General features: G+C 40.4%; 5 protein-coding genes across 6 annotated transcripts in view; 3 read left to right on the top strand and 2 right to left on the bottom strand.

The window, feature by feature from the left end:
• LOC131254018 (protein PIGMENT DEFECTIVE 338, chloroplastic) overlaps nt 1–3,704 on the top strand; it is a 10,610-nt gene extending 6,906 nt beyond the window's left edge. The window contains exons 6-8 of the mRNA XM_058255073.1: nt 1,495–1,620; nt 2,969–3,017; nt 3,130–3,704. Of these exons, the coding sequence (XP_058111056.1) occupies nt 1,495–1,620; nt 2,969–3,017; nt 3,130–3,288 (334 nt within the window). The 3' untranslated portion in view covers nt 3,289–3,704. The remainder of the gene's footprint in view (nt 1–1,494; nt 1,621–2,968; nt 3,018–3,129) is intronic.
• An 18,599-nt stretch (nt 3,705–22,303) lies between these two features.
• LOC131254005 (LRR receptor-like serine/threonine-protein kinase RGI5) lies at nt 22,304–27,416 on the top strand. Its single transcript, XM_058255069.1, has 2 exons — nt 22,304–25,465; nt 26,805–27,416. The coding sequence occupies exons 1-2, from the start codon at nt 22,528–22,530 to the stop codon at nt 27,182–27,184; spliced, it is 3,318 nt and encodes a 1,105-aa protein (XP_058111052.1). The 5' UTR covers nt 22,304–22,527; the 3' UTR covers nt 27,185–27,416.
• A 3,383-nt stretch (nt 27,417–30,799) lies between these two features.
• Nucleotides 30,800–53,293, bottom strand: LOC131253991 (embryogenesis-like protein). 2 transcript variants are annotated; one of them, XM_058255062.1, is made up of 2 exons: nt 52,646–53,291; nt 30,800–31,102 (listed from the first exon to the last, which is right to left on the bottom strand). In XM_058255062.1, the coding sequence occupies exon 1, from the start codon at nt 53,186–53,188 to the stop codon at nt 52,652–52,654; it is 537 nt and encodes a 178-aa protein (XP_058111045.1). In that variant the 5' UTR covers nt 53,189–53,291; the 3' UTR covers nt 30,800–31,102; nt 52,646–52,651. The 2 variants fall into 2 exon arrangements, with proteins under 2 accessions (XP_058111045.1, XP_058111047.1); XM_058255064.1 differs by lacking the exon at nt 30,800–31,102 and adding an exon at nt 34,855–34,872 and having other exon boundaries at nt 52,646–53,293.
• Nucleotides 53,294–59,524: 6,231 nt separating this feature from the next.
• Nucleotides 59,525–59,908, top strand: LOC131248373 (uncharacterized). The gene has a single exon (XM_058248643.1). The coding sequence runs from the start codon at nt 59,525–59,527 to the stop codon at nt 59,906–59,908; it is 384 nt and encodes a 127-aa protein (XP_058104626.1).
• A 2,038-nt stretch (nt 59,909–61,946) lies between these two features.
• On the bottom strand, nt 61,947–71,131 carry LOC131253978 (protein SLOW GREEN 1, chloroplastic). Its single transcript, XM_058255054.1, has 4 exons — nt 70,282–71,131; nt 65,650–65,796; nt 65,019–65,099; nt 61,947–62,336 (listed from the first exon to the last, which is right to left on the bottom strand). Exons 1-4 carry the CDS (start codon nt 70,972–70,974, stop codon nt 62,151–62,153), a joined length of 1,107 nt encoding a protein of 368 aa, XP_058111037.1. The 5' UTR covers nt 70,975–71,131; the 3' UTR covers nt 61,947–62,150.
• Nucleotides 71,132–72,089: the final 958 nt, after the last annotated feature.

Genomic DNA, 72,089 nt, shown 5'->3' with positions numbered 1-72,089 from the left:
ATGGAAGGTGGTGATGGATGTTTCAAAGATTTTATGAGAGGCGTTTCATATGTTGTGATGGTCCTCGAATAAGATTTTGGAAAGGCACTTTGCTTGGGGATAGCTCATTTCAGGATGAATCTGCATGGCTGTATAGCATATCATCTAATCAAGGGGATTTTATATACTCATGTTTTAGCATGGCATTGAGTATTTAATGCAGGGGCATTTTCACACCGGGCTCAAGTGGGGTTGCGTGTGGGATGCAGGGGCACACTCGGGGCGGGTGGCCTGTGTGAGGCAGGCCCCATCCGTGTGAAGCGGGTGGCTCATGTGAAGCGGAATCCATGTGAAGTGGGGCCCACGATGGGGGTTTGGCCGAGGTCCTAACCCATGTGATGCGGGGTCTGGACTATGAGATAAATGGATTAATTCGCCATGTTCTATCAGTTCGAGCTTTTAGAGCAAGTGGTTAATTGTCCTGCATCAGTATCATCAACTGGCTTAGTCAAAAGAAGAAGAAGAAGAAGAAGAAGAAGAAGAAAAACTCCCGATAAGTCTCATCAGCTGGCTCAGCCAAAATGTCTGCTGAGCAGTTAACCTCTCTAAACACGTCTTGCTTTCCAACCCTTAAACTGTTGGACAATGATCCGGCAGTTTATCATCAGTGTCTTGGTCTTCCAGCATAGAGATTCCTGCTCCAACTAAAATTTAGTAGCTTGTTCTAGTAATTTTCTTTAATGGTATAGCTTGTTGTAATGATTATTGTGTGGAAGATGAAAATGCAAATATCAAAGACAATAAAATTCTGACCACCAAGAAAAATGGAAAAGAGAATAAATGGTGTTGAGCCTGGAAATCAAGGTGTGGTATTAAAGAACCAAGGGAGTAGAGTGTGATCTTTGGCATTTAACTGCTTTTCAGATGTATATGTTACTGTCAAGTTGGTACTACATCGCTTGAGAGAAAAAGAGTTACAGTTGGCACAGATCGACTGGGTGACATAGATATGGTCTCGGACTCTTGGTTTAAAACTTAAATTTTATCGGACCCATGGTTTAAAGACTCGGTGACTCAACGGAACTCATTCCGCCTTAGTCAGGGGTGACTCGTGATATTGAACCGGATCAAGTCAGACCGAGTCTGAGTTTATTTGGACAAGTCGTATAGGATTTGTCTGAGTCTTAAAATCATGATCAGACCTGTGCTTGTTTAGCCACTTGGCTGGTTCATGTTTTGTTTATTTATTCTGGCATCAAAATATGTAGTTGTGTAGAAGTGCATCACAAAAGCTTATGGGGTGTGTAATATAGAAAAGAATGAGTTCTAATTAACTATAAATGACCAAGCTATTATTATTATTATTATTTTTTTTTGGTGCATTAGGAATTCCATTCCATGTTAATTTCATGGATCAACAGTAAATAGAATCAATTTGAATTGGTCCTTTCTTCTTGACATCGCTTTCTAAGAATATTCTCTTGAATGCTCTAAAGTCTAATCTATTCATTTCAGTGGGTTGCTGCATATCTCAAACATAACTCATGCTCGAGTTAGCTCTGTCAGTGACTTGCTAAAAGAGGGTGAGAAGGTGAAAGTTCTGGTGGTGAAGTCGCTGTTTCCTGACAAAATATCACTCAGGTGAGCAAGTTCTGAGTCTCTCTCTGTCTCTGTCTCTCTGTCTCTCTAAAATATACGTGTGAGCGAACAAGGATCAGATTCTAAATGTCAAAAATGAGGGTAGGGGTGCAATGCTTTGATCCTTTGATGCATCTTCCAAGCTTGAAAGCAACCATGCATTTCTCTTATTTGCAAAATTCCTTCAGGAATTGTAAAAATGAGTCTTTTCTTGCTTCTGTATCTCAGTCTGGCAACTACTGTACAAACAGGGTTGCCCTAACCGGTAAGAAAATGAGGAGAACAATGCGTTGCCTCTGTATTCTTTCACCAACAGATTCTAAATATTTCCAATTTGAGAGAACAAAATAGTTCAAATGTTTTTTCAGTCATCGTAGAGTTCATTCTTGGTTCTAATTGATGCCGTTTCTTTATCCATTTCTTGTGTCATATGGGTGAGGGGGGGCAATGGGCTGGGTTTGGGTTGGGCCAGGCTAGCCCCTGCCCAGTCCGATACTATAAGGCCCAAGCCCAGACCAAGCCTAGCACAGCAGACCAGAGCCTGAGCCTGAAAAATTAGTTACCCCTGGCGCGGCCCCAATATTATTCAAATCCTTATTTTGAAAATGAATGTTCCCAATCCTTATTTCCAAAGTGAATGGTTCAAATCCTTATTTCCAATGGCCTGGGTTTGGGTTGGGCCAGGCTTGGCCCACTCCAGTCTGACACCATAGGCCCAAGCCCAGACCAATCATAACCTAGCAGGCCAGAGCTCGAGCCTGAAAAATTGGTTGGCCTTGCCCCAGCCTGAATATTATTCAAATCCTCATTTCCAAAGTGAAATTTCCCAATCCATCTGTTGATCAGGTGGGCTGCACATGTACAAAGAAATAGACATTTATAAAAAAGAAAAAAGAAAAATGAAAACTAATGGTCCATATGCAAGATGCACGTGTTTCCTAAACAATTGATTGGAACAGATACTTGTAGGATAGAGCACATGTACACATCAAGTCAGGCCAGGTGGAAATGACCTGAGCCCAAGCCCACCCGAATTGATCGAGCCATAGATGCCTTGCCCAAGAGCCCAAGACCGGACTACAAGCCAAGCTAATGGGTCCAACCCCCGACCAAAGCCTGGCAGAGCGGGCTGACTGGCCCGTTGCTGCCTCTAAAGAAGGTTTCAGTTTGACATGCATAACCATTTCTACTCATGCGGCTGTGCCATTAAATTAGATGAGACTCTGCATTTAGAGTATTCAACTTCTATCATGCTGCCAATTTTATCAATGCAAAAAAGACAATGGACATTCTCTCATAACACAACTTGTGCAAGATCTCTGATGATAGTTTTTAACTTTGTGAGGTACAGCATCGCAGCCCTAGAAAGTGAGCCTGGCCTGTTTCTATCAAACAAAGAGGTAGCGTAATCTTCCTCTCTTGCCCACCAGTTTTGGATTTGGACTATGCATTTCTGAATCTTGCTTCTTGTTCGAAGAATTGAAGTTGGTGTGCCATTCTTTTAATAAACAGAAAGTGTTTTCCGAGGCTGAAGAGATGGCAAAAAAGTACAAGCAAAAGCTACCAGCTGTTTCTGGGGTTCGTAAGCTAGAAGCCCTTCCAACTGATGTACTTCCTTTTGACGATGAAGCTTCATCATATGCAAACTGGAAGTGGTTCAAATTCGAATGAGGTAATGAACCAAATAACCCTTAACGAAGCGTATTGTGATTGTATATTTTCCCCCCTACAAATCTTGTAGCTGGGTATGTGGAAAAGGATTAAAATACGCTTGATTTTTTATTTTTTTTTTAAAGTGCTGATGTGCTTGTAAGGGTATTTTTCTCTTTTTCTTTATTCTGCAGAGCAACCATGTATTGCTGGTTGAGATCATGTCTCATCTGAAAATCAATGCGGGAAATCCAAGCACATGCTTGGTCAAGCTCTGAGCATGGTTTCCCCATTTGGGCTGTTTTCCTCAGATGTGTACCATTTCCATTTTAAATATTATTCTTTTATTCTGTAATCCCTGTTTTACTATACCTTCACTAGTAACTTAGTTTGTTATTCTTCCATTATTTAGGGAAATGATATCTATGCTCTCTTAATTTTTTTTTTAATAGCTGCGTTCCATCCAAATGCACTGTTAATGATTGCCATGAACTTTATAAGAGAAAAAAAGGGGCGTGTTTAAGAGATGGGAGGTGTCAATCTCAGCTCCCGTTGTTTATTTTATCATTCTCTGTAATAGAAATCAATGTCGGCTAGTCACAGGCAGTCATCTTGTCAGAATGGCAAGAGCTGTATTGGGCTATAATACCCACGTTCTTGAAAATGGGCTAAGTATCCATCTTGACCTCCAAAAAAAATAAAAAAAAATAAAAAAAATTCATATACTTAAGAGTGCGTTTGGTTTCCATCAATTGGTGCAGAATATCATGAAATTTCATGATACTTGGTGCAAGCAACCAAACACTCACTTAAAAAATATTCTATCATAATTCTGTGCTTGAGGATTGGAATTTGGGTATTTTGGGTTTGCAAGAAAGCGGATGTGATATTCTTAAGACGGACATGTAATAGGTCCCGGACCCATTTGCTTTAAAATGATTCATGGCCAATGCAACCGTGAATATACCACTAAAACTTTAGGCTTGGGTGTTGGATTTTTTTATGCCAGTTTCATCCCTGGATATACTCAACAAGACCTTTTTGTTTGGTGAACTTATTTTCACAAAATAACTTCGTTAGATTGTTGTTTTTAGCTCACGGACAGGATTGGTTTGTTATGTTTGATATTTGGTTAGTTTTAAATGTTAGCAAGGATTAGGATTTTGATTTTGGTTAGAGAGAGAGAGAGAGAGAGAGAGAGAGAGAGAGAGCCATTTTCAATGAAAACTAATCTGAATTGAAATCCATGATTTGCATCGTTCTATTATTTCTTAGTGCTAGTATATCAATCATCTCACTTTGCCAAAGTATAAAAGTCTCTCCTTGTAAAAAGGTGGAGGGCGTAGTCCAACAGACAGGCGGGCCGCACATTTCTAAATTCTCTAAATACCCTCTCTTCGAAGAGAGCCCTCCTATGCTGCTTTAAATAAGTAATTGTGTAGCCGCAGATGTCCGTAGCCACCTGTGTTGTAGACGCTAGGTCTGTGGCATGTGTTTCAAAGTGGAGAGGAAGAGATAAGACTGGGAGAGAAAATAGATGCTAGAGGCTTTTTTGAAATGATAAAAATGACCTTGATTGATGGCTCACATTTTTAGAGCACCCCAAATTTCCCAATCTTTTATCGAAAATTCCTTCTATGCCCTTACAAATCTTAAGGTTGAGGACTCCTGAAAACTAACTACAGAGGCAAAATCGTCCAAAACTGCTGGCCTTATTTGGAGACATTAGAGATTTGAACTAGAGTTGTGAAACTTTAAGAGTTTATAAATATTATTTTTGGGTATTGCAGAAAAATGTTCAGATTATGGAATCGAGGATGGGTCCTGTGAGTGTTAGTGCTTTACTAATTCAAAATCATATTGATTAAGGGACATTTATTTATTGAATATGGACAATCCACCACTTTTCAATTTTTAACTGTCCACTAGATGTCACCAAACAATGGGCCAATCAGGATATTGGATTAGAGTGATTTGAAGTTGTGTTGGTTTTGATATTGACAAATGTAAGATTTGTTAGAGTACTGTTGCAGGGTTGAGGAAAATTTTCTATACTTTTAAATTGAGAACTGGATAATCCATGCCATAACATAGGTGGTCAATTCCTCAACATTGCTAGGTAGGGCTGAAAGTCAGGCGGGTTGGGTCGGGTTGGTGCTCAACCCTAGCCCAACCCAAGGTTCCTATACGTCAGCCCTAACCCAACCCACCTTCGGGTCAGGAATTCTCAAACCAAGCGGGTTTGCTCTGGTTGGTCGGGTGGATGCATACTAATATTTTCGTTATTACATCAGCCTATCATATTTCAATACATGTCTTATTTTTTGTACATATGATTTTATTAATTATATATGTAGTTATTTATCATAAAGATATTCATTTTTTCTAAACAAACAAGCTAAATATAGTCATGTTGTGTAGCACACAATCTATTTGGGAGAGAAATCCGGTGTATGTTGTTAGCTTTAGTCATCGGAAATGACGTGGATCAATGAAACCTGACGGCACTGGAATTTCCTGTGCTTTCAACATAGATGATCCACACTCAATTATAATTTATTAGTAACTTATATATCGATTAGGTTCGGGTTGCCCGACCCAAGTTTTATCGGGTTGGTGTTTGTATAGAATCCGGTGTATCTTGTTAGCTTTAGTCATCGGAAATGACGTGGATCAATGAGACCTGCGCGGCACTAGAATTTCCTATGCCTTCAACATAGATGATTCACACTCAATTATAATTTATAAGTAACTTATATATCGATCGGGTTCGGTTGGGTCAGGCAACCTGAGACCTTAACTTGAGCCCGACCCAAGTTTTATCGGGTTTGTATTTGTATAGCCCAAGCCCGAGACCAAACTTGATACACCTTGCCCGAGCCCCACCCAATATCGGGTCGGTCGGGTATATATGACCCAAGGTCTAATCCTAGCCCGAGTCCAGCATGGGTCTATTCAGGGCTGTACCAGCCTGAAATGGGCCGGCCAGAAAATTGATCATATCCTTATTTCCCATATGAATGTTTGTGATCCATCCCTAGATCAAGTGGGCTGTGGAATGCACAAAGGAATAACATTTATAAAACAATGAGGCCAGTGGTTTACATGCAAGGTGAATGTGTTGTCTAATGGAAGATTGAATGGCAGTTTATGGGATAGAATGCATGTGGTCCGGACGAGCTGGGTTGGGCTCAGGGAAATCAATCGGGCCATAATGGGCTCTGGGCAGCCCATTGGCTTGTTGCTGCCCAGGAATCTAACAGTATTTTAAAATGGGGTTTTGAAAAATTTCAAGCCATCCATCAGGTGGGTCACGTTATTTTGGTGCCCTGGTGATAAAAATCAAGCTGGTTAGGTTAATGGGAGGGACCGGAATTTATAGAAAGAAATGTAGAGAGGAGGAAAAAAGAAAAAGAAAAACTGTGGAAAGCTTTCTTAACCGTCCAAACACACATATAGAGCTGCTTGATTTCTAGGCCTGGAGATCTACATGGTGGGACCCACGTAGTGAACAGCTTGGATCTGGCACTTAAGGTGGCATGTGCATGAACTGAATGAGTTCCACTGATCTTATGATATCTCTAAGAATAGACCTTACAACCGCATGTGCTCTTTTGACCCCTTTTCTTCACTGACTTGCAAACGAGGTCTTCTACAATATGCACCCACACATTTTTATAGGGATATATCTACACCATAGCTGTTGGATCTGGGTCACGTTTCAATGATCTAAACCATTGATCTGATGAGATACACAATTGTGGCACCTGCATCTTAACCCTTCCAAGATCAGAAGATCCTACTTTCCATCAACGGCCTACATAAACAGTCAAGTAGACGGCTCATGTTCAGGCAGAAAATGTATCTGATCCAAGGGTTGAAATCAAGGTTTTAAAGTATAGCTAGAGACCATCATTTAAACGGTTAGATCATTGAAAAAGGAGTCTTAGATTCAATATCTATAACTTGGAAGGAGTATTGTGGGTGGGGAAAGCAATTTAAAAGAATTTTTAAGGCCTCTTTGGAATGCCATTTCTCACCTTAAATAAATGTAAATCAGCAATTATTACAAATTTATAATGTTTCTTTAGAGACTTGACACAAAATGTACAGGAATGATTAATTATTATAAACTTTACATTTTGTTTTAATAAAAATCTCCTATCCTAATAAAAGAATCAATATATTTTCTTTATAAATCTATCATTTCAATAATATAATAGTATAATCAAATTATTTATTCTATTCATAACCAAATACGCGAAAAGTCGTTAATGGCCCGTTTGGGTACCACCAAATAGGTTAGGTCTATGATCAATTATAGGTAATTTTTTATTATTATTTAAAGTTACTTAATCACTTTAGTTTAATAAGTAGAAGTCAAGATAAGCTATAAGTAACTTACTATCCAGAGAACACCCAGATCCATAGCTCAACTGGTAGACAAGTGGAGATACCTCGTTTCAACACTTGAGGTCTTAGTATCGATCCCCAGTGGGGTGGCTAACATGGAGTGCGTGTACTGTCATGGGTGTGTACTAACCAGCTAACCCAAAAAAAAAAAAAAAAAAACCTTATTATCCAGAAATAAGATTTGATATTTATAATCATTACAAATTTAAGCATACACAATTTAAGTAGAAATGTAGAATTATGTCTTAAAAAAACAGTTGAAATCATATTTATTAGGTTTTAGAGAGGAAAATGTGTGTGTGTGTGTGTGTATATATATATAAAGGAAATTTGGGAAAAGAATGAATTTATTTTATTTTATTTTGTTAACTTGTCTTTGGCAAATGAGAGAAACCTTTTTCACAATTTACAAGTAATGACCATGTAAACCATTGAAACCTATTACATCAGCGATACTTGCAAACGGGAGCCCATTGCCTTGAGATCTTCCTGTCCTGGGGGGCTTTGTGGGGCTCACAGATATGTTCTTGATAAATCCACTCCGTCCATCTGTTTTGAAATACCAGAATAGGACAAGTTTCTAAAATCACAGATCCGAACTCATGTGGGCCATATCACACGAAACAGTGAGGATTTAACGCCTGGGGGTGACAGAAGTTTTGTATCAGGAGGATATTTTTTGCTACGGTTAGAATGGTAATAACGCTATGAACAGTTTGGATGGCATATAAACATCATGGTCAGCTCCAGGAAGGTTTCAACGGTGGACGTTTCTGTTCCCATTGTTTCGTTTGTTGGATCTCTCTGATTTTTAGAATCCAGTCCTTTTGTCGTATTTCAAAACAGATGGACGGAGTGGATTTATCAAGGACATCTCTGTGGACCCCACAAAACCCTGGGTACAGGTATTTGTCAAAGGCAATTCGCTTCCCTTACGAACAACCTAGTTTATTCTTTTTTTTTTTCCACGTGCAATGCACGTGAACGTCATGCCCGAACCGTCCAAACGGAAAAGCAAAGCACTTGTACCTACCAGGGGTTACTTTTCATGCCGGATAAATTACCTAACGTGCATGAAATCCAGGCCCTCTATCACATACAAGACCCCCTTTTTGGGACTACTTCCCAAAAATGAAGATGATTCAATAATCAAGCGGGCCACCCAAAACATTTATACCTAAACCCCCTAAATTCACGTGGTAGGACCCACCTGAGTTTTAGAATACTTCCCTTTTGAGGTAATTCTCTCATCCTGATGAGGCACATCAAATGAATGGATTGGCTGGTGTATAAACACCACGGTGGGTCCTATACAAAACAGACCGTGGAAATTTCATCCCAACTCTTTCCTGTGCTGTGGCCTATCTAAGTTTTGGATGGTCATGATTTTTTATTTCAATGGTTGAAATAAGGCACTATACTTGATGGACGGGCTGGATCTCACGAAAGTTTCACCCACGTTGCTCTCGTTCTACCCATTGGTAGTTACCCTAGCGACGGCTCCTACAGAAAGATGACAACCTAGCCTACGTGGGTTTCGGGGCTCCATGAATCTAAAAAATCAGTAACATTAGAAAATGTAGGCACCCAAAACCATGATGATCGAGTGGTCCACCCAGCTATGTCAACCAGCGCCACCCTATGCGCAGCCTAGCATGGTCTGGGCCCCACATAATCCACTTGGGTCGGTGTCCAGATGATAACGGGGGACTACCAAAAACCGTAGTCCACGTCACCTCCAAAATACGTTGGGCCCACTCTCGTTGATAGAAACCGTTCTTTCTGTGCGCCTACCAAGAGATATATACCATTCTGTCCGTCCATTTGCGGGCTACGGTGAGGCATTCACCCAATCAGAGGGATTTTCTCGCAGTGAGCCATCAAAGTGGGCCTCACTTGGTGGACGGTTCTGATTGTGATAACGTCTTGTGAGCTGCTCTGTATCCGATCTTTAAATAACAACCGTGAATATCGGGAAATCTGGACTGACTGAAGCACCCCATTTGCGGGTGTCCGTCTGTCAGAGTTGGGTCCATGGTTGGACGGTTGAGATCGTAGGATTACGAGATTATTTTCTACTACGGATGATCGATGGCCGCTCATTGCAATGAAGGGTCCTGATTATTCACCCGTGTACCACGTGTCCAATTCTGCTGTGGGAGCGCAAGGTAAGGAGCATCCTTCAATATTGCACGCGTGTCTTTAGCTCTGACAAGTGGACCCATGGTTTCATAATCCGGATCGTTGGTCTGGTGAGTCCTACGGTGATGAAAAATACCCAAAAATATCTCCAATCAGAAGATCCCAGCGACCAATATTGCTTTCATTTTCAATTGCAAGTGGACCATTATCCTGGGAGATTTCCTTTTTTTTTTTTCTTTTTGGGCCGCTTCCGGTCTAATCCGTCAGGTTAGGACTCAGGACCTCCCAATCTTGGAGATTTACGGATCAGATCAAAGCTTTTCAACATCGAATCCACGGATCAACGGTTTAGATCATTGAATCGGGCCCCACGTGTAAGGCATCCTGCACATCCTCGAACCATTCGTTTGCGTTTCTCTACTTCCACTTAGAATAATTACAAATCATATCCTGGCAGAGTATGGGAAATGACGTACTCATCCAGCACCAACTATGGACATGACGTACATGTGATTCAATCTCAACCGTCCAAATTGGCCGCTGTGGATGGTTGGTAACCCAAAACAACATTGACTGCTGATTTAACTATTTGACGCTGTACATGTTTTTATATTCAAGTCCATTTTTTTGAACGGTTAGGATCATTTTCAAATAAAAGAAAACAGTCCATTGCCAATCCGTGGTGGGACCACCCTCCTGAAGTGGGTCTCACTCTGATACACGTGGCCCAGTCGGCAGACGAAGATTTCACTTCGGCAGTCTCGAGGACTACCGGCCTTTTACGCTAAAGACTCATGGTCAACAGTCCAAAGTCAAAAGCGTGACTCTCACTTTCATTGTACGGACAGGATCGTCAGATAAATATAAGCTTTAAGTTATGGCCAATCATCGATGGGCCCACGTTGGATTTTGCATCCAATATCGTCCGTTGGTTGAGTTCTTTTAGCTGTCCAAAATCTTCCTTAAATTCAGTGGATAGGATTGTATGATGGACCGGAGCTTTGGAAGGCTCAGAACAACACGTGTTAGCTGATGACAGTGATACACGTGCCTCTGGCCCACACGTAGGCTAGTCTTATTATCAGGTGGGCCATCCTCGTATTATAGAATTATGCACGATTTGACGGAATTGCCAACGGTCTAGATTTAAGAAATGCATGCGGCCTGCCTGATTAGTGGATCCACCTGATCTTTTTCTGTGGTCCACCTTTATGTACAGGTCAGATGTTCGGCACACTTGCCAGATTGGCACGTGTGCGGCGTGCAAAGATGCGTGCGGGGCTTCGGATTCCTTTCAACAGAACCGTCAAAATATCGTACCCTACGAGGAAGAGGACGAGAAATCGAGGAGTCGCGAGATTTTTGAATCGGGTCTCGGGATTACCCGTCCAGCAGTAAACGTGCGTATGACCGTCGAGTCGTGGCCACAGGCCCACGGCTCGAGGGAACGGATTGGCTACTCCCCCTGACACCAGCCAATGGCTGGTGGTCGGTGCTATGTGGGCCCCACCATGATGTATGTGTTTCATCCATGCCATCCATCTGTTTTTACAGATCATTTTACGGATTGAGTCCAAAAATGAGATATATCCAAATCTCAAGTGGACCACATTACAGGAAACAGTGTTGAACGAGGGTCGACCATTAAAAACATTTTGGAGGCCATAAAAGTTTTGGATCAAGCTGATATTTGTTTTTTCTCTTCATCTGGGCCTGTATGACCTAATCAACAGATTGGATGTCAAATAAACAGTATAGTGGGCCTTAGGAGGATTTTAATGGTTGATATCCAATCACTATTGTTTTCATGTGGTGTGGTCCACCTGAGATTTATATCCCTCTCATTTTTTAGATCAGGAAATAAAATGATCTTTAAAAATGGATGAATGGAATGGATGAAATACATACATCATGGTGGGGCCCACAGAGCACCGACCACCAGCCACGGAGCTGGTGTCAGGGGGAGTAGCCAATCCGTTTCCACAGCTCGAACGCCCACTTAACTGGGTCTCGAAAGTTTGGACTTAGCCTCACTCTACGTACGTGGTAGGCGTAATTGTACGGAATGTATACACAGGTTTTCAACTGTGGAAAGGGGGGCCCAGTTTCCAGAAATCCAGATCGTTGGTCTATCCTCTCTTACACTGTCCGAAAAATCTCCTCAATTGGAGTGTTGCAGGGAAAGCCTAATTCATCCATCGCATAGAAAAATCAATCATCTAATTACAAGTGATATGCTTTCAAGTTGAGAAAGAGCTCAAGCTAGGGTGAACAAGGTCTAAGCAGAAGGGTTATCTATACAAGATCAGCACTTCCTCCAACTCAACGACAAGCTGTCGAGGTGGGTCGTTAGAGGATGGACTTCTATAGAAGAGAATTTGCCCCCACCGGGAGTGTCTATAGCATGGGTAGAGCTGTACACGAACCGAGTTAGCTCCGTTAACTCACTCATCTTGACTTGAAAAAGCTTGATTTGACTTGCTTTGAAATTGAGTTCGAGTTGAGTTGAGCTGAATTTTGGAGCTTGAAAAAATTTCAATTTGAGTTTGAGCTTGTTCGAGCTCGAATCAACTCGGATCGAACCTCAACTCGAATCGAACTAGTTTGGTGACCCAGTTATTTTGATATTAATGTTGCTTACCAAGTGTTTAATGAAATGACTTAACGAAGTGCTGTTTTGGGTGCATACATTCTTCGCGAGTTTGGTTGGCGGTGAGGAAGGTATGCATATGAAACAAATCAATACAAAAAAAATAATAAAAATTACATGATAAAACTATCATTGTATCTTGATTTTGATGCTGCCTACTAAGTGTTTGATGAAATACCTGTAAACTGTTGTTGCTGTTTTGCATACTGTGAGAAATTGAAGGTGCACTCTATGTATTTAAGAAAATGGCACACATGCTCGAACTCGACTGAAATTGGCTTGGGTTGCTGATCGAACCGATCCGAGCTGGCTAGTTAGGCTCGAGGACCAAGCCAAGCTGAGTTCAAGCTGGGGTCAGCTAGTGGCCGAGCCGAGTCGAGCTATGCCAAGCTCGACTTGGTTCAACTCGTGTACTGCTCTAAGCATGGGTAAGGAACTCAAGGGAAGAGAGCTCAAGCCCGAAGCCGATAAGGCTGGCCACTGCCAAAGAGGCGATACGAGAAATCTAAAGGGAATTTTGCAGAGAAGGATCCGGCCTAATCTCAACTAAAAGTCACTCCAACAGATTCGGAATAAGAATCCCGTAAGAATAAGGACTCTCTAGCTTATCACATTAAGAGATGACGCTTCAGAATTGTCAAAGCAGAGACTTTCCAGCACATCACATTAAGAGACGACACTGCAAAACTACCTCCCAGGATCTATATATATACAACTACTTTAAACAAAAAAGAGAGGAATGTGAGATCTAAACCCTAGGCATCGGGGGGTTCACATCCATCCACCTCGCGTATCTTCTCTAGCCCTTGCAGGTCCATCAGAGGGAGCAGTTCTACGTCATCTTTGTTTGTTGGCTAGTATCCGGTTACAAGAAGAGAATCGTAATATTTTCATATCCATCAAAATTTTGGCTCTAAGAGTTAATATCTATTGAATAAAGATTTCATCATTGCAAACTAGAAAAGCCCAGCAAAATGCACGATTGGATTAAACTACGGTAAGCTCGTGCCCTGACAAAGAAAAGCTATGGATGAAGATCAAATAACTCGTCTAATTTTATACGATGTGCAAAGAGAAGATGTGGGAGTTAGATCAATTTACTAACTTGCTTTTTTTTTTTTTGTTTCACACGCACACACACCCACACGCTTATGACATAATGAGATTTCACCGTTTATAAGTACTCCAATGCTTGACCTAATGTTGAAACTCCCGCAAGTCTACCACAGGGCAAGGGTAAGGACCCTAAATTCCTAACACGCTCACTTATGCACAAATACTAAATAAAGTGCACTAAGCTAAAAATGTTGTGGATGTTTTCTTTGGTCACCATCTCCGCCTATCTTAAAACGAGCCAAAGCAAATCACCTTCTTAATCCAAAAACCTAAACTCTATTATAAGAAGGTTGTGAGTAAAGATTTCATCCGTATTTTTAATAAATGCTTTAGGGCGTGTTTGGATGGTGGAGTTCTGCAGTAATGTGGTGTGGTCTATTGTAAATGGGTAATGATTATCACTACTATTGTAGTCCTAAATAAAGTCGTATAAAATACCAATACCACTCATGTAGCTTCAATTTTTTGATATGCATGTAATGTACTCACGTGATTAGATTCATGTTGATATAACTTGCTTGATATGTGTTATATCCACATTGGCCATCCATTTTGTAATATCATTTTAGGGCATGACTCTAAATATCAACTTCATCCAACACTTATGTGGGTTGTAGGGAAGTTTTAAATGGTAGGCATTCAATCCCGACTGCTTCTATAGTGTGGTCAATTTTCATTTTGGATGTGGCTCATTTTTTGTTTCTTTCTATAAAATGAACTCGCAAGATGAATGAATGATGTGGATATAACACATACAGGTCGGTCTCACAAAACTATGCCATGTCAACACACCTCCACCCATCCAAGTCAGTGGCTTTTACGACGGATTACTATGATTTGACATATTAGTTTATCAATCCGCTACAAGGAGTAATGATGTGAGTTTTACACCACATTACTATGGAACTAGATAATCCAAACACTCCCTTAATATTTGTATTCTATTACTTTAATTTTTGAAAAATTACTACAGATTTTATAAAATAATCATTAGCCTTATTTATTATTTTAATTCTTTGAGATAAGATATACGGTGACCTTTGTCTAATAAATATAAAAACTTTACTTGTAAAGCAAATAAATCTTTGTAAATGGCATTTGTTTCCATACTCTTTGTAATCAAATAAGCCTTTCCTAGTCATAGTTGGATGAGAACATTTGATGTTTTTCTCCTCTTCAACCAGCTGTTTCTATTTTGGTCATCTATATATAGAAAGGCTATGATTTTTACATTTAGGAGAATTTTGGTGTGTCAACTATACATCAATAGTTTGGATTACTGAATGATGGGTCCCACTTGTAATTGTGTAAATGTGTTAAATTAGGCTAGCCACGACCCATGACATCAAATCCTGGGACATTTGTGTGTTTTCTCATTCAAGTCATTTGACCAGACCTGACCATAAGCACGAATGGCATGTATTTGAATATGAGTTTGGATTCATGAGTTAGCTAGCTTATAATATATCAAAATCAAATCGACCTGACCTTCTAATGAGTTTGAACAACCTAAAATTGATTTGATGCAAACCCAACTTAGGCCAGGACCCAATCTAGATCTACTCACTTATAAGACAAGTCCTTAAGATTCCAAATATATGTAGAACATGGATTATGAATATGACTCAGCCTAATTACTTTTGTACAACTTTATGTATCTACATGTTGACATACATAGCAACAACGATGAATGAGATCTAGTTTCTGATGGGGTGGAAGCAGGTCATAGAAAATCCTAAAGTAATGAATGGGGTGGACAATTCACTAATATCGTTGAAGGATGGAGATTGCCAGGAGAAGGGTGGATGATGGAATTGGATGAAAGAATACCAGTGAATGCACCTGATCACTCGCTCGAAAGTGGTATCTACTGTTCGTAAGATCACTAGAACACCTAAACCATTTCACTTGTGCAATTTATATCATACGATAAGCACTTGGTTACACTCTCCTTAAACTCGTTACTATAAGAAAAAGGTACCCATTTGATAAATATCCAACAACATGCTGATATACATACCAATATGGCATATGTAGTCAAGATACAACCAAATATTTAGCAAGCCCCACTATAGATATAAAGCTAAAAAATAATTTAGATAAATTCATTGGAAAATCCATTGCCTACTAAGCAAATGGGCTAAACCCAACTTAAGAAACAAATGGGTTCAATTTGGATACTCATATGCCAGACTCAACCTGTTTAATAAATGAGTTGGCCTATTTTTAACATGGTTCACATATTTTGGTTTGAAGCAAACTTAGATCTCACTAACCGAGCTAGGTGAAAATACAAACCTAGTTAGCAAAATAGGTCTGGTCTAAGTCCTCAATTGACCTGCCAATTTACACCCCTATTATGATGTAGAGCGGATCACAGATAGTTTCATGGTCAAGATGGATAAGAAAAGGTCCAATCGAAAGCGGAGGTGATCTGGACTGTCAAAACTTAAAACGGACGTATCCCGCAAATTGGAATGAGCTATCAGACGTACCATTTATGATTTTGGGATAGGCTGAGCTAGTTTAGCCACCCAACCCGGTGGGTTGTGCACGCTATATTTGCAAAATACCATCAAATGTCGAATCCTTATTTTAATTTCGTTTTTAAGTACATTTTAGTTAGAGTATAACTCTTCATCCGTTGGGCTTTTGGAGTTGGGCCCAACATGAAAAGTGCTTGGAATAATCAGGAGAATGTCACGGTGCGGCCAAATAGGACATTTACTATTTTTAACCGAAAACCATGCGCACTAGTAGACATCATGACCATCTATAAATAGTAAGTTTATTATTTATAGTAAGTCGTCATTTCTAAGAGTTTTAGTTGTAGTTTGATTCTGAAACTTCTTCCATGGCTTTGTATCCCTATTTAATGGGGCGTAAACTCATTTATTCATATATCAATCAATTTATAAATTTCATAAAATTTATTTTCTATTTTCCTCGCTTTTTCCTCATTGATTCGAAAAGTCTCTGTGAGGAGTTCAAAGAAGCTCCGTGGATTCGGAGTAGTTATCCTTGAAGAAGATGGTGATCAACCTCATCATGTTCATCCCTACGTCATATTACCATCCATCCAACTGGGGCTGTCAATGTCTAAATGAAGATATGGGCACCCAATATACCCGACCTGATGTTAATGGACGTAGTCTAATTCCTTGGACCTGTTTAGAGATTAGGTCAATTCGGGTTTGACATTTTGGACCCAGTTAAGACACGGGTCTATGACTAGGTTAGCCATGTCCGACAGGATTAAAATCAGGTTAGGTCCAGCTTGAGGCTGGTTCATTTAGATTTAATAGTGATATTATATATATTTAATAAATATTTAGTTGACTTGGGGCATGTGTCAATGTGGTGCACAGGTTTGTTATATAATCATCCATCTAGGGATGGGCCTAACCATATGGATGTGCTTATTCAATGTGGACCAAATCCGGGCACGACTCATAACAATCTAGAATGTGGCTTCAGTGGATCCCTAGGTCTACTAAGGTGGACGGGATCATTGACCATGGGGCCCATTGTGATATGTGTCTTATATCCATACTATTCATCTGTTTTGAAAACTCATTTTAAGTCATGATCCATTTCAGGTGGACCATAAGGAAACAATGGTAATCAACTATTAAAAACATATTGTGGGCCACAAAAGTTTTGGATCAAGCTGATATTTGTGTGGTCTCTTCATCCAGATCTTTGTGACCTTATCAACAGGTTCGATGGCAAATAAACATTTCAATTTGGATCTATGATATGGTCCACCTAAGATTTGAATATACTTCATTTTTGAGATCTTGCCCTAAAATGAACTTTCAAAATGGACGAACAATGTGGATGTAAAGCACATACATTAAAGTGAACCCCACGGTTTGACCTCACGTCCACCCAAAACGCGCCTTAGTCTGAAGACTCTGTGCACACTTGAAGGGACACCAAAACCATAGTTCAAAATTTTGAAAACTTAATTTGACTCGGTGTTCAGCTGGTCAGCTCAACCTGACTCAAATAATAATAATAATAAATAAATAAAACATTACTAAAATCACAGTTCTTAAGCTATAAAATTTACATGGCCCGGACCCGAGAACTCGAGTAGCAGACCCGAAACCAACCCGTTGACGGCCATTGACTGGACTTCCTGGATCCCGATAAATTACCGAGAAAATGACTCGACTGAGTACGGTCAAAAGCTAAAACCCTAATATCAAAACCCTCCAAAAACACCAGTCGTGACTTGCGCCCCCTCATATTTTTCACATTTCCCGAAACACACCCACGATTTCTTCCTCGGTAACCCAATACTATATATATTTAACTCACCGCAGTAATAAATTTCAAATTACCCCTCTTTCCGCTATTTTTATTACTTAAAACCCCCTCAATATTCACGCCCCACCATTTTTGTATACACAGGTCCACATTTCAATGTGAAAAAAAACATTGAAGTGGTTGCTTCCTCCAACCCTCTTACTTTCACATTCTCCCATGCTGCCTCACTACCATATCATCAAATCCTCTATTCCCAAGGTGGGCCCAGCCCCCTACCGTAATCTGGACCGTCCATCTGACACACCTCCCCGGGAAAATCTGACCCACATGAAGATGCTCTTTATTATTGGAGGTTTCCTGAGACCACAAACGAGCAAAGCACTGCCCATCTACACGCAGTCACGCTTGCCGACGTGGCACAAAAATGAATGATCCGAAGCTTTCATTAGGTGGCCCACGATGATTAGATCTTATGGATCAAAATTCAGGTTGGTTCATTCCTCAGGATGGCCACAAATGTGTATAAAAAACGGAGGGCTTAGAATTCTTGCCAGCCATCCTTTTGTTTTGTAGACTGGTTTAGAGGCAAACGGCCTGATTTTTAAAAAGTGAGACGCAATCACTATGGTCCACTTGAAGGGAACGTCAGGTCGCTCACACGTGTTCCATATGGGCATGCATGCTCGCGTGTGAGTGGGCGGGTTTGAAATGCGTGTAGGCTTCGCAAGCCTCGTATTTTCGGGAGCGGATTAGGTGCAGCCCCGGTCCCACAAAACATGGTGCGGCGCTGACCGTGGGGTCCACCTTGATGTATGTATTGCATATCCACTCCGTACATCCGTTTTTCTTGCTCATTTTAGTGCATGATTTAGTACATGAAGCAGATCCATATCTCAGGTGGACTACACCAGAGGGAAATGTGGTGATTGACCACTATAAACTTCTCGTGGGCCATACAAGTTTTGGATCAATTTGATATTTGTTTTTTTATTTTCTTCATCCAGATCGTGTGGCCTTATCAATATGTTGGATGGAAAATAAACAACGGTGAGCGTTCATTCAGCACTGTTTCCAATGGTATGGTCCTCTTAAAACTTGGATCTGCTTCATTTTTGAGATCATACCCTAAAATGAGCTGGAAAAACTGATGGATGGTGTGGATATAGAATACATGCATCTCCCCACAGTCAGGGCCGCACACTGTTGGGTGAGGTTTATTTTCGTGAGACCAGAGTGTCCTTGTGTTGACGACTTAAAGAGGGGAGCGGATTAGGTGTTACCCAGTAACACTTTAGTGGGTGTTACCCCCACCGTATCGGGCCCACCTTGATGAATATGTTGCATATCTACGCCGTCCATCCGTTTTTACAGCTCAGTATAAGCATTATCCAAAAAATCAAACAGATCCAAATCATAAGTGAACCACACCACCAAAAATAATGGTGAATAGCCATTAAATGGTCCAGATCACCCGATTGATGCAGGAACATCCAGTTTTTGTGGGAGCTCAAGATATGCAGCACGGTGGAGCGTGGTGCCTGCAACTAGATAAGATATTGACTCGTACGTGGGGAGATGGACTAGTACTGATAAGGGCACTCGCTTCACACGTGGAGACGATGAACACGTGTGTGCAACGTGGGAGGGAAGCGGATTGGCTGGTGTACCAGACACCAGCTATATAGCTGCTGTAGGTACGTGTCGTGCGAGGACGAGCACTGACGCTCCTCAAGCTCCCAGTTTACGAACGGTTCAAAAGAGATCAAAGTTACATGGGCCCCACAGTGATCTATTTATTATATCTACACGGTTTATCTATTTTTAGAGATCATTTTAGAGCATTATCCAAAAAATGAATCATATCCAAAGATCATTTGGACCACACCACAAATAAAAGCGGAGATAATGTTTTCACCGTTAAACAATTAGTAAGGCCAACCACAACGTTTATTTTCCATCCAATCTGTTCATAAGGTCACAAAGACCTGAATGAAGATGAAAAACAAATTTCATATAGATCCAAAACTACTGTGACCTCAAAAAGGGTTTCAATGGTAGAAGTTCAATCCCCCACTGATTTTTGCAGTGTAGTCCACTTGATATTTAGATCTGTCTTATTTTTCGTCTCAAGCCTTACGACGGGGTCTCCAAGTGGATGAACGGTTTGGATATAACACATACTTCATGATCAGACCCACGGATCTTGCTAATGTAAATACAACAGCTATATAGCTGGCGCGAGGTACACCAGCCAATCCGCTTCCACATGGGAGCCGGTTATCTACTTTATGTAGATGACATTTCTCAAAAAATAGGCCCATCTGATCAGCGGCGGATTGGGACATGGAACTGAGACTTTAATCAACTTCCCCCGACCGTTCATTTGTTTTGTGTGAACCTCCTGATGATCATATAAGCAGAGGCATGGCAACTAACCGGTGATAATAATCGCCTGATGAACGGCTCTGATCTCGCACATCCTCCTTGTTTCCACGTGAGAGGAGTGCACTTTTAGGGCCTGTTTGGCCGGACCGATCCCACGGTATTAGGTGGGATGGGATTCAAAAAACACATTATTACCCATGGCAGAGACTGTTCCCTGATACCATGGGATACGCTTAACTCCCTTTTTAGTTTGTAATACGGTGGTACATTGAAAGGAGATACCCACCATCATTTGAAACTATTTAAAATAACATATGTGTGTTATATCTAAATTGTTTATTTGTTTTGTAACCTCATTTTATGGAATGGGCCTAAAAATGAGACAGATCCAAAACTTATGTGACCCCAAAGAAGTTTTCAATGGTAAGTATTCAATTTCCATTTCTTTCTATGGTGGGGTCCACTTGAGCTTTAGATCTACTTGAGTTTTTGGCCCATGCTTTAAAATGATCTCGAAAAATGGGTGGACAGTGTGGATATATCCCACACATCATAATAGGACCTACACAACTTGCTAATATTGAGTGATATTAGCACGGACCGATACAATTCCAGCTAGCCTACTTACAAGCTTTTCCACTCTTCCCAAACATGGAGTGGAATTGGCACACGACCAGATGCAACGGCTGGATTAGATGGGCTTAGGTGGGATGGTATTGCATCTAGTCGTGTGCCAATTCTACTCCATGTTTGGGAAGATGGGGAAGCTTGGAATTACATTAAATGGAATTAAATGGAATTGCACTGGTTCGTGTCAATTACAGTTAATGTTTAGCAAGTTGTGTATGTCCCACCATGATGTGTGGGATATATCTATACCGTCCACCCATTTATCTAGATTACTTTTAAGCATAGGCCAAAAAATTAGGTAAATCTAAAGCTCAAGTGGACCCTACCATAGAAAGCAACAGTTAATGAATACTCACCGTTGAAAACTTCTTTGAGGCCACATAAGTTTTGGATCTATCTCATTTTTAGGTCCATGCCATAAAATAATGTTATAAAACAAATAAACAGCTTAGATATAACACATGTATGTTATTCTTAGTAATTTCAAATGATGTTGGGTATATTCATTCAATATACCACCGTCTTATCAACAAAGCAGGGCATTAACTTTATCCCACGGTATTCGGGGACAATCCCGCCCTGGTTAATAATTATGTTTTTTGAATCCAATCCCACCTAATCCCTTTTAATCCCACCGCCCAAACTGACCCTTGGGTTCCTTGAAGAAAGGAGACGGTTAAATATTACTATCCCTCTGGATGCCGACGTGGAATCCTTGTCGTTCCTCAGGTGGGTCCCACTGTATATGCGCTTGTGGCACAAAAATTCAAGCCGGTACAGTCACTCCTCATCAGTTGGCAACACGTGTATAGGAAGATGGTTAGTAAAAAAAAAGAACGGTCCAGATGTGTCACGAGCGTCTGACTCCACTTTTGACCGGATCAGCTTTTTTTGGGCCATGGAAAATGTTTGAGGGTTCCCTATCTGACGAACGGTATGGATCTGCAGAATACATGCAAAATTGCACGTGGGAATAGATAGGAATGGGAATCCTACACGCAAGTCGCAAGTATCCATAGCACCAAGGTGCTTCACCGCGGGGCAATTTCGTAATTGTGGAATTAAACTACATGGTTTAAAACCCAAAGCTAGAACAGCACCAGTCACCACATCCACCACTCTCACCCATCCATCCATGACAGAGAAGATGGCCACCTCCATCACCACCATTCATCTGCCATTTCTGGTTGAAAGCTGAAACTCTACCATCTTCTTCTTCTTCTTCTTCTTCTTCTTCTCTCTCTCTCTCTCTCTCTCTCTCTCTCTCACGCGCATGTGTATGCATGGCATCCCTATGCTAACATCACCAAACATGACCCAAATCCTCTTTTGAATGCAAATCATCAGCTTCCAAACACACCCAAATAACCTTCTTACCTCCTTCAAGCTTCACCTCTCTCTCTCTCTCTCTCTCTCTCTCTCTCTCTCTCATATGACTTTTAAGTATCATCACTATCACCCATCTCTCCTTCACATGCATATCATCTCCCACATTCAATTTTAACCATCCATAAATCCCAAACATCTCTCTCTCTCTCTCTCTCTATCTCTCTCTCTCTCATGCACATGCACATCCTCTCTCCTACACTCAATCCAAACCATCCATAACACTCCCAAAACACCATCCTCTCAAATTCCAAACCTCCCAAATGAAGAAACCTCACAACAACATCTCTCATGCACACCCTCTCTCCCACACTCAATCACAATCGCCCACAACACTCCCAAATCACCATCCTCTCAAACTCCAACCCACCCAAATGAGGAAACTTCAAAACCCAATCACCATCATCTCCATTCTCATCTTCTCCTTCACCACATTAGCCACCTCCCTCTCCCCAGATGGGCAAGCCCTCCTCTCTCTCCTTGCAGCAGCCGAGATCAGCTCCCCTTCCACAATTCTCCCCTCATGGAACCCCTCCCACCCCACCCCATGCTCATGGGAAGGCATCACCTGCTCCCCTCAAAACAGAGTAATCTCTCTCTCACTCCCAAACACATTCCTCAACCTCACTTCCCTCCCGCCCCACCTCTCTTCCCTCTCCTCCCTCCAACTCCTCAATCTCTCCTCTTCAAACGTCTCCGGCACCATCCCGCCTTCCTTCTCACTCCTCTCCCACCTTCGCGTCTTCGACCTCTCCTCCAATTCCCTCTCCGGCCCCATTCCACCTCTGCTCGGCTCAATCCCCACTCTCCAATTCCTCCTCCTCAACTCCAACCGTCTCTCCGGCCACATTCCTCCCTCCCTTGCCAATCTGTCCTCCCTCCAAGTCCTCTGTCTCCAAGACAACCTCCTCAACGGCTCCATACCCCAGCAATTCGGCTCTTTAGCCTCCCTCCAACAGCTCCGCATTGGTGGGAACCCGTTCCTCATTGGTGCCATTCCTCCCCAGCTTGGTCTAATCACCAATCTCACCACGTTCGGCGCTGCTGCTACTGGCCTTTCCGGCCCAATCCCGCCCACGTTCGGAAATCTAGTCAATCTACAGACACTGGCTCTCTACGACACCGATGTCTCTGGTTCAATTCCGCCTGAATTGGGTTCGTGCTCCGAGCTGCGGAATTTGTATCTGCACATGAACAAGATTACCGGCACAGTCCCGCCCGAATTGGGTAAGCTGCAGAAGCTCACTAGCTTGTTTCTGTGGGGGAATTCGATATCAGGGCCCATCCCTGTAGAGCTCTCCAACTGTTCATTGCTGGTTGTTCTCGACATCTCCGCCAATAGGATTTCAGGCGAAATCCCAGGTGAGTTCGGGAAGCTTTCGATCTTGGAACAGCTCCATCTTTCAGATAACTCAATTACAGGTTCGATTCCATGGCAGTTGAGCAATTGCACCAGCTTAACAACTCTGCAGCTAGATAAGAACATCTTGTCTGGGTCTATTCCATGGCAGATTGGTAATTTGAAATTCTTGCAGAGCCTTTTCTTGTGGGGCAATGCCATATCAGGCGCCATACCCGCCTCTTTCGGAAATTGCACCGAACTGTATGCTCTTGATCTTTCCAAGAATCGGCTTACCGGGTCGATTCCAGAAGAGCTGTTTGGTTTGAAGAAGCTGAGCAAGCTTCTACTCTTGGGCAATGCATTGTCGGGCAGGCTGCCTTCCAACGTCTCAAATTGCGAGTCTTTGGTCAGATTGAGGCTCGGAGAGAATCAGCTCTCGGGTCCAATTCCGAAAGAGATAGGCAAGTTGCAGAATCTTGTCTTCTTAGATTTATACACGAACCATTTCTCTGATAGACTGCCCACTGAGATTGCAAATATAACAGTTTTAGAACTATTGGATATCCACAATAATCATATTACTGGAGAAATCCCGTTTCAGTTGGGAGAACTAATAAATCTCGAGCAGCTTGATTTAAGCCACAACAGCTTCACTGGTGAAATCCCATCAAGTTTTGGCAATTTGAGTTACCTGAACAAGCTCATCCTCGACAACAATCTTTTAACTGGGTCATTGCCGACATCCATCAAGAACTTGCAGAAACTGACATTGCTCGATTTGAGCTTCAATGGCCTTTCTGGGCCGATTCCTCCAGAGATTGGGTACGTGACTAGCTTGACGATTAGTTTGGATTTGAGCTCGAATGGGTTTATGGGTGAAATTCCCAAGGAAATGGCGGGTTTGACACAGCTACAGTCATTGGATCTTTCACGGAATATGTTATATGGAGGAATTGGGGTTTTGGGTGAGTTAACTAGTCTTACTTTCTTGAATATTTCGTACAATGATTTCTCTGGCCCGATTCCTGTGAACCCATTTTTCAGGACTCTATCAGAAAATTCGTACCTTCGGAACCCGAAACTATGCCAATCTTTTGATGGGTCCGCCTGTTCTTCGTCTCTGATGCATAGAAACGGGCTCAGGTCTGCGAAAACGGTAGCTTTGATCTGTGTGATTTTGGGTTCAGTGACAATGGCGCTCTTCACATCTTGGATTGTGATAAATAGAAGTAGGAAGTCCATGGGTGAGAAATCATTATCGTCAGGCGCTGACGATTTCTCATATCCATGGACATTCATACCTTTCCAGAAGCTGAATTTCACAGTCGACAACATCTTGGACTGCTTGAAAGATGAGAACGTCATTGGGAAAGGGTGTTCAGGGATTGTTTACAAGGCCGAAATGCCGAATGGGGAGCTGATCGCTGTGAAGAAGCTCTGGAAATCGAAGAGGGAAGAAGAACTAATGGATGCTTTCACTTCAGAGATTCAGATTCTCGGGCACATCCGGCACAGGAACATTGTGAAGCTCTTGGGCTACTGTTCGAACAAGTGCGTGAAGCTCCTACTGTACAATTACATCTCTAATGGAAATCTGCAACAACTGTTGCAGGAGAATAGGAGCTTGGACTGGGAGACGAGGTATAAGATTGCTGTGGGAACAGCACAAGGTCTCGCTTATCTCCATCACGACTGTGTTCCAGCTATTCTTCATAGAGACGTAAAGTGCAACAATATACTGTTGGATTCCAAGTGTGAAGCTTATTTGGCAGATTTTGGGCTGGCAAAGCTGATGAATTCACCAAATTTCCACCATGCCATGTCAAGGGTTGCGGGTTCTTACGGCTACATAGCTCCAGGCAAGTAGCTCTTGATCATGATTCTTTATATGCTTGTAATGTCTGCAAAATGTCTTTCGGAAATCTACCTTAATAAACAAAATCAATTTATATTTATAAAGAAAACCCATTAATAAAATTGTGATGTTTTCTGCTTGTGGGATTTTTATTGTTATTTTTAAATTGAATTTGGTCATAGAATTTCATTGCCATAGTCAGCTTACAGCTGACTGCTTCCTTTTGAGCATGAACAATCTTAATGTAGATAGGAATCATATGCTTATTCTGGTAGAATGTTGTGCAGGGTACTCATCTAGCATCGACTTACAAATGGGGGACATTTAGTTAATCCCAACAATCCAAATAGTTGGCCCAATTGATGATCTACCATAGTCCAGAAGTTGCACTGAACGGAAGATTCTGTGATCAATGGTTATTTTACATACCAGCCATACATCTTTCTCACTGCCCATTTCATATAGACTCTGTTCAAATGGTTAGGATCATCCAATCAGTGTAATCTTTTGGGCTGTACCCTAGCATGGTTAGGGCCAACAATTTATATTGGGGCTGCATGCATGTCTGCCACATGCATGGTGGATGCATGCAAGAGTATGATTGACAATACCTGACCAGAGTACAATGTAAAATCATCTTGGCTAACTGATGTTGTTGATCATTTTTTAAATGAACAATGTGCATTCAGAACCCCAAAGAACACAGACACTTCTTATTACATGCCATTAGATGTTCTATTATGATTCTCTCTCTCTCTCTCTCTCTCTCTCTCTCTCTCTCTATATATATATATATATATATATATATATATATATATATATTAAATTTAGTATGATTGCCTGCAGCTGGGTTTATCCTAACTTAGCATGCAGCCCTGTTTTTCCTACTGTGTCAAATGCGTAGGACATCTAGGTCCCATCATGAAGATCACCTGTCTATAAAATCAGGCCTGTGGACTCATTCGGCAGGCCAAACCTGTGCCTTGAGTCAGACCATTTACCAGCCATTTATTTTGATGGTGTGGTGCTTCAGATGAGTACACCAGCCTGAATATTGTGCCAGGTGATCTTCATGATGGGGTCCACAATTTTCATGGCTTGAATGTCCTACAAAAGTGACACATTGGCTGGAAAGATAGAGCTGCATGTAAGCATGTGGCTGGCTGTAGGTGATTAGTTCTCTATGAAAATTTGGAATATAAAATGTGTACCAAAACTCAAAATGAAATTTCTTACTTACCTTGATCACCCAGTTCATTCAATCGTCAAAACTTTTTCAGAATCATGATTTTTATTATCATCAATTCTGCTAATGATTCATTGTTTGGAATTTCTTCCGGCAGAGTATGGATACACGATGAACATCACAGAGAAGAGCGATGTATACAGTTATGGGGTGGTCCTGCTTGAGATCCTCAGTGGCCGCAGTGCCGTCGAGTCGCATGTTGGTGACGGGCTTCACATAGTCGAATGGGTAAAAAAGAAGATGGGGAGTTTTGAGCCTGCCATTAACGTACTGGACATGAAGCTCCAAGGTCTACCTGATCAGATGGTGCAGGAGATGCTTCAGACACTCGGGATAGCAATGTTCTGTGTGAATTCATCACCGACAGAACGACCAACCATGAAGGAAGTAGTGGCATTGCTAATGGAAGTGAAGAGCCCACCTGAAGAATGGGGGAAGACTTCACAGCCTCTCATAAAGCCAGTAAACCACCGCTGAATAATCTCTCTCTCTCTCTCTCTCTCTCTCTCTCTCTCTCTCTGAGAATGCCTTGAATGATTGCTTGTTTTCTAAAAGGAAAAAAAAAAAAGAGCTTCCATGGTGGGAAATTGGTGAAGGAAGCTATGAGTGGTTTGCTTGGGATGTTGTTGTTGTTGGGATTGTTGTACAGTTTTAGAATTATGGTTTTTTTTTTTTATATAATTATTATTAAGCATTAGGGTTGATTTAATGATCTCTCTTCATGGGTTTTCTTTTTTGTTTCACCAGTTATATCTCCATATAGAGGCATTTAGTCATGAGGGTCTTTTCGTAAATTAGAGGACTTGCATATTTCGTTCATTCAAGTTTTAGAAAGGAACGAGGGCTTCAAATAAATAAATAAATCTTAATAGGGGCATTTTGGGAACAGATGGTTTAAATTGACATGTGAGAAATGTGTGAAGGGAGCTATGAGTGTTTTGCTTGGGTGTATGGTAGTTGTTGGGTTTGTTGCACAGTTCTTGCAGTATGGTTGATTTGATTCTCTTTATGGTTTTCTTATTTAGTTCACTTGTTATATCCAAAGAGAAATTTACTCAGTGCGGGCATTTTCGTAATTTTGAATATGGACTTAAAAGAAACAATGAAGACAAAAAAATCTTAATAGGGGCATTTTGGGAACAGATATCCAAAATGGACAGGTAGAAAATAAATTTCGAAATGTTAGGAAGGGAGGCTTACATCACAAGGTCATTTTGGTAATAACCCAAAAATCTGATGCCTGACTAGGAAGCAAAGATACATGTGTGTGTAAATCTGATATCTGTTTGAGGCTAAAAAGGGAAATGTAAATCAACTAGGAAACACACATGTGTTGGTAGGCCATGCATTTCAAGTGATGAGGAGACAATAGAAGAGCAGTAGCCCATTTCCTTGCATGCATGTGCATGAAAGACAAAAGGACATTGTCTCTCCTTCTCCATAAAGATACAACATACCTGATTTTCAGACCCTCTAGCAAAATGGAAAAAAAAGCCCTTATGATACTTCCAAAATCCTAACCATTTGTTTGGTGGCCACCAGATGGTTGGTTTAAAAGAAAAGGAGGATGGTTACGATTCGATTGACAAATGTCCATTGATTGGATAGCTATAAATTGGGATCTTCAAACCATGCTCCATATCCAAAGTGGGGCCCAGCAAATGGATGGCTTGGATTTGGTACGCATGTACACGTTTACTGTGAATGGATGAATGTGATCCCACCATACTCCACAGAACCTAACATGCAGTCAACTCTACGTAGGGCCCACCATGATGTGTGCTAGACATCCAAACCGTGCATCAGATGCGCACCCATCATGAAAGTGGATGCCCAAAAATCAGCTATATCCAAAACTTAGGTGGGCCACATCATCAGAACGATGTACAGTCACACATACGACCACTAAATCAGGTAATGTGGCCCACCTGAGTTCTGGAATGGCCTAATCACATGATGCATGATTTTACATTGTTCCTGATTAGGGCTGAACAGTTCGAAATCAAAATTTGGAGTGGGCCTAGAGCGAACAGTTCAAAATCCAGGCTGAAGGCCCAGTCTGTTGACAGACTTCTTCCTGATGATGTGGGCCACATAAGTTTTGGAATGGCCTAATTATCAAGATGTCCCTCCATCCACAAGGGACACACAAAATGAACGGGTTGGATGGGATATAAGTGACACGGCGGGCCCCACAAAACCTGCATTGGGCACACCCACTCCCTTGTTTCCTGCTGTAAGGCCCACCTGAGTAATGGATACGTTTGTTTTTTATGCTCCGGACCTAAAATTGGAAGGCAGGTTGGATTTCCAGCATACATCACGGTGGGGCCCACAGAAGTCGGCACTACCGTAAGTTACGGCGGGCACGGTATGATCATTCCCAATCCTTACAGAAAATAAAATAAAATAAAAATCAGATATGCAAGCTCTGAAGCTTTTTTTTTTCTCACTCATCACTAATCTCAGGCCACAATAAATGAACGGCTCTCTTTTGATTATCAATTATCCGCAGCATGCACCTTGTCTGTGAGAAAACTCCAAAATACACATGCCTTGCATACCTTTTCTGTTATTTCTATCCAGATGCAATGTATTTTACATTCCTTGAAGATCTTTGGACATGGACTTTATGGCCATGTCCTTTTCCTCATCTACCCATCCCCATCATTATCTCTCTCCATTCTCTTTACATCCTCTTCAACATCTCCCATACTTCGGACAGACTCATAAAAAACTACGGACCCAAAAAGAATGAGCTGATATTAGTATTTCAGAAATGATCACATACAGCCATACAGCATTGCATGTGGACTTTCACATACAGCCATGTCTTTCTGCCAAGGTGTCATGTGCCGAAAACCTATCTGTGAGAGAGGTGGGCGACGCCGTTAGATCACCAGTGATGAAAATCAAGACGACCTATATCTTGAGTCAGACCATGGGCTGAGCGTCCATTGATTTCGATGGTGTTGCAGGCCTGAAGAGATAATTGATGATTTTTTATTTTTTTATTTTTTAAAATTTTATAGCAGGCCATTATCATGGTGTAGCCCATCTTTTGCATGGTTGGATTTCCTATACGTAATGCTCTGGTGGGAAAGACAGTTAATATATAGGATTGCTTGATAACCCAAGAACTCGGCTCGAGTTGAAGTTCAGCCAGGTTGGGCCAACTCAAAGAGTAAACCTCATAACCTAGGTTTGATTCCCACCCTCCCCTTGATATTTTTATTATTATTTAATAATAGCACTGACCCAGCAAGTGACCCAGTTTCAGTCACCGCGAGTTGTGTCGAGTTGATTGAGTAGACTCAGCGAGTCTTCCCAATTCGGAACTGAATCAGACCCAGAACTGAGTTTCAAAGAGACCCGGCTTGAAATCTCGCCGAGACGTCAGGCCAGCTGAGTTTTAGAACTATGATATAGTCCATGCATGTGTTCAGTTTCATATTTTTCCCTTAATATTTCAGGGGAATCGCCCGTTTCACAATGGACAAAAAGATCTGGACTGGCTTGTCAAGGGGGACAAAAGGTTTTCACAGTTCAAAATCATACAGACTGGACCACCTGATACAAGTGGACATGAAAAGGACAGGAGTGATGGTCCACATTCACTGGGAAAAGTCCTTTATCAGACAGGATCATAAATTGAAGAGATTTTTGAGCTTCTGGTCCCTCAGAGGTCGGCCCGATGAATGATCCAGATCTTTTCCATGTGAGCCATGTCTCGGCTAGGGATGCTAGACTATCGTGCATATAGATACAAGGTCTAATGGGTCTATGTCATATGTGGTGTAACTGACCCCAATTGGCTGGGATAAGGCTGAGATGATGATAATTTATCATTTTTTCTCCAAAGAGTCAGATGGTGTAATGTTGTGTTATATGGGCTTACCATCATACTTCAAAACTGATTTAGATCCCACCAGTGAGATTGATATCCCAACATCTACAATCAGGGCGTGTGTGAACATAAACCTACATCAGTCATTGCATACTCATATCAATAGAAATATAATAATTTATGTAAGAAAGGAGCCAAGAAGGTTTGCTAAGAGCATGGTAAAGCACCCAAAAGGAATTCACAGATTAGCAGGATCAAATGCTTGTGCTTGATCTTGAAGCACTTAAATTGTAATGACAAGAGCATAGATTATTACATTTCTCTTTGGCTTTTGCTCCTTTCCACTATCTCTTACATGCATTACTCTATTACCGTAACTTCTGATATATCCATCATCAAATCCATAATCTTATCTGACAAAGTTTCTAAAAATTCCAAGCAGCGAGACAAAATTTCCTCTTTTGGACTTGCTTCTTTACCAGCGCTCATCCAATGGGCCACCTCCTACCATGGAGTCGCAGTGTGTTGCTTCTAGAGAACACTCCGGCCTGTAGTTGCGCGAAGAATGAAGTGAAGCGACAATAAATATGGGTGCAGAAGTGGGGAAGTGTCTTTTTCAAAATGTAAACGAGAATAAATTACTTGGGAAGAAAGAGCAGGGGCGGGAGTTCAGCGCAATTCGAAGAGAAACCACAGCAAGATTTTTTTTATTTTTATTTTTTTTCAAGATGATGATATTTTATTAGGGTCAAAGGCTGAAAGGAAAAACAAACAACAATGAAATGCAAAGAACAAAAACAAACAAAAACCAAAAACTATACAACCAAACCCAGCCCAGATGGAACAACAGAAGCACCCTCAGGGAGCCCATTCCCTGAAAAACAAAGCGAGCAAGATAGAAGGATCCTGCAACAAAGTTCCAGCTCACTCACATTTTTCGGCCCAAGTTACAATTGGGGTGCGTCATTTCCAGGGAACGTCCTAGCCCACTGTAGCACCTTGCTCACCTTCCACCCTTACCACCCTAACAAATTGCAGATTGTCAGTTCCTGAGAGCCAAATAGCTTGATCAATAATCCAATGGAAATTTCTCATGATTTGCTTGGCAAATGTTTGATGACTGGCTGGCATCTGGCATCAACCCTCCTTTACCTGCTGCCTGAGGTTTTCCCGATCATGAAGACTCTAGTTGTAGATGATTCTACAAAAATATGAATGTGATATTCCACCTCTTTCGAGAATCTGATTCATAGGTTCACAGACATGCAATGCTAGTGGTGCTTGTGGACCAAGAATGGAACTAAATCAACCAATGAATTGGGGGTCAACTGTAAGACTTGGATTGAGGTGAGAATAGATCTGGATAGAGCCTTCGATAGGAATGATTGGCGGAGTGATATTTGTAAAGCCAGCCTCAAATGGTAAGGACAAGACTACGACGATGACGACGATGATGATGATAACGAACAGGGCCATTCCAATCCTCTTTCACATCTATGGCTCCTGAAACTCAAGCTTCTATGAATAACTCCTTCAACACAGCTGAACTGAGAATTAAATGTCGTGCTATCAAAAGCGGACTTGTTGGAGCAGCGCAAAGATGGATCCAGGAAATTTTCGGTAAGATCCTTCTACAAGTACTTGGTGGGAGGGGATCCAAGTAGTGGGATAAGCCCATCCGCCCAAGTGTGGCGTTATGGTGCGCCTTCCAAGGTGGCGGCTTTTGATTGGTTAGTTGGGTGCAGCAAGGTTCTGACGGTTGATAAACTCAGGAAAAGAAATACGGTTCTCCCAAATGTCTGTGTTATGTGCTTTCCGAATGAGGAAACAGTGGACCATCTTTTTATTCATTATGCCTTTGCAAGTCAAGTGTGGCATAGGTTCTACAACCTCTTTGGCATAATGTGGGCCTTGCCTAAATCAATCGTCCAATTCTTCTTTATGTAGCATTAAGGGGTGACTGGGAATGTGGGTTGAAAGGTGTGGTGGCTTGTGCTGTTGGTGGGTATATGGTTCTTATGGTTGGAAAGGAATAACAAAATGTTCAGAAATCGCTTGGGACGCGTGGAGGAAGTGTTTAGGGTAGCGAAATCTCGTGTAAGAGAATGGGCAGTGGCTGCGAAGGTCGTTGATCAATTCCTGACCACTTGGGCTGAGCTATAAAAGTTCTTGGGGGCGTTTGTATAGGTTTTCTTGTCTGTATATTCTGGCTCCGTCCTCTTTTTCCATAATTTTTTGTTCTTATTGCTCAAAAAGAAAAAAATGTCGTGTTTTTCTTTCCAATCTGCTACAGTCAAATCCTCAACCTCAATATCCTACTCTCTGCAACTTTGAAGCAAATAGCTTACAGTGCATCTCCTCGAATCACTAACAGCTTCGTATAGCTAAACACTCGTTGAACTTGGATATTGTCATCCTTTAATTTGAGACAAGTTTTCTAAGAGACTTATTTTATTTTTTTAAAGAGTTCAAAGATACTTAATAAACCCACATTTCTCTAGAAATTTAACTGTCAGAGCAAAATAGAAAATGCCATTCTTCAGTTCTCTGACAAAAAAGCTCCACAACGACATGAAGAATGTTGGAAATCGTTGCAATCAGCCGAAGGGTCACCATTCCTATCAGAACGAAGTTCTTCGATCCAAGTCTAGCAAATCACTGGGACATCCCTGCCCGCATGGAGTACACACCCATGTCTATATTCCTTAGGCAGTAGCATGGTTCTTAAAGAATACCTAGAATAAACTGGACATCTCATCATAATCCATTTTCTCCAGAAAGAAAGACACCGGAAGAAATGAATTCACAGAACTGTGTATATTTCAGTTGTTCCTTGTAAATCATAAAGATGGATTGGTTGCAACAAGACAGTTGAAAGTACATGAGAAATAGATTCAGCCAAGACGTGTACGTGTAAAATAGGAACAAAATCATCCTTCATTGTTCTGCAATTACGTCATGGCTTCAATATCAGTTGCAAATAAGAAACAACTTCATTTACACTAAATAAGTGCCTGTTTAAACTATTCAGGTTTTCCCACGGAATCTTATTAAAGTTAACTTTAGGGATCCCCACTGGTTCTTTGTTTCACTTCCATTCCTTGATTGCTAGGAGTAACACCGGCCACGAATCAGCACCTTTAGTTCTTTTTTTTTTTTTTTTGAAAGGTTACGAGATATAATAATTGATAGAAAAACAAAGCAAACAAAAGGGCCACGGCAGCACCGCCGAGGTAGCGATACCACCACCTAAGAGCCTAAGAAAAGTAAATTACACCCCTTAAATTTATCGACACTAACTGCCCATTCAACCACTAATAATCTAGCTCTAGGTGCAACACGATCCGCCAAATTTGAAATCCCGTTGATGCACCTTTGGTTCTTGTTTTACTCTTGCACAACAAAATTGCTTTGTGATCACCACCCCATGTATCACGGTTTTTTTTTTCTTCCTATGATCTTTGACGTAGATGCCACTGCCTCTCTCAATAGCATATCATTCCTATCCTTGCACAGACCCATAAAACATCATAGAGAAGGATTTTCCATGGCATGCACACTCTTTCCACAAATGGGCCTCTCACCGAACCCACAATTAGATTACAAGTTCTCTAACTTTTCAAGAAATAACGATCTTATAAAAAGAAGTTAAGGAACTCCAAGCTCACTGCTCCATTGAACAATGAGTGGAGAGATGCCTCACCATTACTTCTGCTTTCCTGGACAGGATGCATAAATATGACTACTAATGAGGTGATTACAAGAGGGTTCTGTATGCCACTGTCCAACAGAAAGGCATCCACCTTAAGAGGAACCTGTGCTCCCCGACAGCCTTGCACAAGATGGGGTAGGTCCCCTCCATGAATTGTGGCCCAAAGGACTTGAGACAGAATAAACGTTGAGAGTCCAACATCAATACTTTTTTCTTTTTCTTTTTTTTTTTGAACAATGAAGACAAAATTTTATTAAGAGGAAGGCCACAGCCAGAATATACTTAAAAAAAAAAAAAAAATTTCTATAGAACCCAAGAGCCATTATGATGAACAGCCTTGGAGGCCAATGCCCATTCTATTACATGCAATTTTGCCAAATGAAAGACTACCTCTACTTGCCCCCAAATGATTCCTGAAACACCTATTGTTCATTTCCAGCCATAAGAAACCATATACCCGTAAGCATAGCTAGCCCTCACATTTTTCGCCCCGCATTACTTTCCATACCCTCATGCCACATTAAGAAGAGTTGCCCAATGGAATTTGGTGACACCCACATTACTCCGAAGGGATTGAAGAACTTTTGCCACAATTGTCCCGCAAACCTGCAATGGATAAATAAATGATCCACCAATTCCTCATCTTGAAGACATAACGCACACATTTGGAAGAACCATCGTTCTTTTCCTGAGATTATCCACTGTAAAAACCTTGCTACACCCTTCTTTTTTATCCACGGCAAAATCAAAAGATGTACACCTCCAACGTATCAAAGATCTATTAATTGATGCAGTTCAAGTGGGTCAATATTCTCAAGCCATTTCATTGCCGGAATTTCCTTGTCTCGAAAATGAGGTTTATGTTTGCTGTGATGAACCTCTTGGTTGTACTTAGGGCTGTACACGAACCGGGCTAGCCCGGTTAACTCGCTCGACTCAGCCCGAAAAAGCCCGACTCAGCCGTTTATATATATATATATATATATATATATATATATATATATATATATATATATATATATATATATATATATATCATAAATCCTTATCCTAATCATTTGCGACAGAGAAGTAAGAACGCTGTCCGTCCCTTTGTAGATGGAGCAGGCCTGAATTCGCCCGATTGCTGACCGGGCCGAGTTCGGACTGGACATGTTAGCCCGATGACCGGGCCTGGCCGGGTTCGGGCTGGGTTTGACAGGTGACCGGGCCGAGCCGGGTTGAGCCCAGTTCGACTCGGTTCAGCCCAATGTACACCCCTAGTTGTACTGCCAGTGAATTTGAACTATCCATTTTGCAGGTTGTCTTGTGGATGACCATGGAACCAGAACACCACTGGTCAGATGATCCTAGCTGTCTGATCAACAGAACACATCATACCGATTGAAATGTGGACAAGTCAACCCTATGTTCTTACCATCTATTTAAATCCCATAAACAAACAACTTGGAATGCCCAATCAGTGTGTTTTTTCTTATCAGAGTTCATACAAAATAGTGACAGCCAGATTTACAATCTAGATTCACTAAAGGCATAACCATATGCGCAGTAGCAAGAAATGAGAATGTGGACTACCTAATGTTGATGGATCAGGCTGATTTACTTGGCAAGGAATTTTGGTATGGATTAGAGCGTGGAAAGTGGCCTAAATATCTTCCATAATAGGCCAAATCAATAGACTCGTTAATGGGTCACGCATGATGGCACCCGAAGTACACTTTAGGATCTACAAAAGAGTCTTTTGGTGGCACTCCCTTGTGTTACGAATTTTGGTTTATTTTTGGACGAATTTCTATTTTTTATTATTATTATTTTTTACTTGTGTATGTCTCACTTAAGCAAATAGGAGTATTTTATTAATTTTTTCTTTAAATAAAAATTATAGGGCTGAAATTATAACATCCAACCCATACTTTATGCTTGATGGAAGGCCCAAATTAGTGTTAGGGCTTCTCTTTTATTTCTCTTCATATAAAAACTCAATAAACAAAATATCTAACAGCTTTTGAGACTTTTTTTTTTTTTCATCTTCCCTACAAGCCTTGAGGGTTTGTGCAATTGCATGTTTTCACATGTGGGGTGTATGATCTAAGCCATTAAAACTGGTGAGAATTTCGATTATTCGATGGTTATTGCATAAAAAAAATTCCTTTTCTTTTCAAATGAACGAATCTCTATTCACGGATAGGGTGTGTTTAGGCATGATTTGGTCATAGGGTTCGATACAACTCGGTGTGGTTGACAATTCTCATTCGTTAGCTACACCATATTTGGTATTAAAGCCTCTGCTTCCGCCATTGTTTCGTTCTTACATGAGCTTCTTATCCTACGATGATGCCACATAGAGGTAGTGATGAGGACATCCAAGCCCATACAGTATACCAGAGGAGGAGGAGAGCCCCAACGGTTTCATTTTGACTAGGTGATTTTCACGTGAGACCTATGGGCGGGCCCGGATTGAGTTTTTAGCCATCGTACAAGCCCCCCACATGCATGTACGTGCATATTTGAAGGCCCCATACTAGGAAGATGCATGTGAGTTGCTTAGTTGGGAGATTTGGACCGTTGGATCGCGATGACACGATGATCAGACTGTTGGATCACGTGTATAGCTTGATCGAACCATTGATCGTGGGTTATCGCCATCATCAGACATCATTGGATATTAGATGCTTTAGGATTTCATTTTTCAGCTTAGATTGGGCATTATTTCAGTTTATTTCATATTTGGTATACTTATTTTATGTTTTGAGAGACTTGGGACATATATGGAACAAAAAAATAAATAATTAATTAAGAGGGCAAAATTGTAATTTGGCAGCCCAAAAGCCTATTTAATATTCAACGTCCAACCCTTAGGGGGATTTTTTTATGATATACCTTGTGAAAAAAGAAAAGAGTTATTCTCTCTTTCCCATGTGTGATTTATGAAAAATATCTTGTGATTAGAGATCTCTTGGTGTCATTCTAAAGTGGTGTGAAGCCACAAGCTATCATTTTGTCTCTTTTTCTTCAACAACAAGGTATTTACTCCCTTCTCTTTTCTTCTCTTAGCTTCTTCTTCTTATCTCATCCCATACCCAACTCATCAGCACCAACCTTAACCCATCTCACAACCCTAACTCTCTCCAACCCAAACCCACCTTAGGCTTGACCGTACAGTCAACCTAGATCGTATGGACCAATCCGTACGGGCATCCCTCCTCTTCCCTTTTGTGATTCTTCATTTCCCTTCTCCCCTCATCTAATTCTTCTAGTGGAAACCCTAATTCCCTAACTTAAAAAAAAAAAAAAAAAAAAATCTCAAGTTCCCATTGAGCCCTAAGTCCCAAATTAATCAAATCTACATTCAATTAGCTCTAATACCCTATGCTAGATAGTAGTCCTGACTACCATAGGTCCTTGTTGAGCTATAAAAGTTTTGGACTGCGGGATTGTCCTCAGGTCCTGAATTTGAGCATAGTAGTTGTTTGGGAATTGGGATTACTTCGATTTGTGATTGAACTGCTTTCATTTTATACTTTAATTATTTACATAATTAGTTGGCTAAGTTCAGCAATTCATCATAATAAATCTCAAGTCCTGCATTAATTTTGGTATCAGAGCCTGGCTAGCATAGGGTTTTTTTTAATAGTTTCTATGTTATAGTGCAAGTCTCACATGTTATATAGGTTACTCTTGCATATAAGTCTGATTTCGTCATATCCCAGCATATAGAACTGATTTTTCTTGTCATAAACCTGTATATAGGCAGCTCATTGCTTCGTATTATCGAGATCCAAGGAACCAGTCACTATATGATGTGCCAATAGTTGTAGCAACTGAAATCTTTTTTCCACAAGCGAAAATCAATCTGACCACGGATTGTGAAGCGAAAATAGAGGGATGTGGGTAAATGGAAGGGCGAGAGAAAGAGAGAAGGAGAATATCAATGGTATATGATTCCTGATTTTTGTCACATTCCAGCATATAAGTTTGATTTCTGTCATACTGCTGTGTATTGGACATATTTTTGTCGTATACAGCAGATTTTTGTTGTATAAGCGAAAAAAAAAATGTAGTTTGGAGATGGATCAGGTTGCGTCCCTTGGTTAGGTGGTGAGTGTAGATAGTATTAGTGTGGATCAAGAGAAGGTGCATGCAGTACAGGAATGGCCCGCGCCCCATATAGTACATGATTTGCAGAGTTTCCTTGGATTTGTGACTTTCTGTTGCCGATTCATTATCAACTTTAGTACATTGGTAGCGCATTTGACAAATTGCTTGAAGAATGGACAGTTTGGATGGACACAAGAGTTTTCAAGCGATAAAGAAAATGTTGACAGAAGCAATTGTTCTAGCTTTGCCAGACTTTGATAAGATGTTCTAGGTAGAATGTGACGCGTCCTACATTGGCATCGAGGGTGGAACTGATTCAAGATAGCCAACCCATAGCTTTTTACAATGAAAAGATTGGTGGTCCAAGGGTGCAGTACTTTACATATGATGTGGTGCAACACGAGTTTGTATTGTTTTCCAATCACGAAGCTTTAAAAATATTTGAATGGGCAGCAGAAATTTAACCGGTGACATGTGAAATGGGTATCTTGCAGGAATTCACCTTCAATTTGAAGCATAAAGCAAGCACATACAATCAGGTAGCGGATGCATTGAATTGCAGGAGGAAAGGTGGTTTGGCTTTGATTGCTTTGTGGATGCGTATTGGTGACCGGGATTTTGGACAGATTTGGGTCGGAATGGAGAGTGGGCAACAAGGAGAGTACTTTACAAGATTTTCTCTTTTGAGGCACAAGATTGTACATCCCAGATTGTTCTTTCCAAGAGAAACTATTAATAGAGATTCATGCAAGATCATTATCGGGGCATGAAGGTCGACATCGAACTCTTACATTGATTAAAGAAAAGTACTATTGGCCACGATTGAGGAGAGATGTGGGTAGGTACATGGAAAGATGCCAGATATGCCTGACAATTAAAGGCCACGCTTAGAATGTAGGATTATATATGCCATTACGTATTCCACAAGCACCATGGGTGGACATGAGCATGCCGCATAAATGTTGTAATGATTCTATTTTTGTTATGGTGGATCGATTTTCTAGAATGGCTCACTTTGTTCCATGCAAGAAGACTAGTGATACATCCTACATTGCAAGGTTATATTTTTGGGAGGTAGTGAAGCTGCACGGGGTACCAAAGAGTATTACTTCGGACTGTGATAGCAAGTTTGTTAGTCATTTTTTATGGACATTAGTGAGACAATTGGGCACTCGTTTATGTTTCAATAGCGCCTATCATCCAAAAACCGGTGGGGAGACTAAGGTGGTAAATTGGAGTTTGGGTAACTTACTGTGCACATTGGGTATGGGACAAGTAGAAGTAGTGGGACTTAACCTTGCCACACGCATAGTTTGCATATAATTGGGCGAAGAACAAAACTACTCTGAAGAGCCTGTTTGAAGTGGTCTACACTGTTAACCCTTTGAATGTGGTACCAATACCCGGCATGACCAAGGTACCTGATGATATTAATGAGTTGATGACGCAAATTCAGCAAGTGCACGAACAAGTTCGCAAGTAGATTGAATCAAGGAATGCAAGTTGCAGATAGATGACGTTGAAAGGTGGTTTTCGAAGAGGGAAATCTAGTGTAGGTTACATGCGGAAAGAAATGTACACAGCGGGCACTTACAACAAGTTAAATGTAAAAAATTGGACCATACAAGATCTTGAAGCAAATTAACGACAACAAATATCGCATTGAGCTACCACTTAGAGTGAATACTTCTAATATGTTCAATGTTGTTGATCTTACACCATACAAGGCAACAGACAACGAATCAAACTTGAGGTCGAGTTCTTCCCAACCCAAAGAAGATGATGAAGACATGAACTACCTAATGTTGATGGATCGAGTTGATTTACTTGCCAATGAGTTTTGGGATGGATTAGAGTGTGGAAAGTGGCTCAAATATCCTCCATAATGAGCTAATCTGTAGACCCGTCAATGAGCCACACATTGCAGCACCCATGGTACACTTTTGGATCCACAAAAGGGGTTTTTGGTGGCACTTTCCTTATATTACGAATTTTAGTTTATTTTTGGATGAATTTCTTTTCTTTTCTTTTTCTTTTTTTTCTACTTACGTCTCATTCAAGTAAAATAGGGGTATTTTAGTCATTTTCCTTTAAATAAAAATTATAGGGTTGACATTATAACATCCACCCCATAGTTTATGCTTGATGGAAGGCCCAGATAAGAATTAAGGTTTCTCTTTTGTTTTCCTTCATATAAAAACTCAATAAACAAAAATTGTCCAGAAACTTTTGGAACTTTTTTTTATCTTCTCTGCAAGCCTTGGGATAGAGTTTGTGCAATTGCATGTTTTCACACATGGGGCTTATAATCCAGGCCATCAAAACTACGTGAGAGCTTCGATTCATTGGTTATTGCATGTTTTTTTTTTTGAAAGGCAACGAGATTCATTAAACCACAAGCAAAAAGTTATTGCATGTTTCTTTTCCTTTCTTCTCCAGTGGAAGAATATTTATTCTTGGATTGGATGTGTTTGTGAATGATTTGGTCCCAGGGTTTGATACAACTACGTGTGGTTGACAATACTCATTCGTTAGCTACACTAGCAAGTCACAATGAATCAACAATTTGTTTATTAATATTAATATTATTATTATTATTATTATATATACATAGGTTACTAGCAACTAACAAGAGACATCATCATTGAAATCTTCAAAGACACTTTTCTTGTAAATACAACATGAATCTTTCTCCTCCACAACGTTCCCCGAAAAATAAAAAGGCCTGGAAAAAACGACCTTTAATAAAATTGCTATAGACAGTGGAGAAACACAACATAACCTTTATCCTACATGACACAAGCATTTTCCTATTGCAAAACATTTTCAAGACATTTCATCATCATCATCCTCCCCTAAGCCTTGTCCAAATTAATTGGGGTGGCTACATGAATCTCGTTCTCATTCCACCATTCTACTCTATCGAGGGCCAAACCTTCAATTAGACCATACGTCATCAAGTCTTTTTCCATCCACGTCCTTTTGGGCCTTCCCCTTGCCCTTTTAGAGTTTTCAACTTGTACCAACTCACTCCTAACCAATGTGGTTCTTGGTCTCCGTTGCACATGACCAAACCATCTAAGTCTACTTTCCCTCATCTTATTACCTATTAGTAATACTAATAATTTCCCTTGAATGCATTCATTTTTTGTTTTATCCTTCCTTGTCTTGCCACTCATCCATCTCAGCATCCTCACTTCAAAGACACTCATCCTATGAACATGTTGTTCTTTAACTCCCCAACATTCCGTCCCAAAAAGCATGGTTGGTCTCAGCTATCCTAAAAAAAATTCCCTTTCAGTTTTGAGTGGTGCACAATGATCACATAAAACTCCAAAGGCATAATCTCCATTTCTTCCACCCAGCTTGAATTCTATGCCCAACACCCTTTTCAAACTCTTCTCATGAATTATTGACCCAAGGTATTGAATGTGGTCATTTTGGGAAACTTCTTAATCATCAACCTTAACTAATTCCTCATTTTCACTCCTATCATTATTAAAATTGCACTCCATATAGGAGGTGCTGCGGGCGCTGATTCATACTTCAATCATTCTCTGAGGCGCTTCGGGAGCCACAGTGGGTAGAAGATACAACCTCAACAGCATTGTTGTAGCAATATAGGGCCCCTCCTAAGGTTTTGGCATTTGCTTCACTCGTTGGGAGAATCAAGGTTTTAACCATTGATAATCTTCAAAAAAGAGCTATGGTCACCCCAACTATGTGCGTGTTTTGTGTATGGGCGACGTATAACCAGTGGACCATTTGTTTGTCCATTGTTCCTTCATGCACATAGTGTGGGCTAGCCTTGGCAGCTGTCTTAATGTGTTTTGGGTAATGCCAGACACAATGCCAAGTTTGCTCTTGGCCTGGCATAGGGTGAATCTCGGGAAGAAGAAAGGGTTGAGTGGAGGTTGGGGATGATAGATATTCTCTAGGGAGTATGAGGGGAAAGGAACAGGAGATGCTTCAATAATATAACCAACTTGGCAAGTCAAATCCTTCGTAAGGCGGAGTCTTGCTTGGCGGAGTGTGCCACTTGTATAAATATGTTAAAGGATGGTAATCTTTCTTTTGTTTGAGTGGGTTGTAAATCTCTACGCCTCCTCAACGCTTCTTCAATAAAAGTTCAATTGCTTTTCCAAAAAAAAAACACACTCCATCATTTTAGATCCTTAGATTCTAAAGCATCCCTCCATAAATCTAGCTTCGTGTTTAAGCCCTCCATCATATTGTCAATCAAAACCTACACCATGGGATCTCTTCCCACAAATACCTCGCTAACTTGTTCATAACCAGAGTGAAAAGGTACAGGCTCATTGTCGACCTCTGAGGTAAGCCTACGGTAATTGGGAACTCACTTGTCTACCCACTAATGGTCCTCACATTTGTCATCGTTTTCTCATACATATCAATAACAATGTCAATATATCCTCTTGAGACTCCTTTCTTTCCAACACCCACCAGATTAACTCTCTCGGAACCCTAGCATATGCTTTATTTAAAGACCATGTGGAAATCCTTCCTCGTCTCCCTATATTTCTCTATCAATTGTATACATTAGAAAATAACTCCAATGGTAGACCTCCTAGGCATGAAACCAAACTGAATTTCCGACATATCTGTCTCATGCCTTAGTCTTTGCTAATCACTCTCTCCCAAAGTTTCATAGTATGACTAATAAGTTAATCTAAAGATAGTGCAGCTGTATATGTCTCCTTTGTTCTTATAAACAGGTATCACAGTTTTTTTTTCATCCATTCGTCTAGCATTTTCTTCGATCTTGCAATCTTGTTGAACAACTTTGCTCAACCAGCACGGCATGGACAAAACTAAGATATACCTAAAGAAATCTTAAACCAAGGTAGAATTTAGTTATTTCCTTCCATGTCATTCTTTATTACACGTAGTTTGAATTAATTTAGGTAAGGTCTACACTCAGCATAGAACAATAGGATTTGAAGCCTTGCCTTTTACAGTTACTTTAGATTGAATCCAAAGCTACTTATATAGCCATACGTGTGAGAGTATAAGCATGGTTATGAACATTTCAAATGGACAGCTCTCTCTCTCTCTCTCTCTCTCTCTCTCTCTCTCTCTCTCTCTTCCTTGACACGAGAAACTCTCCTAGAAAACCCTATTGGAGATTTCTCTAGGTCTGTGTGGACTGTGGAGAGACTCCATATACTACCACCCTTTTCAATTATCTTCTCGCTTTTCTGCCGCAATCCAAGTCATTGACAAGATAGAAGCATCTAAGGGTGGATCTTAATCATCAAATTGACACATATTCTACTCATGGAATGCCAAATCGGTTACGTATCGGCTGTATCGGCCGATACGTAACGGTAACGGTGCGAACCGTTACCCGTTTCGGGGCCGAAACGGCCGATACGGGACCGATACGGGCGTAACGGCCGTTACGGGCCTGTAACGGGCCCGAAACGGTAACTTTTTTTTTTAGCTCTGTTTTTGCCGTTTTTTTGAAACCTCTTGCTTCCAAACTGTTTCTAAGTCTTTCTACTACTAATTTCGACCAACCTTAGCTAGGTATTTGATAGAAAAACACATTATATTATAGATTTTTTTGAATCAAAGCTCGGTGGGCCATTTTTCAGAAATTCGTCAAAAATAGGTATTTATACTTTTTTTAATATATTTTGCTGTTTTAATCATGTCATATGATGTGTTAATCATAGTAGAACATGTTAATGTGCATTTTACAGATTTGGGGTGCCATTTAATAATTTTTTAATATTTTTTTCTATTTACGCATGAATTTTGGCCCCTTTTTTTAAAATTCGAAAAATCAGTTTTTAATGGTTGTTTTGCTGTTTTAATCATGCCATTTGATGTATTAATCATAGTAGAACATGTTAATGTGCATTTTACAGATTTGGGGTGCCATTTTATATTTTTTTAATATTTTTTTCTATTTACGCATTTATTTTGGCCCTTTTTTAGAAAATTCGAAAAATCATTTTTTAATGATTCTTTTGCTGTTTTAATGATGCCATATGATGTGTTAATCATAGTAGAACATGTCAATGTGCATTTTACAAATTTGGGGTGCCATTTTATATATTTTTATTTTTTTTTCTATTTACGCATTTATTTTGGCCCTTTTTTGAAAATTCGAAAAATCATTTTTTAATGATTCTTTTGCTGTTTTAATGATGCCATATGATGTGTTAATCATAGTAGAACATGTTAATATGCATTTTACATATTTGGGGTGCCATTTTATATTTTTATATTTTTTTCTATTTACGCATTTATTTTGGCCCTTTTTTTGAAAATTCGAAAAGTCATTTTTTAACGATTCTTTTGCTGTTTTAATGATGCCATATGATGTGTTAATCATAGTAGAACATGTTAATGTGCATTTTACATATTTGGGGTGCCATTTTATATATATTTTTATTTTTTTCTATTTACGCATTTTTTCGGCCCTTTTTTTGAAAATTCGAAAAATCATTTTTTAATGATTCTTTTGCTGTTTTAATGATGCCATATGATGTGTTAATCATAGTAGAACATGTTAATGTGCATTTTACATATTTGGGGTGCCATTTTATATTTTTTTTCTATTTACGCATGAATTTTGGCCCTCGAAAATAATTGCAAACACCTAAATGTAAGATATTTTCATATTACATTCATTCTAATATATCTATCATTGATAGTAGATAGTTAGAAAATTAAAAATATGAATTTTGTAGTCAAATTCAGGTTATCTGGTTCATAAATTCATCAGACAGTCCGATACAACTTCTCACTAAAGAGTGGACCGTTACACCACCATAAACATGTTCCAATTTATAAATGAATGCATATTTGGAATGCTTAGAATATTCCGGATTTAATCCATATTTTTTCATAATTTTTTGGCAAAAAAAAAATTTTGCGCCGTTACGGGCCGTTACGCCCCCGTATCCGTATCGGTTTTGGAGGTCACTATTACGCCAACCGATACCGATACGGGACACCTTGATTCTACTATTCTTCAAGTATATTCAATTCCATCTTATTGCTTCATCAGAGAGTCGACCAGCATGTCTTTTAGAACTTTCCGAATGGATTTTAGTTTGAAATAGATATAGGGGCCAAGATTAAAACAAATAATGGGCTGAATCTAGTCTAGGTTTAGGGTCACATAGGGAGTCATTAATTGGGAGAGTTAAATTGGCTGAGATTTATATATAGTTTGATATTTGTACAGATGACGAGATTGAAGGGTCGTTATTTTCCTTTTTATTAACAACAAAATGTAGGAACATTTTGGAGATTTGGAGGTATTTCACACCCCTATATTGATACAAGTTGAAGACTTCTCTTCTTTTTTGCATATTCACATGTCTGCCATGCTGACAGTGCATTGATTATTACTCAGAATTTCTTGTTGCTAGAAACAGATTTTCCGAAGCTGGAAAACAGTTTCTAGATGCTTTCAAATGCAGGGAATTGTGATCAGATTGCTAGAATATTGATCATAGTCGCTAGAAATTGAATAAACTTGCTGAAATTTCAGATTAATTGCTGAATTTCACCGTTAGTTCTACTTTTGTGATTAAATCCTCCAACCATCATATTTCAGTGCTGGAAACTCATAGTGGCCTGTCCTGATGTCCTATACTCATGGTTCTTAAGATTGAGAAAGATTGGGACTTCTGCTTGCTAGATCAACCAGCATCAGCGATTCTTGAACTATACTCAATCACTCATGGCCATTGCTGCAACTCAGTGTGAAAAATCCTTATCCACATACATCTTCAAGAGCTAGTTTTTATGGTTTCACTTCTAGGTTTCTAGCCTAAGGGGGGTGCAAGGTAAGGTCGGACAGCTAAAGTAGGCTATATTTTACCTAAAGTAGCATCTGGGGGCATGGATTGAAAGGTTCAGCATCAGTATCTTAGGGAGTTCCATTGACTGCCCAGTGTTGTAAACATGGGTGAGTGATCATTCCTATTATTTCTATGTGAATGATAAGGTTCCGCAGGTGAACAAAAACTGGGTATTTCATTTGTCATTAAGGTGCTGTTTGATTTTTAATTTACCTGAGTAAATACCTAGAAACAAATAATTATGACTTACTCAACCTGTTTGAAATCAGCCTGGAATTATGTCTCGAAAATCGGTCCACAAAAACTACGTTATTATGATTTAAAACCATGGGCCCCATCATGATGTATGTGACTTATCAAGACCATCCATCCTTTTTAACAGCACATTTTAGGGCACGAGTCCAAAAATGAGTCAGAACCAAAGCGCAAGTGGACCACAGCTTAAAAAACAGTGACCTTAAAGACGTCAACAATTGAAAGTTGTTTCTCCCTAGGGCCCACATTGTTGTTTATTTGTCATCCAACCCATTCGTAAGGTCACACAGTCATGGATAAAAGGAAAACAAAAATATCAGCTTGATCCAAAACTTTTGGGTCCCTCAAGAAGCTTTCAATGGTAGGAGTTCAATTCCCATTGTTTCTTGTGGTGTGGTCCACTTGAGGTTTGGATCTGCCTCATTTTTCATCTCATGCCCTAAAATGAGCTGGCTGAGGGGATGGACAGTGTGGATAAGGCACATACATTATAGTGGGCCCCACATATTTAACATTTTTCTCCTCAGGTTACGTGAGGAGTGCTATAAATGAAGGGAGCTGTCAACGTCACCTTGAAAATACAGCCGGAAATATAAAGGTAAGTAGTTATTACCCATTTAACTTGAATTACCACTGCAATTAGAAAATCAAACAGCCCCTGAGGATTTGGATCATTCGAGATACTTTTAGGAGAGTTACAAGGTCAATGAGGCGTGTAGCCATCTCACAAATAAAGTATGTGTTTGATCTTCTCAACAAAATAAGGGAACTTGGAACAAGGCCTAAAGACACTAAATGTAGCAAAATCACTAGTTTAATGATCTGGAGGGTGAAACTTTTTGAGATCAAGGACTACATGAAATTTTGGTCGGTAAGCTGATTTATGTCACCATTTTACCCATCCTAACATAGTTTATATTGTTAAAGTCGTGGGTCAATTTATACATGGACCATATGTTACTCATCTTGAGGCAATTTATGGGATCTTGACATAGCACAAGCCCTGTAACAGTAGAGTGAATATGTATGCAAATAATGGTAATCTTGATGCAAAATTTCATGGACGTATGGGTGTGCAGATTCACACACTAATAGGATGCCTACATCTAAGTATTGTATGATCGTTTGAGGTGACCCAAATTAATGTAGGGGCATTTTCACACCGGGCTCAAGTGGGGTAGCCCATGGGATGCGGGGACACACTCAGGGTGAGTGACCCATGTGATTTGGGGCCCACGGCCACGGGGGAAGTCTCGTGTTCGAGACTCCTCACCAGGAGTAATTAATGCAGGGGCATTTTCACACCGGGCTCGAGTGGGATAGCCCGTGGGATGCAAGGACACACTCAGGGTGGGTGACCCATGTGATTTGGGGCCGATAGGGGAGGTCTCGTGTTCGAGACTCCTCACCGGGGGTGATTAATGCAGGGGCATTTCACACCAGGCTCGAGTGAGGTAACCCGTGGGATGCGGGGACACACTCGGGGTAAGCGGCCCATGTGATTTGGGGCCCATGAGCCCACGAAGGGGGTTCGACCGAGGTCCTAACCCATGAGATGTGGGGCCTGGGCTATGAGATAAAGGGATTAATTCGCCATACTCTAACAGTTCGAACTTTTAAAGCAAGTGGTTAATTGTCCTGCATCACAGATACTTGGAAAAGCAAGAAGCAAACAATGGTTGCTAGGTTTGACAACAAGGCTGTCTAGGTTCATGCCCAAGGTTTCACATTTCATCCAATCCTCAGTCTTTCGTGAGAGGACAAAGCACATTGATCAGGTTTACTGCCACTTTGTCAGAAGAAGGTGAGAGCAAAGGAAGGGTGCTTTCCAATATAGTTACGAGACCACCTTGCCATTAATCTTACCAAGGGTAATGGAAGAAGCAAGATCAACAGGAGATAATCTCCAAGCTAGGCATGATTGATATACAGGCACCGGCACACGAGGACTCTTGAGAAGTCTCTTTACAGGCATTTTAGTCATTTTTATTTTAAAGGGCATACTTCTAATTAATGAAATAGGCCAATGTTGTCACAACTAACACACCTTTCCCTACAACTCTCCCGTCTTCTCTTTTCCTAATGTCTTCCCTTCAAAACCCTTGACTCTACAAAGTGAAGCTCAAATCTAATTCTTAAGACTTACAAGATTATGGAATTGTATTTGTAGACGAACAACATTGCATTTGCAACAAAGTAACTAGTCAAAAGTATAATATAATATTTAACTTTTTGCTGCAACCCGGTTATCAAGTCAATGTGATCTCAACACCCAAATTGCAAAGAATCAGACAGGAGTACACCCACAAGAATATTTGAGTAGAGAGGAAGAAACGATTTTATTAATATCAAGCTTCTTCTTACAATACTTAAGAAAACTCACACTTCACCCCTCCCCCGTTATGGACTAAATAACTCTTCAATGAAAATCACCCCAACTGTTAGATTGATTTGAAATCAATCCAATCTCCTAAGATGGCAAAAAGCCTAATAATAGTTTTTTTTTTTTTTTTTTTTAAATCTGTAAATAATCCTCAAATCTTCAATCACACATTTAAATAAGCCCCCATATCTTCAATCACAGCTCCCTATATTTCCAGCCACATCTTTAAATCAGGCCCCATATCTTCCGCAAATAGTAAATTGCAGTTCTTGATATTTAGGCCCCAAATCTATCAATAAACAGTCCAAAATCACCACATGTTGGGCCCTATGGTGGGGCGTGGGCTTGCATCAATTTTGGGAAAAAGAAAGTATAATGTGGGAGGGAATCACAACAATTATGATATTGCAAAAAATGTAAAAGTTGTCATTAATGGGTTGTCGGAAGCAAAATCAAGCGTCATGTCTCAATCTTCCGAGCTAGAACAACTTCTCAAATATCCCCAATCTATCTCAAGCCCAAATTTCCTGGACAGATTTCTCATTTCACCAGAATGGCTTGCCAAATTTCCTCTCGTTAATCAGAGGGGTTTACCGAGAACTGTCTCAGACCACAAGCCTATTTTGTTAGAGGTGAGTGAAGTAAATTGGGGTCCAAGACCGTTTTGGTTTGAGGTAGTGTGGCTGGAAATTGAGGGTTTTTCTCTATTAGTTTCAAATTGGTGGTCTTCCTTTGATGTTTCTGGTTTTGCCAGTTTTAGACTTGGTGGAAAGCAAGCTTTTGAAAGAGCAAATCAAAATCTGGAAAAAAATAAGTGATGGGGGCTAGAGAAGCAAGGTTTGACTCTATTATGCTCAAAATTCAAGATTTTGATTCTAAAGAAGAAACAGGTCTCCTGTTAGATGAAGATCGGTTGGAACGGCTGGCTCTCAGGAAGACGAGATTAAATGGCGGCAAAGGTCAAGAGCTTTGTGGTTAAAAGATGGAGATAAGAACACTAGCTTCTTTCACTCAATGGAAAGCGCGAGAGCTCAGGTTAATAGAATTTCCTCCCTATTACTCAATTTTATGAGAATCTCCTTTCCTACGATATCTGTAACTCTATTACTCAGTTTTATGAGAATCTCCTTTCCTGCGACAGCTGGTGTAGACTGAGGCTCGATAATCTGTCTTTCTCCTATTTTTATACTGAAGACACTGCATTTCTTGAATCTCCCATTATGGATGAAGAAGTTAGAGAGATTCTTCATTCTATAAGTGGGGACAAATCCCCTGGGCCTGACGGTTTTCTAATTCTCTTCTTTCAGAAATTTTGGCAGCTAGTTAGATCGGATGTTATGGATTTCATGACTGAATTCTTTGCAAGAAGTCAGCTTTCTAGTGAGATGGGAGCGACATTCATGGCCCTCATTCCGAATATTGAAGCAGAGCAGTTGAAAGACTTATGCCCTATTAGTCTTATAGGAAGTCCCTACAAAATTCTTCACTTTAGAGTCGTCCTCTCCAAGGTCATTTCAATAAATCAAGGAGCCTTTGTTATGGGTAGACAGATTATAGACGGTGATTTAATAGCTCACGAATGTATTGACTCTAGGCATAAAGAAGGCTCAAGGGGCTTGTTGTGCAAAGTTGATATCGAAAAGGCTTACGATCACATGAAATGGGAATTCTTGGATTATATGCTGGGTATAATCAAATGTTGTACAAAATGGAGAGGGTGGATTCGCTCTTGCGGTCATTTGGCTTCCTTGTTAGTTTTGATTTGCAGATCTCCCCATGGCTACTTCAAGGCTTCCCTCAGCCTCCGTCAAGGGGATCCTCTTTCTTCTTATTTGTTTGTCATCATAGGGGAGGCTTTTAGTCGTATGCTCCTTAAGGCTAAGGAAAACCATCTCATCTCCAGTTTCGAGGTTGCTAATACCTTCAGTACACAGATAATACTCTTTTATTTTGTGATGTTGATACAATCTCAGTTGATAACCTCCGCAAATTTGTTGTATGCTTTGAAACCATTTCGGGTATTAAAGCCAATGCCTCTAAAAGTGAGATGTTGGGAATTCATGTCAATAGTGACGAGTTGCTGCTTCTATCCAACGTGTTCGGTTGTAAAAGCGGAGCTTTCCTCTCCTCCTATCTTGGCCTCCCCCTTTGCATAGGTAAGCTGGTGAAACATCTTTGGGACAAGGTGATCGAACGTATTGAAAATAACCTCTCGGCTTGGAAAAGTCATCTTCTTTCTCTTGGGGGTCGCTTACTTCTTATCAAAATGGTCTTCTCTAACATGCCGGTTTACTTTGTCCCTATTCCGATGTCCTAAATTAATTTGAGATAGACTCAAAAAATTGAGAAGAGATTTATTTTTTTTTCTGGAAAGGAGCCGGGAAGAAAAGAAAATTTCATCTCCTTAAGTGGGAGGATGTATGCAAGCCAATTAAGGAATGGGGAGCTGGTTTGAGAAATTTTGGTCTTATGAACGTTGCTCTCCATGGGAAGTGGCATTGGAGGTTTGGAACTGAAGTGAGGAATTTCTGGTAGGAACTCTTAGCGTCCAAATATGACATTCAATCGGGAAGGTGGAATATAAGGACCTCCTTGCTTTATCAAGCCTCTAATGTGTGGAAGGCTATCATCTCTACTGAGCATATGTTCCAAAGGGGTGTTGCCTTCTCTCTTGGTAAGGGGAACAACATCCCTTCAAGAGCGGTTCCCATCTATCGCTAATCTAGTGGTGGATCGGTCTGTCTACGTTGAAAGGTGCTTCTCCATCTGTGGCAAGAATGCCATTTGGTCTCCTCCATGTCACATAAATCTGACTGACGACGAGCCCATCAAGTTTATTAGTCTTCTTGAATTTATCAAGCTTTTTGCTCCTTCACCTTTCGAAGAAAATTCTTTGGTTTGGAAAGCTCACAGTTCAGGGATCTTCTCAGTGCACTCCTATGGTCTCATTTCCAAGCCTTTTGCTCCTCCTTCCACTTCCACCATTAGTCTTATGGCGCCCCTCGAAGGGTTTCGGCTTTTGTTTGGTTGATGAATAGGAAAAGAGTGCTCACCATTGACAATCTTCAACGAAGGTCTCTCATTCTTCCTAAAATATATATGATGTGCATGGGGAATGTTGAGACTATCGATCACTTGTTTATTCATTGTTCCTTCGTTCACAGCATTTGGGACCACTTTCTCCTTATTTTCCATATCTCATGGGCGATGCCGGAATTAGTGGACCAACTTTTGTGGGCCTGGCATGGAGCGGACGTGGGAAACTCTCGTTCATCAGTTTGGAGGCTGGTAGTTATGGTGATTTTCTGGTATCCGTGGAAGTCTCCAAAATGGTCGGTGCTTTCAAAACAAGGAATCTTCAGTTCAAGAGATCATCTTCCTTGTTAAGTCAGTAATTTCTGATTGGGTTCCCTATGTAAAGGTAGTCAATAGCGCTGATCTGTCCTTTTTGTTTTCGCCCTAGTGGCGCTTTTTCTTTGCTTTCAGATAGAGCTTAATAAAATTTCAGATATCTTTTAAAAAAAATTAAGCCTCATATGCGACATAAAGTTGTGTTTATTTCTTTTGATAGTTCTCCTCTTTGTAATTATTTAGAAACAAATTGGGTTTCAGTTGTACAAGTTCTCAAATGAATGCAAGCACTGTTATAAAAAGCAACATCAAAATCATCCAATATCAAAACCAAAATCACTTCAATTGAAATGGTCTCAAATACATACTAACAATTGCTATTCGCCGGAATCTATCAAACCAAATCCCATTTCATCATCTCAAGAAGAAGAGAAGAAAAATAAACAACCTCATATCAGTCATTCAACTGTTCGAGCTCAGCCTTCAACTGCTCGATCTTCAGCCCCATCGACCGCTGCAATGACGCCCTCTCTCCTTCTGGCAACTTCGCTGACAAGCTCTCAAACATTTCCAAAACGGCCTTCACTGCCGCGCGAGCAGCTTCGGCCTCTTCGTCGAAATAAACAGTCTCTTTCGATTCCAACGCCATCTCGATCTCCTCCCGGGCTTCCGCGAACTTTAGGTTGATTTCATCGATCTCTTTACCCTGATCGAAAACCCCCGCATCCGATTCGCTGCTGAATTCCCGAGATTCTTCGTGTTTCCTGAATTGGGTCGAGAGATTCAAGCGGTTTGGGTGAACGAAATGGTGGAATTTTGAAATGGGTGGGCAGGAAGTGTTGAGTTTTGTGAGTGGGGGAGGGTCCGAAATTGATTGATTTGAGGATGATTTCGGAATTTGGAGGAGAAATGAAGAAATGGGTATTGAAGTACTTCGAAGATGGTAATTGGAGAACGATTTGCAGAGAAAAATTCGTAGATTTTGATGCATTTTTCTTTCCTTGATTGCGAGAGAAAAAAAATAGAAAAACGAACTTCGGTAGTTCTTCCTTCTTTCTGCTCTTTTGGAGAGCGTCGCTGGAATATTTTCCGCAACCTGAGGTCAGTTTAGTCATTTCATATCGAGGTTTTCTAACAAGGCTCCCTACCCGCTCACGCAATCTGCTTACCTATTCTGCCCCTATATGATGATCCAGACCGTTCATCTAAATTTCCGGCCGTAAAATGGTCCATATGAAAAAGAAAAAGAATTCGCTCATCATTGGTTTTTATCACAATCTGGACGGTTGATGATTGAGAATTTTTCAGTATCGACCACTAAAAGTGGAAACTTCTAAATGGATGGTCTGGATCACCACATGGTGCGGCAGAACTCACAAGGGGCAAGCAGCTTTGCGGAGAGACTGTATAGCAAACCTAAAATGTTTGGTGGTTTGGATTTAAGATACATGCCACGTGTACGGTCTTAATCCGCACATGTTTCCCAGCCTGCATGTCAGTCAACTTCACTAAAGCTCGCTCGCCCGAGTTCAAACCTTCAGTAGCTACGTGGCAAGTTCGACCACCGTTAAAAGGGGACGCAGATTTCCTGCGAAAGCCTTTCGCAGGAAGTTCCTGCGCAAGGATGCTGGGTGGGGCCCACTGCAATGTATGTTATAAATCGATTCCGTCCATCCGTTTTTTGAGCTCGTTTTAGTAAATTCTATAAAATATTTGAGGTGGATACAACACTCAAGTAGGTCACGCGAGAGGGAAAATTGGGAAAAGAAATTTCTACCGTTGAAACCTTACTGGGCTCAAACTTGATGTTTATATGATATCCAAACCTTCTACAAGGTCATTCCCAATGGGATGAAGTGAAAAAAATCAAAATTATAGCCTGATACAAAACTTTTATGGCCATGAAAATGCTTCAACGCTGCTCACTGAATGCCCACTTTTTCCTCTTATATGGCCCACTTGAGTGTTGGATACATCTAACTTTTGGTCTCCCACCCTAAAATGATCTCATAAAACAGATGGACGGGGTGGATTTCTCAAAAACATTTCGGTGGGCCCCACCCAGCATCCTTGCGCAGGAACTTCCTGCCAAAGGCTTTCGCAGGAAATCCGCGTCCGTTAAAAGGTGGGCCTCTCGTGCTTTTAGGGCCTGTTTGGGCGGTGGGATTAGAAGGGATTAGGTCAACTCCATGCTTGGGAAGAATGGAAAAGCTTGGAATTACATTAAATGGAATTGCATTGGGTCCGTGCCAATTTCACTCAATGTTAGCAAGTTGTGTAGGTCCCACCATGATGTGTGGGCTATATCCACACCATCCACCCATTTATCGAGATTATTTTAGAGCATGGACCAAAAAATTAGGTGAATCTAAAGCTCAAGTGGACCCCACCATAGAAAGCAATGGGGATTGAATAGTTACAAGTTGAAAACTTCTTTGGGCCACATAAGTTTTGGATCTACCTCATTTTTAAGCCCATTTCATAAAATGAGGTTACAAACAAATGAACAGTTTAAATATAACACATGTGTGTTATTCTCAATAATTTCAAATGATGGTGGGTATATCCATTCAATGTGCCATTGTATTATCAACACATGGCATTAATCTTATCCCATGGCAACAGGGGACAATCCCTGCCATGGGTAATAATTATGTTTTTTGAATCTCATCCCACCTGATCCCTCCTAATCCCACCGCCCAAACAGGCCCTTAGCCTCTTATGAGTGGAGGCCCATTAATGTGGCACAGTCGGGTACAAGCCCAGTCAATTCGGGCCAGCTTTGGGCTTTAGTATAGAAGACCGAAGGCTGGATCTGGGCCTGACCACCCTAAAGGCTGGCCCTTCGCTGTCCTCCCACTCATTTCAACGGTGGGGATTGCTCAGCATCTAGCGGTGGGGCCTAGCCCAGAACGGTCTGATATTCCACCTCATGCGTTGCAACCTGCAAAGTGCAATTGCAAGTTGCAGCCCAGCCATCCTCACCAACCTAGATAAGCCACGTCGTCATAGTCATAGCTTGCCAGCTGACACGGATTGCCTGCAGCCCTAAGCTTTGTGGGGCCCACTGTGATGAAAGTTTTGTATCCACTCGTTCATTTTAGGACATATGCCCAAAACATGAAGCAGATCCAAAGCTCAAGTGGACCACACCATCCGAAACAGTGGGGATTGTACTCTAGCCGTTAAAAACCTCTCGGGAGCCGCGTAAGTTTTGGATCGAACTAGTATTGGTGTTTGGATATTCATGTTTTCCATTTATCCAAGTACATGTTGCCTCATGAACAGATCAGATTAGATAGCATGTAAACATCATTAGGCCCTAGTAAAGTTTCAGCAGCATCTTTATCCATAACTATTTCTTGTGTTTTAATCTGCATGAACTTTGGATCTACCTTATGTTAGGGCTCATGTCAAAAAATGAGCCATAGAAACGAACGGATTGAATGAATATAACACTTCAATCACATTGGCCCAAAATAGTTTGAAACGGCATTCCTTGCAACCAATGGGAAACAGATTAGGTGGCGTGTTGGGCGTTGGTGGGGCCATGCATGTGTTTATATCTACGCTTTATATCCATTTTGCCAGCTGATTTTAGGACATGAACCTAAAAACAAAGCTGATTAGAAGCTAAAGTGGATCTCACCATAATAAATTGGGGTGATAATGACACTTATTGTTGAAACCTTCTTAATGTTGATTGGAAAATAATGTTGAAAGTAGTAGACAATAATTCAAAAGGAGAACTCAAATAAATATGAAAATAAATGAAGTAAGATGAACTTGTTAATTTGGAGCCACTTGTCTTGAAATTAAAATTATCCTCTTTGGACCATGTCCCAAGTGCAACATGAATCACACGAAAATTGACTTCCAAAATACGACGACTATGGAGTGAGTTGACTCGACATCACACTCACTTGCATTCGTCGTAACGATGTCCCAACAATGCATTTGCCGTACACGAACTTGAACTAGTGTGCAGAACTTGAACTAAGTGAGTTGACTCGACGCCAAACTCCCTTGCACCAAAACAATATTCTATAAACTATTTCCAAGGCAAAGAAAGAAATACGTTTGTTGTGAATGAAATTAAATTAGATTAGACATAAGGGTTTGTTTGTTAAATTTGAACTATAAAGCTTGAATATGCAATATAAATTTGAAGTTTGAAAATTTGTTTGGTAAGTGTAAAAATTAAGGAAGCCGACTGCATGCTGAGCATGTCAGTAACCCACAATTGACTATGATGTTTGTGTTTTATCCACGTCGTACATCCATTGTTTTAGATCATATCAGGAACAATCCTAAAATGAGTTAGATCCAAATCTAATGTGGACCATGCCATTGGAAACAATGGTGATTGAATGCCCACCATTAAAAGCTTGTTGGGGACGTCAAAAGTTTTGGATGAAGGATATTTGTGTTTTTCCTTCGATGAGATCTATGTGACCTGATTATTGGATAGTATTACAGTGGCCCTTAGGAAGTTTTTAATGGTGGGTGTTTAATTACCGTTGTTTTCTTGTAGCATGGTCCACTTGAGAATTGGATATGTCTCATTTTTGGGATCATGACATAAAATGATATGGAAAATAGATTATCAGTGTGGATAAAACACATATACCATGGTGGACTCGTAGAGCATTGTCTCGTGGCCACCATGCTGCAACGTTAGTAGGCAATCCGAGTTGGATCTAGGATCCATTGATTATGTTGCGCCAAATCTAAGAACCATATTGTGTGGTGTGCTCGATGGTGTGTTCGCATTATCAAGTTCTATGGGCCCACCATGATGTATGTGTTATATCCACGTACTGTACATCTACACTTATTTGGCAACTTCGCTTTAGGTCATATCCAAAGCTCTAGTGGACCACGAGACCAAAAGTAGGGGAGAGGGGGGGACAATGATTTCTACCTTTTAAAACCGTCCTAGGGCTCATTATGATGCTTATTTGCAATCCAACGTGTTCATGAGGTCACACACACCTAAGTGAAAAGACAAACAGATCAATTCAAAACTTCCATGCCCCTAAGAAGTTTTCAATGGCACCGTTCAATCCTCTCTGCTTTCTGTGGTGTGGTCTATTTGAACTTGATCTACCTCATTTTTTGCCATGCCATAAAAATGTCTTAAAATGGATGGACGGTATGGATATAACACATATATGGCTCACAAAACTTGATGACCTCAACACACCTATTAGGTCAATGGTGTGCAACCCACCCAGCAATATTCCAACAGAGATTAGTACTACCCACCAGGACCTAGGAGATGTCCAGAGTTAGGGGTTCTGTGGGGCCTACCATGACATATATGTTTTATCTACACCATCCATCCATTTTTTCCAATTCATTTTAAGGCATAAGATAAAATGTGAAGCAAATCTAAGGCTCAAGTGGGTCACACTACAAGAAACAATGGAAATTGGGTGTATACTGTTGAAAACTTATTGGGGCCACAGAGCCTTCTAATCAAGTTGTTATTTATTTTTTCCCTAATCCATATTTGTGTGACCTTACGAAGAGATTAAATGGCAAACAAACCTCACAGTGGACAATACGGAGGTTTCTTGTTCAATTCCCACTGCTTTCTATGATGTAGGGCCTATTTGTTAATGGTGAAATTATTGCACTTAATGCGGAATTGGGAAGATATTCCGTGTGCAGTGGTGTTTGTTAATGTGTTGTTAACGCGGAAGAAGGAAAGCACTAAGTAGTTTTTCATTGAATTCTTTACGTGATATGAGTTTTGGGTGTGCCTGATATCTATATCATCTCTCAAACTTTATAGTGGGGCCACTATAACACATAAATTATAGCAGGGCCAAAGAAGTTTCACATATTAAAAATTGATTCGTGTTACGTAAGGTTGTCAACTGGCTGAGTTTGGGGTAGTCTCGACTTGGATTTTAAAATGTTTTACGCCAGGCCATTGGGCTAACCTTATTCAAAATTCAGATTTATCAGGCTTGGGCCCAACCCATTTACACACCCTTACTGTTGCTCTTTTTTTTTCTTTTTTTCTTTTTTGTTAGCTTGTTAGTACACCCCACCGACAGTTCACACATCACTGTTAGCCACCTCCACCAGGGAATCAATACCAAGACCTAGGTGTTGAGATGAGGTATCTTCACTCAGTCTACCAGTTGAGCTATGGACCTGGGTGTTACTCAATATATTTAGAAGAAAGAAAAGTTCTATAGTAATATACAAATGAATAATTTCACAAGAAAAAAAATATATCTTTTGAAAGAATCAACAAAGCATATTTTGTATTTATCATTAAGTTAAGACTCCCATTGCTGAAAAAATTCGACAAAAATTACGTAGCACTTTTGATATTTGCATTAACAAATAACACATAATGCCGAGTGCTTTCGAGACTAGTAAATTTTTTCATCGTCAACAAATAAGCTCCAAGTCTATTTAAAGGTTACGATTAGGTGCTTCAAGCACGGTTTCAAATGCATTAGATTTGTTGGGTTTAAACTCAACCAGTGCACACCCGAACACAATCATCTTTAATTTCAAAATTCGCACAAAGAGAAATATGCCAGTATACTTTCAGAGCAAAATCATTAGGTGAGTGTACTCTTTTATCTCTAAGGGCCCGTTTGGCCGGTCGGATTGGAAGGGATTGGATGGTATTGGAAGGGATTGGAAGTCAAATCCTGGGATTGGCCTGGCGTGCCAAACAGAGTCGGTGATCTGATCCCAATCCCAGGTATCTCAAGACAATCCGCTGACATCACCATCATTACATTTAAATCCCATCAAATCCACCCTAATCCTTCAAATTTGCCTGGGACGTGTTTGGTTTGAGGGATTAGAAGGGATGAGAAAGTTTAAAACCGGGATTGGTCGGGCGCGCCAAACAGACTGGATATAGCAATCCAGGGATATATCAATCCCATGGATCTCCAGACAATCCACTGACAACACCATTATTACCTAGAAATCCATGCCATCCACCCTAATACCATTCAAACCCTTCCAATCCACCCGGCCAAACGGGCCCTAAAATTTTCTCTCTCTACTATCCCCTAAGATGAGCTTGTAAAACGGATGGTCGGCCAGGATATAAAACACATACATCATGGTGGACCCACAGCGCGTGGGCAACACCACCTGATCCGCGTACTAACCGAAGGTGCTACGTCAGCTCAAGTCATCAGTGGGGCCCGCATTTGACTAAACCCCCATGCATGCGAAAAAGGGCTGGGAACACACCAAAACCACCCCATCCAACCTCTACACTAACAACAAATCCTCTCCATCCAATATCCCACCACTCCATAACAAAACCTATATAAGCTAGATGGATAGACACCCGAAAACCATGCACTCCATCTCCACAATTCAAATGGCACGGTCACTACTACTTGCACGCAGCACCGCAACTGGTGCCACCCAAGCCGGGCTCGGTGCAACCGCAGCCTTTCTCATGTGTGCATCGCATGCATGGCGATGGCGTCGACACGGTCCGGGCCCTGCGATCCAGCTTGATATGGACGCGAGGATCCTGACCACCAAAAGGGTCCATCAGGTACAACCAGGGGACGATGACAGAGGCCCCGCCAGTGGGCCACAAGTCTCTGTTTGGCAGAAGAATATTCTCATGGGGGAGAAATGCCAGCTCCGGGACTTCTCCGGCGTCATTGTATACGACTCAGCTGGCAATCTCATCACTGATGTGAAATAAGGCGTCTCTTGCTTTAAGTAGTGATGGCGTGCTCTTTGCAGGTGCCAAATATCTGTTGTTATTGAAAGTTGATTAGCAATGATCAATGACAAGATCTATGACTATTTGGATAGACTGTGATGTGGTAACTGTACACTGTACACATGGAACGTGTGGATATATCCTGACCATCCAAACATGGGCCCCATTGGGGATGAAGCATAGCTCCAAATTTTGGGCCTGTTTGAGAGCGTGGATTTGAAATCCTCATTTGTGTTTGGCACCCTGGATTTGAATCCCCTATAATCCTCAAAAGTACCTATGCATGATATATCTCTCGGGGGTTTGCATTTAATTACTAAATCAACTTTAATATATTTAATTAGTGTTCTTATGTAATGTTTGACACAATGATTGTAATAAGCCTGTTGAAATACATACTTTGCCCCAAAATGATGAAATTCCAAGTCTCAGATGGGCCACAAGCACAAGATCACATCCGAGTGACTAACCAACGGTTTTTAACCGTTGATTTACATGGACAATGTTTGGACGGCACAAATCATCGTATTAAAGTAATTATAGTGATGCAATTGATAATCTAATTGTTTTGGTATATCATCATCGGGCCATGTGCTCAATAAATTAATAGTGGAGTGACACACATGTTACAAGTCCAACTCTTGAAAGGATTTTAGATGTAATCGAAGCTTTCACCTTGAATTTCAAACCCCTCACCCCCTGAATTTGAAACCCCCAGTTACTCTATGGTGCCAAATATATCAGGAATTTGAAATCCCCTCAAATCCATGGTGCCAAGCGACACCCGTACTAGATACTCTCCATCTACGATAGGTCTCATTATAAACTGTTTAGATCATTGAAGCAGTAGCTGGATCCAACTCGAGTGTCTTTAAACCTTCTGTTTGTTGGAATGGCCAACAGGCGGACCAAATCATTCATCTTCATCTTGGGCCCCAGCACTGGGTCCTACAGGATCGGCCTGTAGGTCATTCCCAGATAATCCTGGGCACATGTGGGCACATGTATAAATTATTTGGGCCGTTGATCTGGTGGGGTGGGTGATGCATGGCCATTGGATCTCCAAACCCACCTGTTAAACGTGTATAAGCATTGTTTCGGTCCACATTCAACATGTATGATAAGGGCCAGCAACCACAGGTCACCTCCTGGATGGGCCATGGGCAAAATAGCACACCATTTCAATGTTCTTGTTTGGATATCTGTAGTAACAGTTTGGAACATTCAATAAGTTTTTGGCCTACGGCTGATCCAAAAGGCGTGGCCCATTGGTTAGACTGTCGGATCCGATGGGCAGCGGGGCCCCATTATGCAGTAGAGATTGTTCATACCTAGAGTTTCAGTATATACAGTTAATTTCATCAGCATGCATTTTATTATAAAAGTGCTAAGGCCATCTGTGCAAGGAGATATTCAAGGGGCAATCAGGGCAGAAATGAGATCCTAGAGGTTCATCAAATGGAGCGATGCTGGCCCAAAAAACAGGCCCTGCTCATCAGGTGAGCCACATGTACATGAGAAGATGGATGGCTAGAAAAGAAAGACCAAATTGATCAGATATTCAATTTATTGTTGCGACCCACCAGATGAGTGGACCTTCTTGAATTTTAGCCAGGGTGTACGCACAATGATCCCGACCCACAGTTAGCAAAACTCCATTTTAAACTACAAGTTGAAAAAAAAAAATCCGTATAATTGATTTAACTTTTAGAACTCCATATATTTCAGAAGATGGGCAAAAAAAAACTCGGATTTTTTTTTTTTTTTTTGACAAACCCAATTAAAGAAGTTTCTTTTTTTTAAAAATGTTTTATTTCCAAAAATTTCATATACTCGCCAACAAATTTCAAACCAGTTGGATACCTGGATGGGACACAATCTTAGGTTCATCCCAGCCATTGGTATTTTTTTTTCTACAGGTGTTAACAGTGTCATCAGCACCAGTCTGGAAGGGGGGGAAAAGCTTTAAAATGCATTTTTAGTGGCAAGAAAACACGCTCAAAGTTTTTATATAAGATTTCTCTTCTTTGATAAATATTCCATATAACAAATCAAAATCAGTGACATGATGCAACTGAATGGACTATCATCCATGTTGGGTTTTCTTTTTTCTTTTTCTTTTTTTCATATATGACAGACTGCATTTTCTTTCCAGTAATCTACCATGAGTAAGTTCACTGAAACTGACCCGCCTAGTTGACCTTGCATGGCACCCTGTATTTTACTTCTTGTATGAGAATTCATCCTTGAAATCCTTCTCCAGCTGTTCCCGAGATTCTGTTTTTGCTGCCATTATGACATCGTCGAGAAATCCTCTCTGGGGAAATTCATGAGGAACGAGGCTCCGATAAGTCTCGAATTGCTCGTCCGCTTCCTTCTTTTTGTCTAGTAAGCTGTAGATTATCCCCTGTAACATGACCATGAATGCTAACTGATTAATATACACAATGGCTGGTTTGGAATTGTTTTTTTTTAAATTTTTTTGTTTGTTTTGGGTTTGATTGGTAACCAGAATTCATTAATGGGAATGGCAAAAATAAAAAATAGAAATTGTATGGAGCGCAGTTTATGGATAGCAGTTGTCTATTTCTTGGTGGACAGTAATTTTCATGGAAATAAGACAGAATTAGGAAGAGAACATAGAAATTGTAATCAACAGATGACTTCAGAAAATAAAAAACGGACAAAAAGTATTAAAAATAAATAAATAAAAATTCCTGACTCATTTGGGTTTGTTCTGGTTCTTTAGCCATGCATTTTATTTGGTTAACGTTTTCACTTGCTAGGTTATCTGCGTAACAAATTGGATAAGTTTATTTGGGCATGGAATTTCATGATTTTTCACGATTACTCGGTCTATTTTTTTGCAAAATTTTATGATATTTGGTGCAACCAAACACACCCTATATAATTGAATTTTATTAAGTGAAATTTGGAAACGACTTGTACAGAGGGGAGGTTGCCCTAGATGGGGGTTGCTAGCCCACGTACTTTACGCACAGCAACCATGCCAACCTGGTGCACATGTACGAATCTAAGTGGTGGAAAAGGCGAGCTCCCTCTGAAAATGAGCTGCACACACATCAGGCCAGTCCACTCATCAAGCAAGCCACCCTTGTTCAGTAGCAATGGACCGTTCAAACAACCTGCCAACCACCCGCATTAAAAAATGCACATGCTCCTCACCTGATAAGTGAACTGGCCTGATTCTGTATCAGAACATCTTAATTGTGGACACGCCTTATGGAACACTCATATATGCTACACATGCATCAGGCTGGCATGCGTGCAGCATGTGGGAAGTGCATGTGTGGCTAGCAAACCTCTGCCCTAGATACAGATCATATCCAAGCATACCACATCTAGCGAAACCATTGACCATCTCATTAACCTCTCATCATCATCATCATCATCTAAGCCTTATCCCAACTAATTTGGGTCAGCTACATGAATCTTGTTCTGTCGTTCCAATTTACCAAGGACCATATCACAGTTAAAACTATAGGTCATCAAATCTTCTCTTACCACCTCCACCCACATTCTTTTCAGCCGTCCCCTAGCCCTTTTAGAGCCTTCAACTTGAACCAACTCACTCCTAACCAGTGCAGTTCTTGGTCTTCTTGTACATGGCCAAACTATCTAGGTTTACTTTCCATCGTCATATTACCTATTGGTGCTACTCCTAAGTTCCCTCAAATCATCGTCATCATCTAGGCCATATCCCAACCAATTGAAGTCGGCTACATGAATCATGTTTCGCCATTCCACTCTATCAAGGGCCATAACTTCAGGTAGACCATAGGTCATTAAGTCTTTGCTTGCTACCTGCACACACGTCCTTTTGGGCCTTCCCCTTGCCCTTTTAGAGCCTTCGACTTTTATTGACTCGGTCCTCCTAACAGCCGCAGTTCTTCGCCTCCAACACACATGATCAAACCATCTAGGTTCCCTTGAATGCATTCATTTCTAATTCATGATGAAATTAAATACAAAGGGTTGCCATTACATCTGATTTGATCGTCTGTAGATGTACACAGGTCACTATTGGGATAAGAATGATCCTAATTCCAAAAGTGATTTGAGGCAGAGATAACAGGAAATTGGAATCCCACTCAATGTGGTTTCCTTTTCACCCATTATTATCCAAAATGAGGGGATGAAAAGAGTGGAAAAACAAAACCGAGCACAATGTAGTTCCCAATTTTTGCATCGCTCTAAACCCAAGCAGTGAGTACGTAGAAAACTGCAAAACTAATCTTGAATTCATGCTACATACAAATGGGCCCTTTGCTAAAAAATATAAATAAATAAATAAAAGTGAACTACATAACTTGATTAGATTGACGGACTGCAGAGAATAAAAAACATCCATGCAATGTTTAAGAATGTACTAGTAAATAATACTGACCACTCGTACGTGAAGTTCGCACTAGTGTTGTCATATGCGATTGCATATGTCATTTTGAGAGCATGGACCATATATGCCATATTGGCAGATGCAGTTTTTGGTCTGTTGGGCTTTATGCGGTCGCACAGAGAAGCATGCAATCACATAAGACATCATTATGCAGTTATACCATTGCATACTCAGTATAGAATAGCATAATGTTCCAACGGTTGGACTTTCTTTCTTTTTCCTTTTTTTGCTTCATTTTCTCTCGCCCTACTCTCTTACTCCCATAAATATTCATTCTTTTGATTACTTGTTAATTGACTTGTTATAGATTAATAGTCTAATAGATGTAATAAATATAAAAATGTTAATGAAATTAGTAATAAAACTATAAAAAACAATTCCCTACACTTGTAGTAATTTTACATATGTTTCTCAAAATTTTTTATAATCTTTTTTTCCATTTTCCCTTGATTTTTCGGATTTTTTTTCAAAAAAAAAGAAGAAGAAGAAAGTTTTGGGGGTTACGCAATCGCATATGTGCACAGTCCCCTTGGGTCGCATGGGATCACTTATGCCATTTGACAACATCAGCTACATGAAGCTCGTTTAATTTGTGTGATGTTAAAGTTTTGAAATAAAATTAGAAATCATGCCTACCATGTTTGTCAAGAAAGATGAGGAGACTGCTCTTACCTGACAAAGGTGGGGCCTAAAATCTCGAGGATCCTCATTAACCAAATCTTGGAATTTCTTCAAGCCCTCATCTAAGTCACCCTGCATGACAAAGCAACTTTATTTGTTGTGAACTAAGCAAACCACAATTACACGGTCTATGGATTTTCTCTCACACAGTGAAACAGTGTGATTGAAAATAATGTCTTTTGAGGTATTGCCCTCCTAGAAATATTCGGGTGTAGAGGATTGATATTCCTCTTTGTGGAACAGGTGTGACTGTGGCACACATATGTGGCATTCAGGCAGTTCACAAGGTGGGCCTATGAACATATGCTGGCCCAAAATAGGCCAGTCCATTCATTGGATGGGCTATGCCTACACATCTACAATAAAAATGGACAGTGAAATAAATTGCCGAGTGATCGACATTCAACGTACAGGCTGGCCAACCTGATGAGCACACAGGCCCATGTTGGCAAGGGCATGTTCATGTGCCTCTCCTAATGAACAGCCCGGATCTCACATGTGCCATGAGGATTCTCAATCCTGTTCATGTGAATAATCTTCTCATTTATTTCATACATATTAAACCATGAATGGCACTTGATCCTGCCAAAAGCAACTGAAACTGCTAAGATTGCATTACAACCTTTACAACATGCATTTGTGCAATCAAGATTTTTATGTTGCGCTCCTCAGTGAGTCTTTTCTCAGCTTGAGCAACTTCCAAAGCTTTATTCAGCATCTCAAAAACAGCTACACCTTCACGATTCTTGTGCATCACCAATGCCAATCCCTAACAGGCAGAACTGTTAGTTTTTTTTTGTCTCTCAGCTTTGATAAGAAGTTTTCACAGAAATAAATGTTGGAGTTTTAGAAATCTGATTAAGAGAAATAAATATAACATGACATGGTTAGAAATACATTATGGGTATCACGCTGTTTGGGAGTGGTTTATCAGAAAATTGTAATTGATCTGAATTGGAAATCTTTGAGAACAGATAAGCAAGGACCCAAAATTCCTGGAACTGGTTATAAAATAAAGCAATAGTATTCTCAGTAGTTTCAAAAAGTGGAGGATCAATGTTTTGATCGGGGCTTCAGTTGCTGAATATAGATGGGGTATCCTGTGATATGTCATATGGGTATGGCTCATGTTGCCAACTGGTTGTAGGCTTGGAATGAAAACTCACAACTCCAGTCAGACTTGGCAGGGCTTAACTTCCAACTTGGACGAGCTGACCAGGTGATTCAGGCAAAGCCAATATTGGAAAATTTATTACCCAAGTCAGACTCAGCAGGCCTTAACTTTCCAACTTGGCCAAGTTAACAGGGTGACTCAGGCAAGCCAAATTTTGAGGTGACTTCTTAATGAATTGCTATGGTGCGATGGAAAAGTGCGAAGCTTATTTGCACAATTCATCTAACTAGGTGACACTCCTTCAAATTGCGCTTTGGACTCACACTCCCGCTCCTACTCCCTACCTGTTTATACCTGAAAATATTTTAACATAGACGCTTTCTCGGTCCCACACCCAAATGCATTGCTGCCTTGCTTCAAGCTTCATGCAACTATAGTGCAAGTGCATAAAGTAATTGCTATAGAAATATGATATTCGTTCCTTACATGGCTTGTGTGAATCATGTTTTTAGGTGACTTCTTCATGAATTGCTATGATGTCACCGAGAAGTGCCACGTGTGTAAATGAATTGTTATGGAAAAATCAGCAGCAGCAGCATCTAAGCCTTATCCCAATTAATTGGGGTTAGCTACATGAATCTTGTTCCACCATTCCACTCTATCAAGGGCCAGACCTTCAGATAGACAATGGGTCATCAAACCTTTTCTTACTACCTATATCCATGTCCTTTCAGGCCTTCCCTTTGCATTTTTAGAGCCTTCAACTTGTACCAAACCACTCCTAATAATTGGCATAGTTCTTGGTCTCCATTGCACACAGTGTTCGTAGTATCGGTATCGTTACATGTATCGCTGATCAGGGATACAGAAACATGTATCGATATCGCTGGTACCAAGAAATGTATTGTTGATTGAGGGAAACATTAGGGAAACATGGGGAAAACAGTGGAATTTTTCAGTGAAACTTCAGGAGAATCTAACATACACATATTTGCATATTTAGGGAGCAAAAATTTGCAGAGAGATTAAAAAAAAAAAAAAAAAAAAGAAGAGCACACATCATAAGTTTCCATTTAATAGGGGCTTAAAGCATTTGTTGTTGTAAAAATGAGTGCAATAGTAACTCAAATGAGTTCACATAATACAAATACAGGTGGCAAAATGAGTTCATCCTTCCATACATCCATACATACATACACATGCAAGCATACATACATACATACATCCATGCATACATACAAACATGCATCTATAAATCCACCCACCCATGCATGCATACACACATACATGCATGTCTAACCATCTATCCATCCATCCATGCATCAATCCATACATATCTAACCATCCATCCATCCATCCACCCATCCACCCATATATATATACATACATGTCTAACCATCCATGCATAAATACGTATACACGTCTAACCATCCATCATCCATTCATCCATACACACACATGCATGATCCATCTATCCATCCATGCAACACACACACACATCCATGGATGCATACGCATTTCATAATACAACCATGCATTCATACAAAAATAAAATAAAATCAAAGGGAAAATATTTTTTAAAATAAACAGAATTTTATTTTTAAATATTTCATTGAATAAACTGATTTCCACCAACAAATGCAACCCATTGATCATAAACATGGAACCATAAATAAACATGCAACTAACCCCTAGTGCAAGTTGATAGCAATTGGGAACTCACTTATCTCTCTACTAGTGGTCCTCAAATTTGTTGCCACTCCCTCATACATATCCCTGATCACATCAATATATCCTCTTAAAATTCATTTCTTTCCCATCACCCACCAAATTAACTCTCTAGGAACCCTATCATATGCTATCACTAAGTCAATAAAGACAATGTGGAGATCCTTCCTCCTCTCCCTACATTTCTCCATCAATTGTCTAAGAAGGAAAAAAGCTTCAGTGATACACCTCCCAGGCATGAAACCAAACTAATTTTCTAACACATTCGTCGCATGCCTTAATCTTTGCTCAATCGCTTTCTCCCAAAGTTTCATGGTATGCTTATAAGTTTAATCTCATGGCAGTTAGTGCAGCTCTGTATGTCTCTTTATTCAACAAGTAACACGGAACTTTTCCTCCATTCGTCTAGTATTTTCTTCAATCTTACAATCTGGTCGAGAAACCTAGTCAACCAAAATAACCCAGTGTCTCCCATACACTTCCAAAGCTCTATTGTTATACCATCTGGTTCGAGGGCCTTTCTTGTTTTCATCTTTCTCAATTGCCATGGAAAGCTTCCAAAGCAATGTTATTTTTCAATTGCTTGGGAAAAATGATATATATATATATATATATATATATATATATATATATATATATATATATATATATATATATATATATATATATATATATATATATATATATTATTTACAATTTGTCAATCTTTTCACAATTTTGTTTAATAAAAGAAAAAAAAAAAGAGGACTTCGATGCAAGAAAATGAATTGCTATTGAAATATGACAATTGTTCATTACCATGTGCGTAATTTTATTTTTTTACCAAAAATAAGGACTTCCCTAGTTTTTTACACTCCAATATTTCCTAATCTTCCAATTTTCCCTCAACTATTTTCCTTTTTCCACTCCTTGGTAAACTGATAAGCATGGCTAAGCATAGAGCAGAGACGTATTTTGGACCTCGTGATGCAACTTGGTATGGCCCCCACCTAATCATGTTAGTCATAACTCATAGGAACCCATCACTTATTTTTGCAAAAAAGAGCGTGTTGCGGTATGCGCAACAAGCCTACACCAATCTCCATGGTGCTATTTTTACTTAGCGTTAATCAAAAGTTACTTTATTTGAAAATAATGGCTGAGATTAGACTAGATCAAGGGCCAAGATTTGGTAGTGCTATGGGGTCACGTTTAGGGATTTGAAAAGGATAGAAGTAGGTAGTCTTTCAGACTGTTTTCAGTTAAACAAGGGCTGAGATTTCCCACCAATCAAGGGCTGAGATATATCGTATGGTTTGTTTGGTTTGGGAATATATATACATATGTCAACAAACTCTTTAATTAGTGATTTTAATTACATTAGCTGGAATTTTTAGATAAGATTTTCCTCCATGTTGTGAGTACGATTTTCCAACTCCAAAGGTAAAATCGCACACTGATAATCATGTTTCCTTTTCCATTATTTTGTTAGTGTTGAATCGGTATCTCTAATTGGATTTACATGCAAATTAGAGTATTGATGCATACAATCAGCTCCCTACCTTGCACCAACTTGCATTACACATCTTAACAACCTACATTTACATAGTTATAATTTATAAAGGTGTAAAATCTAAATATCTGACTTTGATGGTTTGACGCAACTTCCCAATGCTTCGCACTTGTTGTATGCATGAGACCCGCCTAATTACTGCACTTTTTTTTTTCTCCAGGTCATATTATTTGGGCCCAACTTATACAAATCTCAGATGTACCGTAATCCTCTACAACACCTGTTTTACACAATGCCTAAAACACCTAAGCTCTTTGGGATCCACCATGTTGTACATGTGCAATCCACTTCGTCCATCAGTTGTACGGCTCAATGCTAGGCCCTAAGGCCAAAAATCATCCAGATCCACAATTCATGTCAATCACGCGACAGGGAACACTGGAGATTGAACATCAACCATAGGTTTGCTTGTGGGACTACCATGGTGTGTATCTTTCATCAAACCCATTCACCAGGTGTGACTCACCAAGATGAAGGGGGAAAAAGCATGATCCAAAACTCATGCATGCCACAACACATGAACTTAGAGGCCTTAGACGTAATTTTACATTGTTCCCCTTGGTGTGGCCCATTTGAGGTTTTTACTGGGATGATGTATGTACGGTGAACAAAAGAGCTATCACCTGATTTGTGGAGTGATTTTGACATATACAATGTGGTGGGCTCCAAAGAGCTTGGATGTTTTACGTGGTGCATAAGACAGGTGTTGTAGAAGATTCCAGTCCATTTCAGATGTCCCACAAACATGCCAAGTCGATAAATGTGTCCTACATGTAAAGGTGCTATGTGGACATACATACAAACATTTATACAAACAGATTGCAGGCTACAATACACTAAAAGGAATCAAAGATTCATACATGCAAAGCTCTAAGCTGGAGAGGCCTCTCTTCCAAGATCTCCTTAAACAATTTCTTTGCCTTACTCAGCTGCCCCATCAGCTCATACGAAAGAGCCTGCAACAGTCTCCACTCCACCTCGTCAGGTTCGACATCTATCAACCTCTCAACATACTTCACAGCCTCCTTCGTCTTCCCTTTCCTCATCTTCCCATACAAAACCACCTTCAGAGCCTCAACATCTTTCGGATTCTTCTCCAATACCTTCAAATGAAGCTCCTCATCATCATCCTCCCCATCTTTCCCACTCTGGGTCTCTGCCTTTTCCTCCGTTGCAGCCGAAAAACCAGCATTCGGGGAAGTGGGGAGCGCCAAAGCAGGCCTAGCGTTGAATCTACTAAAAAATAGAAAAGACCCAAGAAGGAAGATAGCTAGCTTCTCTACATGGGCTTTCAAGACATGGGTTTTGGTCAGCTTTGGTGATTGGTTTTGGATAATTGAAATGGGATTGGGATTTTGGAGGGAAGGAGAATGGTGTTTGGAAGGTGAGAGGAGAAATGGGAATTGGATGGAATGGGATTTGGAAAGATGGTGTTTGGGAGGGAAATGTGGAGGAAATGCTTGTTTGGAGAATTTGAAGGAGTGGGGTTTTCTTGTTTGGGAAGAAGAGAAGGAGAAGAAGGTGAGATGGGTGGATGAAGATGTACAATCCATGGGTTGAAATGTTATGAAAAGAAGGCCCTTCCTCTTTAGATTACAAGTCCATTTGAGCAGGTTTCTGTGAGACCTATCTTTCTCGCATTTGAAAAAAAAAAAAAAAAAGAAGAAGAGATTCAGGAGTAGAATTCTTGGATTCAAGACTCCCAAGTAGACAACCAAAACAAGCAGGAAAACTTCGATACTCTGGCTTTAGTGGGATGGATGATGCGCAGGCACTTGAAATTTACTTAACATTTGAATGACGGGCAAACAAGTGGGCGTGGCTTCGGTGGATCCCCGTACCACTGTAGAGCCCACCGTGATGTATACGTCTTATATCCACGCCGTTCATTCTTTTTGACAGCTCATCTTTCTAGATGAGCCCAGAAATATCACACCACATAAACAGTGATGATTGAACAACCACAGTAAAAAACTTCTTGAAGACCATACAAGGTTTATTTGTGATCCAACCCGTTGATAAGGTCACAAAGACCTGGATGAAAGGACCACACAATATCAGCTTCATCCAAACCTTGTGGGGCCCCTGAGAAGTTTTTAATGATCAATCACCATTGTTCCTGCGGTGTGGTCCATCTGATATTTGGATCCTCTGCATTTTTGTCCTTGTGAACGCCCTCTCTCGCCTGGATTGCGGGGTCACAACCCTCTCTTGTTTCTTTTTTGTTAGACTCTCTTCTGTTTAGGTAATAATTATCAGGTTCGGATTACATCTGGAGTTCGCTCTAATGCACATACCTGTTTGTGGAATTTTCACTTGCTAAAATACGGCTTCATAATCTATTGTCGATTAGAACATGTAAAATCACTTAGAAGATGAGAAATTACAAAATTTATTGGTCTCGAGTAACTCGTGCAGTTGTTATGTGAGTTGGTTGTTATGTACCGTAAATTTTAGATAAAGACCTCTGTTAGTCTTTACTCTACACGGCTTTACCAGTTTTAAAAGACTCAGGGGAAACTTCCAATGCTCTACTATATTAAGTCACATTGCGTTCAGCTCCAGAACGCTGGGTGAGCGAAATGAAAAAAAAAATTAAAAAAAGAGTAGAAGAATATACTGTGTTAAGCCCTACAACGTTGGGTTATAGGACCATGGGCGGGCAAAA

This window comes from Magnolia sinica, chromosome 1 (assembly GCF_029962835.1).
Source record: "Magnolia sinica isolate HGM2019 chromosome 1, MsV1, whole genome shotgun sequence".
Taxonomy (NCBI): Eukaryota; Viridiplantae; Streptophyta; class Magnoliopsida; order Magnoliales; family Magnoliaceae; genus Magnolia; species Magnolia sinica.
This window is presented reverse-complemented; position numbering and strand designations above follow the sequence as displayed.

Excerpts from the sequence above, each read along its gene's own strand:
- LOC131248373 (XM_058248643.1), top strand. The coding sequence starts at position 59,525 with ATGGATAGACACCCGAAAACCATGCACTCCATCTCCACAATTCAAATG.
- LOC131253978 (XM_058255054.1), bottom strand. The coding sequence starts at position 70,974 with ATGGATTGTACATCTTCATCCACCCATCTCACCTTCTTCTCCTTCTCT. Across the intron at positions 65,100-65,649 it reads CACAAATGCATGTTGTAAAG|GGTGACTTAGATGAGGGCTT; the intron begins GTTGTAATGCAA and ends TTTGTCATGCAG. Across the intron at positions 62,337-65,018 it reads TTAGGCCCCACCTTTGTCAG|GGGATAATCTACAGCTTACT; the intron begins GTAAGAGCAGTC and ends GTCATGTTACAG.
- LOC131254005 (XM_058255069.1), top strand. The coding sequence starts at position 22,528 with ATGAAGAAACCTCACAACAACATCTCTCATGCACACCCTCTCTCCCAC. Across the intron at positions 25,466-26,804 it reads TTACGGCTACATAGCTCCAG|AGTATGGATACACGATGAAC; the intron begins GCAAGTAGCTCT and ends TTCTTCCGGCAG.
- LOC131253991 (XM_058255064.1), bottom strand. The coding sequence starts at position 53,188 with ATGCATCAAAATCTACGAATTTTTCTCTGCAAATCGTTCTCCAATTAC.